Source organism: Mytilus trossulus, chromosome 11 (genome assembly GCF_036588685.1).
Source record: "Mytilus trossulus isolate FHL-02 chromosome 11, PNRI_Mtr1.1.1.hap1, whole genome shotgun sequence".
NCBI classification, from domain to species: Eukaryota; Metazoa; Mollusca; class Bivalvia; order Mytilida; family Mytilidae; genus Mytilus; species Mytilus trossulus.
The window spans coordinates 1,381,138-1,433,021 of NC_086383.1; the positions used below are offsets into that span (position 1 = coordinate 1,381,138).

General features: G+C 32.6%; 2 protein-coding genes across 2 annotated transcripts; both read right to left on the bottom strand.

The window, feature by feature from the left end:
- Nucleotides 1-18,032: 18,032 nt before the first annotated feature.
- On the bottom strand, nucleotides 18,033-24,686 carry LOC134691657 (uncharacterized). Its single transcript, XM_063552219.1, has 3 exons — nucleotides 24,574-24,686; nucleotides 23,333-23,685; nucleotides 18,033-19,891 (listed from the first exon to the last, which is right to left on the bottom strand). The coding sequence occupies exons 2-3, from the start codon at nucleotides 23,678-23,680 to the stop codon at nucleotides 18,503-18,505; spliced, it is 1,737 nt and encodes a 578-aa protein (XP_063408289.1). The 5' UTR covers nucleotides 23,681-23,685; nucleotides 24,574-24,686; the 3' UTR covers nucleotides 18,033-18,502.
- A 14,387-nt stretch (nucleotides 24,687-39,073) lies between these two features.
- LOC134691554 (fibrinogen-like protein A) lies at nucleotides 39,074-47,901 on the bottom strand. Its single transcript, XM_063552119.1, has 4 exons — nucleotides 47,520-47,901; nucleotides 40,899-41,056; nucleotides 39,453-39,549; nucleotides 39,074-39,273 (listed from the first exon to the last, which is right to left on the bottom strand). The coding sequence occupies exons 1-4, from the start codon at nucleotides 47,899-47,901 to the stop codon at nucleotides 39,074-39,076; spliced, it is 837 nt and encodes a 278-aa protein (XP_063408189.1).
- Between the last annotated feature and the right edge of the window lie 3,983 nt (nucleotides 47,902-51,884).

The following is a 51,884-nucleotide window of genomic DNA, read 5'->3' on the forward strand; positions in this document are numbered from 1 at the left end:
TATGAATGAAAATTTATTTGACCTTCGGTTTAAGTGGACTTTTTGTAGTGACCTTAAAGTACGAGAATAATGTTTATTCATAATAACTGTTGGTTTAAGAAAATTTTTGTGGTTATGAATTATGAATGAAAATAGATGACCTTTCATTAAAGTAGACAAGAAATGACCAAATTAATTAAATCGGAAACCCATCCACGACTAAAAATAGCAAGTTGTGGGTGAATTCAAAATAGTAAGGAACTAATACCTTATTTTTAAAGGACAATGTTTGAAAAAAGATGGAATTCTCTTTAATTTTACAAAGATTTTTTTTTTATAGAATAACAAATATGTTCTCGTTTCTCGTTTTGTTTATATAGATTAGCCCGTTGGTTTTCCCGTTTGAATGGTTTTACACTAGTAATTTTGGGGCCCTTTATAGCTTATTGTTCGGTGTGAGCCAATGCTCCGTGTTGAAGGCCGTACTTTAACCTATAATGGTTTACTTTTTAAATTGTTATTTGGATGGAGAGTTGTCTCATTGGCACTCACACCACATCTTCCTATATCTAATGACTGTGATTTTTGTAAACATCTAAAAATAAAAGATGTTTGTTTCGAATGTTATAGATTAGTTACTAGGAAAAGCATACTGGTAGTTCTAAATAAAATTATTATATATACCAGGATTGAAATTTTGTATTTACACCAGACGTGCGTTTTGTTTACAAAAGACTCATCAGTGCCAAATAAAGTACGAAGTTTGAAGAGCATTAGGGCCTAAAAACTCCTTAAAGTTTTGCCAAATACTACTATTAAAGGTAATGTATTCACGATGGAGAAAAGCCTTAGTATTTCAAAAATTCAAAAGTTCTGTAAAGCAGTTAATTTATAATCATGACCATATCAATGCTAATTCATATCAACAGAGAAGTGCTGACTATAATGGGCTGGTGATACTCTTGGGGAATAAAAACCTTCACGAGCAGTGGCAATTAAACTTCAATATAAATTATATAAAAAAATATGGATGCATTTTCAAGACAGTCATTTAATATATTAAGGTGGTACCTAACACTACAGGAAGAGAACTCTGTAAAATCAGCAGAACGTTTTAATGACGTCGTGTTGATAAGGGAATATTAAGCTTCTCAATGATCAAAATAAGTTTTTGTCAAACTGCTATATAACCAGTGTAATTTTTCTGATTATAAACGGTCGGTTCAATTTTTTTGAAATTTTTATATTTTTGTCAAAAGTTCAAAGTAAATTCTTTTTCAAAATTTAAAGAAAATTAAACGAGCCAAATTAATTTTAGTTCAAGTGTTAGGTACCACCTTAAAATAATCTAAAGCACGCCAGTCTTAGTGAGGGGGAGGACATGGGGGTTCCCTTCTCCCTTCTCCCACCCTCTTCTCCTTTCTCCTACCTCTCATCTCCCTGTCCTCCCCCTCCTTAGTGATGCTGAACCTTACCAAAATTCATGTATCCGATTTATAAAAAACTTATTAATAGAAATATATACCTAAAACTTTCAGTATAATGTTAAAGTTTAATGTTGAATTTGCGACAATAAAGTCTCAATCAGGACTATTATCATAATTTTTCTCCGCATTTTTCTTCTAAACGCGGAAAGCCTACTGAAAGATTTTCAAACACAAATAAAATTAAACATAACTTTCACATCAGGAGCAAAGTTCAAGGGAAAGTTCAAAACCAAATGCGGATTGGTTCCCGTAGTCACCCAAATGGCGGATATAAAAGGGTGTGTTCCAATCCCGCTTTTTGACGATCAATGCTTTTGAATGGGTACATATGGTTGGGACCCTCTTTTTAAAATGACTGGATCTGCTCTTGCATTAATACAACTGCATACGCCTCATAAAACATGGTGTTACCAGCCTTGCTCCTATTACAATACATTTTCCCGCATTTTCTTCGAAACGCGGAAAGTCTACTAAAAAAATAGTTCTTGTTATAATTACAATTTAACGCAATTACGAGAAAATATCACAACTATCAAACTAAGAGATTTGCCACAGTTTCAAGATAATTTAGAATATGTGAGATCATTGGCTTTCTCCTCCCCTAATAGTATGTTAATATAATATTAACAAGAGGCTCGTGGGACCGTGTGACCCGGTGTAAAATTTCGCGATTTTGTATTGAATAAGGTATACGAAATATCAATACCTTTGCATGTGCCGTTTTAAATGGCGCAATTTATTTTGGCGATTTTGTTCCGACCACGAAAATAAGCGAAAATTTGCATCCCGCGAAAATAACCCGCTATGTGGTACCGTAAAAGGAACATTCAGTTAAAGTTTGAAGGTATTCAGCCCAGTAGTTTCAGAGGAGAATATTTTTGGAATAGTTTACGACACCAGACGACTGACGACAAGTGAAGGAATAAGCTCACATGGGGGCCTTCGGGTCCCCGGTGAGATCAAAAGCATCTGAAGGATAAAAACGAGGGCAATATCAATTGTAATGTTAAGTTTAATTACAAAACTGATAAATTGAAAGTTCGGTTTAAACTAGTAATTTCAGAAAATTTTAGTATGAAACTTCATATTGCATCATTTTAAAAACTGTTTCTAATAGGCCAACAGTAAAAGCTTTAAAGCACTGTTAATTATTTATTACGGAAAACTTTTGTGAAACAATACATGAAAAACCTATAACTGGTGAAGTGTTTCCGAACTTGTCCATTGTTTATAATGTCGAATAATGAGTTATAAAGTTATAAAGATGTCACATGATTCAGATCTATAATATGAAGGGTTTCTCAAGTGTCTGTCTATCAACAATCGTGTTACAACTTAGTACAAAGTAAAATAACAAAATTCTGTACTCCGAGAAAAAATTTCTAAACTGAAAGACCCTAAGCAAAACACACCAAACAAATGGAATAACAACTGTCATATGTCTGACCCGGCACAGTAATACAACGAACAAGAATGTTTCCATAGTACAAGGATGCCCAACTCGCACTATCATTTTCTATTTTCAGTGAACCGTGAAATTGGGATCAAACAAATTTGGCATTATCATTAGAAAGATCATATCATAAATCATCATAGGGAACATATATACTTTTCAAGTTGATTAAACTTCTACTTCATGAAAAATAACCTTGACCAAAAACTTTAACCCGAAGCGGGATAGACGGACGGACGAGCGAACAGACGCACAGACCAGAAAACATGATCCCCCTACTTTTGTAGATGGGGCATAAAACAGTCCGATAAGATACAACGAATCGCCAAAATATCGCACAGTACAACAGACACCATCAACGACCAACTTCCTCCTGAATTAAACCATACAAATAAAATAAAACAAAACAAAAAACCGGGAAAAATACCCTCAAACAATGACGAACATCAAATGGCCGTATTACGCAAGTTTCGGGTTCCTGTCGGAGTTATCGTTACTGGATGAAATCTCCGGTCTTAGGTTGCGTTCCGTGTATTTCTGTACCGGAAGGTGGGACTACTAAGGACGCCTGCGGGAAAATGGTGGTTTATCATTGTTGTGTTCCAAACTGCACCGCAAGCTGATTTGTAAAAGGCACAGCATGTGATTGAGTAAACAATTTTTACATAGGGTGAAGCTTACAAAAAGGAAAAAAAAACCACCACCATTACATAAATACCAAAATCTACCATCTCTATAAACGTTTTTTAACAACCCTCTTTAAATCAAATATAAAGGTTAATGGTCACTTATCATGGGACCAGCTTGTCAGAGAGAATATTCCAGAAAACAATATAGATTTTAAACAAAATAATTCTAATATTAATATCGCGTAAGTGTTATAAGTAAAATGCATGGGTATTTTTAGTTGTTATCAAATAAAAGATTAAGGACGTAGGGAAATATTAAAAACATTGTTGAAAGTTTATTTTCAAGTATAGATTTGTTTATGGAATTGATTTTATAGGGTTTCTCATATCAAACTGATCCCGTAATTTTAGAAAACCGATCTGCTCCTAATTGTTATTAAAGGCATGCTGATTTTTTTTTCTAAATTAAGGTATTGTTTGGACATTAAATGACCAACATTTTATTTGAACTTAAGATATCATGTTACAGAACATATCAATTATACTATAGGTGGAAAATAACTTTTACATGATTAGAACCGTCGGTTGGGCTGTGATGGATGTATATAGAAAAAATACAAACAGTATAGCTGACAGTCATTTTGATTTCATAGATACAACAGTTACGTTAGATCGGAATGTCGGAGTTATCTTCGATGCCTAGTTTATGGAAAGTGACGTTATATATTTCGGCACGTTGAAGAAGCCTTGCAAAACATCTTTTTTTTTACAGTGACCATCCAAATGTCTCGCCCGTTATCATGGTTTACTACGAAGTTTCTATGTCAATTTGTGTCAAGATTTTTTTGCCACATGTAGCGCATGATCTGCTTACTCTTACGGAGCACCTCAGATCACTCCCAGTTTTTAGTGGGGTCGTTTTGCTTACAGTATCTGCTTAGCCATACGGAGCACCTCAGATCACTCCCATTTTTTTGATGGGGTTCGTTTTTCTTACATGATCTGCTTACTCTTACGGAGCACCTCAGATCACTCCCAGTTTTGGTGGGGGTTCATGTAGCTCAGGATCTGCTTACCCTTCCAGAGCACCTCAGATCAGTCCCAGTTTTTACCCTTCCAGAGCACCTCAGATCACTCTCAGTTTTACGGAGCACCGTAGATCACTTCCAGTTTTTGGATTAGTTTTTACTTTTTTTTAAAATTATTTTTCTAATTTGTGTTTTATGTCTTCTATTGTTTATCTGCTTGTCTTTTTATTTTTTTAGCAATGGTATTGACAAATTAATTTCGACTTAAGAGTTTGAATGTCACTTAGGTACATTTCCCTCCTCTATTTCTCTTCTTGAATATACAGGGAATATTTTATCTTCAGTTGGTAAATAAGCAAACAATCAGTTGTTTTATTGTTTATGGTTGATAACATATGTTCTGTCGGTGAGGAGAAAAGAAGTTTCTGAGAACTACTTTAAAATATATTCATATTTCATTTAAACCCCCCCCCCCCCAAAAAAAAAAAAAAAAAAAAAAAAAACAACAAAAAACAAGCAAAAACAAAACAAGATTTACAAAATAACTGTGACAAAATTACATCATGATATACGCATAGTTCTCGAAAATGAAGAAATGTAATTTATCGTGGAAACTTTAGTCACACTTATATCCAATAGTAACGTACTCAAAGTGTACCTAAATTGTAACCATTTTGTCAAAAAAGCAAATTTATGAAAGTATCGAATGCGACTGCTACTCAAAGCCAACTTTTTAAAAATAGCAGTTTGAATATGTTACCAGCATTTCTTACAAAATGCATAGTAAGAATGGACTTCATCATGTCTTTCTAAACTAAGGGAGATAATAAAATTGAGAAAGGAAATGGTGAATATGTCAAAGCGACAACCACCCGACCATAGAGCAAACAACAGCCGAAGGCAACCAATGGGTCTTCAATGTAGCGAGAATTCCCGCACCCGTAGGTGTCCTTCAGCTGGCCCCTAAAATATGCATAATAGTACAGTGATAATGGACGTCATACTAAACTCCGAATTATACACAAGAAACTAAAATTTAAAATCATACAAGACTAACAAAGGCCAGAGGCTCCTGACTTGGGACAGGCGCAAAATTGCGGCGGGGTTGAACATGTTTATGAGATCTCAACCCTCCCCCTATACCTCTAGCCAATGTAGAAAAGTAAAAGAATAACAATACGCACATTAAATTTCAGTTCAAGAGAAGTCCGAGAAGTATATCAAAACACTACGTATTCAATTTTTACGGATGAGAAGTTTAGCATAACAACCGCACGGCTTTTGTGATTGAGCATAGAGTTAAGAAAAACTACATAACATTGATTCATTTTAAAATATGAATATTAAGTTAGGATACTGTAAATGTTCGGAGCAAATGAGATCACCTCCAGTTTTTGGTGGAGCTCGTGTTGCTCAGTCTTTAGTTTTCTATGTTGTGTTTTGTATTCTATTGTTTGTCTGTTGGTCATTTCTGTGCCAGTCAAGGCATATGCATTGTCAGTTTATTTTCGAATATCCATTTGCTATCTTTTGCATCTACCTTAGTAATGTTAAAGGTGGTACAGAACACTACAGGGAGAAGATAACTCTGTTAAATCACCTAAACGTTTTAATGACATGTGTTGTTAAGGGAATATTAATCTTCTCAATGATCAAAATTAATATTTGTCAAACTACTATATAACCAGTGTAATTTTTCTGATAAAACGCTTGGTTCAATTTTTTTGATTTTTTTATATTTTTGTAAAAAGGTCAAAGTAAATACTTTTTCAAAATTCTATGACAATTAAACGAGCCAAATTTGAGTGAAAGTGTTGGGTACCACCTTAAGTTTGAATTAAAAAAAAAAAAACGCCTTGAGAATAGCTTTAATGAGAAACTTGTTGAAAACGGCCCTAGATTCAAATCAAGTTATACCCTGGTTGACCTTGTTCTAATCAATGGTTTCATGTTTAAAGCTCATGTGCATTCAAATCTACGTACTAGCAGATTTTTCATTTGTAATATTGTTGTCACCAATTTGAGCTATATAAAAGAGATATGATGTTATGAAAGCGGTTTAGAATCATGACATGACCCAGAATTCCTGTTTTTCAAAGAGAAGCATATAACCAGGTCAGAATGTGTCATTTCCAGGATGTTTGGCACCAATGACAAAACCATTGTCTAAAACTGATAAAAATAGTCATTGTCAAGGTTTGTTATGGTTGTAGCAGAATTGGAATAAAGAGTACAGTTTGGACACATAAACAAGACCATCAGATTGTTCTGTCTCGAAAAGATTTGATTTTATGTTCAGCGATACAAAATAACTTTATATTGTGATATACCTGACTTAGGTTTGGGGGACTTAAGACTAGTATATATATAGTGGTGTAAATAAAACGAAGATATTTCAATTTATGATCCTTTAACTTTGGATTCAAACGCCAAAAGACAATCAATGTCTCTTCAGTTATGCTCGAGGCTAAACTAATTTAAAATTCAAAGCTTATCCAAAAGAGTAAGAGCTTTTAACCAAAAAGGACAAAAGAGTAAAGATAAAGCTTGGCAAGGAATAGAGCTTTGCTTTGCATGAGGGAGATGAATTCCTTAATTTAAACAAAATTCCTTAATTTGTAACAGGAAATTTTAATAACACAAAATCCGCATTTTCTGGGCTGGTGATATACACCAGCAGAGGCATCAACCAAGTAGATTAATAACATAAACGATCCCAATGTTTCTGCACCAGATGCGCATGTCGACAATCAATGTATCGTCAGTGATGCTCGAGACCAAACTATTTTGAAATAACGGAAAAATTTACCCGGTCTTTATTAATGTGCTTGTCAAATAGTGAGGAAACTCTTCAATAAGATCGGTGACTGGGGAATAGAAATATGGTCACTTGGTCTTCTTCCGACCGGCAGTAAAACGCTTTGCCGAAGTGGGGCGTCCGTTTGGCTGTGCGGAATGTATCAAGATCGCAGTCACGTCCGGTCATATTGAGGACGTTAAATCCAATGCCTCGTGTAAAGAGAGTGCCACGCTCTTTGCACGTTAACAACCTTGCAACAACTCTTTGATGGGTCCGTAGGTAGCCTGTTGCAAGGCAAAACTTCTGTCCCTATCCAATATACCCTCATTTTCTAGTGGCAGTCCAAATTTCCCCGACCATCATCCCAGATGGTCTCTATTATTTCAAGACCTACCTATTGTATATATTGTGAACTTGTTTTCGTCCTGAATATGCATGAAATATTTGCCACTGGTCGTTAAGCAACCAACAATCAATCAATCAATAAGATCGTCTTGAATATGATTTTTTTTTAAATGTAACTGTCTGATTGAAGATACCCCTAATATTACCAGATATATATTAATAAAAATCATATTACTCTAAAACCAGTTATGAAATTGCACATATTCAACGGAAATCATATATAAAGCATAGAAATAGTATAGCTAATTATTATAAATTCAATGATGAAAAGTAACATTTACACGGTACATGGTTTTATTCGTTTTTTTTCCATCGATGTAAAAAAAAACTCTCCATTTTTATGTCTGGAATTTGTGGAAATATATAAAACTACATTGCTCAAATTTTAGGAACTGCCTAGAAAATATTATTTCTGTACTGCATCGCAAGTATTTTATTGAAAAAGTTGGGTAAAAAATTAAAAAAATCCAAGAAGAATGTATACTTATGACGAGAATGGATAAATGTATCCTTTTAACTTAGAACATAACAACTTTTTTTTCCTTCAACTTTAAATAGAACATAATAACAATATTTTGTGATAGGACGGCAGTATTTTCAGCAGCAATTAGGATTTAATGCGGAAAACTTTGGAAAACAATAGTCGTTTCCACTTCACTCAACGAGCGTTTCCGAAATTTGTCCATTGTTTGTTTGAAACCCAACCAATTGATGTTAGCTTGTTAAAGACATCACTGGAATTATTTCAATTATATACTTTGTATGTATTACATGTATAAATAAATATTCAAAGGGCTAATTAACTTATTATTTTTATAAGGACTTCTCCCTTTTTTTAAATTGAAATTGGAGTTCGGTGATTTTGTTAATATTTTTTAAACTTTTTTATAAGTGATCTTTCCAATTAAAACATGAATCAAAACGATTGGGAATGAAATTGTAATCATTATCAAGTATGAATTGTCTCGACAGTTGGAATTTGTACACACTTCAACTTCCAATAGAAATCGGTTGTTAAATCGTTAATACTGACTTATAAGAAAGAAGATGTGGTATGATTGCTTATGAGACAATTAATTCGTTCTTTTTTAATACCACAATTCTAGGGGGAATTTCGAGACGTTTAAGTATATACGAATTTTTTCACTTCTTTTTAATCCCAATGGGTTGATGGGTATATTGGAAATAGTCAGCCAGACTTCCCCCCTCTCAAATTAATTAAAATTGTGGGAAGGCCAAATTTTTGTTTTCTGTCATGGCGTTGTTTTTCTTTGGCATGATTTTTTTAATAGTTGTTTGTGACTTTGAACTAGCTGTCAGATAACTGCGAGTACTCTCAGATCTGTTCCTAGTGTCTTTTGTTGGAATGTACAAGTACCCGTCCACTTGTATTCTTGTCCATCTGATGAGTTAAGCCTTTTTCAACTGATTTTATAGTTCGTTTTTATGTTGTACTGTTACACCACTTTCCCAGGTTAGGGAGAGAGTTGGGATCCCGCTAACATGTTTAACTCCGCCACATTATGTATGTATGTGCCTGTCCCAAGTCAGGAGCCTGTAATTCAGTGGTTGTCGTTTGTTTATGTGTTACATATTTGTTCTTCGTAAGTTTGTTTTTACATAAATAAGGCCGTTATTTTTCTCGTTTGAACTGTTTACATTGTCATTTTGGGGCCTTTTATAGCTGACTATGCGGTATGGGCTTTGTTCATTATTGAAGGTCGTACGGTGACCTATAGTTGTTAATGTCTGTGTCATTTTGGGCTCTTGTGGGCAGTTGTCTCATTGGCAATCATACGACATCTTCTTTTATGGGCTTTGCTCATTGTTGAAGGTCGTACGGTGACCTATAGTTGTTAATATCTGTGTCATTCTTGACTCTTGTGGGCAGTTGTCTCATTGGCAATCATAAAATAAAAATAAAAAAGACAAAAATATCGTTTTGTAAAATGATTAAAAATGTTCTTTTTACTTGACAAAAAGATATCAGAATCTAAGAATTACTAACTTGGTCGTATCATATATTGAATTCTTAAGAATATTAGACTTGAATAGGCACAAGAGATATTTTTTGTCACAAATGTTTGAAATATTTGATAGGTGTTAGGAGGAACGATATTTCTATTTTTTTTATCATACGAGAAAACGTACGACTTGATTTATATACAAAAATCAAGAAAAGAAAAGCAAATATGATATAATATACAGCAACGGATGATAAACACCAAATAAACGTCTATTGAATTGTGACAGACACGTACATAAAGTGGCGACGTTGATTATGTGTAGACACGTACATAAAGTGGCGACGTTGAATATGTGTAGACACGTACATAAAGTGGCGACGTTGAATATGTGTAGACACGTACATAAAGTGGCGACGTTGAATATTTGTAGACACGTACATAAAGTGGCGACGTTGAATATGTGTAGACACGTACATAAAGTGGCGACGTTGAATATGTGTAGACACGTACATAAAGTGGCGACGTTGAATATGTGTAGACACATACATAAAGTGGCGACGTTGAATATGTGTAGACCTGTACATAAAGTGGCGACGTTGAATATGTGTAGACCTGTACATAAAGTGGCAACGTTGAATATGTGTAGACCTGTACATAAAGTGGCGACGTTGAATATGTGTAGACACGTACATAAAGTGGCGACGTTGAACATGTGTTCGGGTGCCCAACCCTCCGTATAACTTGCTAATGTGTAATTGTGTTACCAAATAGCTTCTACAAACTTATGTAGTCTTTAATATGTTTACAGAATCGCTTTATTTTTGACACTATAACAAAACTTATTTAAATTGTTGACTTAGTTAATAAAGTGGTCAAGACGTTTCACTACCTTAATCCCCCCTAATGTTTACATGTTATTTTAATTATTTGATTAACAACAGGGCTGAAACAGTTTCCAAAAAGTAAACACAAAAATTGTATCAGGTATCCCGGCATTGCAAAAAGGAGACATCTTATTTAAACGTATTTTTATATCAAGTTATTTAGCATACATGCATCTTAGTGTTTGTCTAAATATTTGTTCATGTATTTTGCAGAGGAATTAACGGGTAAATTATGACAACATTTGTTTGCTAAATAATTTGTAATGGTGGCGATTCTAACATTCAGCTTTGTTATCAATACATATATAGGAAGATCCATTTACACTTGACCAAGATAACCTTTCAAGCTGAGGTGAGGTTGGAGGTTGGGGGGCGTCTGTGCAAACGTGTAGTCCAAGAAGTGTGGCTTTAAGACGAAGAACAGCGATATAAACGTTGTTTGTTTGTGTTGTAGTTGTGTTGTGTCAGAATAAGTGCAACATGTTGTTGTTGTCCATTATCGCAAAGCTTTTTTGTCCTTTTTCTTTTATAGTATTAAACATAGAATTGATGATTGATAATAAATGTTTGATTAACGTCCAGTGGCAAATATTTCATGTTTTTTAGGACGCTATTTAGCACATGAAAATTCAGCACTATGATGCAAGTTTAAAATAAACAGAAGCGCCGTCTGTATATTTCTGAGATATGAGGGTAATCACAATAGTTGTCGCTTTCTTTTTTCTTCTCTGTTTTTTCTTCTTCTTCTTTAGAGACATCTTATTCCGTTCATTTTTTGTGTGTCTTTATATTTTAGCACCCTATTAATTTCTATTCTTACTTGGGGTAGGAGTTTGGGGGTGGGGGTGGGGAGGATATTGCATACCCATTATTCACTAGTATGTCAACACCATCTAGACCATAAACATACAACCAAATGTAAAATAAAATTCAAATGAGAAAAATGTATGTAAAGGGAGATAATACCGACATTATTTTTATTTACAAATAATTATTTTACTTCCTTAAATGATCGAGGAATATTCAAATTCGAAGTTTATGAATAACTCTATTTTGCTACGATAATAAAATGAAAGTATTATATATTTTAGGCACAGTGACATTCTAGAAAATATTGGTAAAAGACACCATGAAGGGAGTAAACTTTCTGTAGGATGGTCTAAATGGTGGGCCCTTCATTCAGGTAATTTTCTGCATTATTTATATTTTTTGCCAATCATTCGTTACTATTCTCCATATATTAGCACCCTATTATTCTCTTTTTTTGTTTTTTGCCCTGTTTTTCTTTATTTTTGTTAATACTTTTGCCTTTATTCGTCCCATTTTGCCTATTATTCTCTATTCTCTAATTATTTCCAGACACGCCTGTGTGTTGATTGTACCCGGTCGGGACCCAGTTTTTCAGCGGATTTACTTTGTTGATGTGAATCATAACCGTTTTTCGTTTATTATTTCGTGTATAAGCCAGGCTATTTGTGTGTCGGACCTATGGGGTGTACTGAGGTGTGTTGGACAAATGAATCGTCTGACTAATGTAGTGTCGCCCCAATAGGGTTCGGAATATCTGGATGACCCCTGTAAGAACAAATGAGTTGGGATGTATTTATCTTTAATTACAACTTTACTCTCTATATGTTTGTCAAAAAATTAATTTAGGGAAATGTGCGACAAATAGCATGCTTTACTAAGGGATTGGCCATGACAGATTTTTCTGAAAGTTAAATAGCTAATCAAATGTTTAACTAATACATAAGAAAGAATTGAAATGACACTTGAAACAGCACACTGTATGAAATTAATCGGTCCAAGGACACAGTTATCGTCCTCTGGTTTTCGTTGTCTATAGTCCCTAGTGTAAACAGTGTATAACTTGCATGTTTTATTTGATAAACTTTCCCAATTTATTTTTTGATATTAAATGCATGACATATTAAGTAGGGTCATGTTATTACATGTCAAAAAAATTTGGGTGCTGAATCTTTATGTTTAGTAGCGATTTGGTCCAGTTCAAAAAAGTCAAATTTTATCACGTCTTAAGCTGTCAAACTGAATTTTACACCCCTTAACATAGAACTGTCAATGTTTTGAGTTAAAGCTGGTAGAAGTTTCTATAATTTTTATATTATTATTCTCACTGGTAGCACACTACACTAAAAATCTTTTTGAGAAAGAGCAGGTGCGATGTTTTAAATTTGAATTTATTGTCTAAAAGAAATGCACTAGGAAATAACTGTGTTCTCGGGCCAATATATGTATTATTGTATAAGGTGTTTGTAAACGTGTTATAAAGGTCATAAAGTTTAATAGCATAAACGATGCCAAATTTACTGCATCAACCCTCCCTCTAATCAAAGTACAATGTAGTGGTGACAAAACACAACATTAAAACAACTATAAAAAATGTCTCTTCAGATGAGCACTAACTTAAAAAGTTAAATAACAAAAATAACGAATTTTGTGGAAAATTCAGAACGGAAAGATCAAAATCAAGATTGCAAAATCAAACACATAAACACATCAAACGAATGAAAACAACTGTCATATTCCTTAAAAAGGAAGGGCGAAACAAACCAGAAGGTTAGTAGAACACATAAGTCGAAAATAAACTGACAACGCCATGGCTAAAAATATATAGACAAACAGACAAACAATCGTACAAAAGACACAACATAGAAAACTAAAGACTAAGCAACTCGAACCCTACAAAAAACTGGGGGTGATCAAAGGTGCTCCGGAAGGTAAGCAGATCGTGCTCTACATGTGGCACCCGTCGTGTTGCTCATATTTTTTTACAAACCCTTTACAAAATTAACTTTCTCTATTTGCTCAACACATTTTAGTTTCAATAAACTAATTACAGATATCAGGAATAAAATTGTGTACGCTAGACGCCCATTTCGTGTATGAAAGACTCATTATGGAAACTCGAATTAAAAAAGGTAAAAAGGCTATATAAAGTACGATGTTGAAGAGCACTGCTTATTTTCAAAAATTCTCGAAGGTTTTGCCGAATACATTTTTTTTCAATACCTTTTTATGTTTTTGTAGCAGATTACGTACTTTATTATTTCTTCAATAAGAAGATTAAACAAACTGATTGATGCCACATACATTTCTAATGATTGACTCTGAAGAGACTGCAGGTATAAGTAAATTATGTTTTAAACTATGTCACGCAAACTTGCTGTAGACACTGTATACGATTATTGCTATTTTTCAAAATTTTGCTTTGAACTTACTGACTGATAAGTGACTTTCTCAGTAGAGTGATATGCAAAATTATCGCTAGAAACTAAGAGCGCAAGAGGCGTTGTCAATGAATTATCAACGTCGTAAAAGGTAAAATAGCGATAAACAAATTATCATTGGTCATCTCAACTCGATTGCTGTTCTCAAATTCGCCGTTCAAGCTCAAGCGGAAAAATAAATATCGTTGAGATGACAAACGATAATCTATAATTATTGCTCAGATTTTATACATATTCAATTTTTCACATGGAAAAATACGAAGATATTATATTTTATTTAAGAAACCCTCAAATATAGGTATATAAGTACATTTATAAGAAAGGAAAACAATATGCAAACCATTTATTATTTCAAACACATATTAAACTTGTAAAAGTAAATATGATAAGTGATAAAGATTGGAACATATTACAAATTCTATGCAAAATTTAAAATTTATGAACGCAAAATACATAATGCAAAAACATATAAAAATCAAAATACAAAATATCATAAGTAAACAAAAAGTCTATGATTGAAATACAAAGTTTGATGAGACATATATTAAACATTCTATGATTGAAACACAAAGTTTGAGACACATTTAATTCTATGATTGAAAAGCAATGTTTGGAACGCATCAAATTTCTACGAATGAATAATCAATGTTTTATGAAAGTAGCAATTTTATTAGTAAAATACAAAATTTCAGACATCTAATTTCATTTAGAAAAACACAGTTTTCAAATATCAGAGAAAAAACAGAACTGATCAAAATGTGATGTAAATATCAAATGTCATAGATAACATATAACAATTATCATATCATTATAACATAATATAACCGAGTAAATTGACTTTTCCTAAATATCATTGCTAAGTTCACGTAAATGGCGAGGTTTCTGATTGTGATGAAATCGAAATCTTAAATGAAAAAAACAAAAATGAAAATAAATCATATTCCTGCCTGCTTTTAACATTCATCCTATTCCAAAAAAGGTAACTTGTAATTGACACTTACCCTGGAAGTGTAAAAGAAACATCCATAAAATTTTGATATTCAGATGCAGTTCACAAATTCCAAAATGCATACATGTGAAAAGGGAGAAGGTTTGGTACCATTAAAGCGTTTAATACCGCTTCAAATGTTTGCACCTGTCTTAAGTCAGGAATCTGATGTTCAGTAGTTGTCGTCTGCTTATTTAGTTCGTACGTTTTTCTCGTTTCTCGTTTTTATATAGATAAGACCGTTGGTTTTTCCGTTTGAATTGGTTTAATTTTATAATTGTTACTTGGATGATGAGTTGTTTCATCGGCACTCATACCACATCTTCTTATATCTTTATCATAAAAAAAATCAAAATTAACTCCCAATGTCGAATACTTAGCCTCAATGTATCGGTAATGTTATGAAATACTAATAATAAAATAACATTTAGTTACATTAAAAACATAACACATTTCACAATATCAAGTATTGAATCAAAATGAACATTGTTTAGTAATCAACATATCAATTACACGAATTTACATACGGTTTCACACAGTGTATCAACACATCATATTAATTACATGACGTATTCATACTAATTCATACAGTGTATCAACACATCATATTAATTACATAACGTATTCAAACTAATTCATACAGTGTATCAACACATCATATTAATTACATGACGTATTCATACTAATTCATACAGTGTATCAACACATCTTATTAATTACATGACGTATTCATACTAATTCATACAGTGTATCAATATTTAAGTTCATTACAAAACTTGTACACACTCATTCACACTGTTTAGCAATATTTTGAACGATTTACATAACTTTTACACACTGATCCACAGAGTTTGCATTATTTCTAACGACTTACATGACTTACAAATATTGATTCACACAGTTTATCAATAATTAAATTCATTACACAACATGTACACACTGATTCACACAGAATACCATTATTCCTCTATAGGTACATACCGTAAACATACTTATTCACACAATGTATAAATATGTTAATTCATTACACAATTTGTACACACTGATTCACACAACATAGCAATATTTCTAACGATTTTCAGAACTTGTACATACTAATTCACACAATGCATAAAAAATTAGATTCATTACAAAACCTGTACATTCTAATTCACACAGTATATCATTATTCTTATGTATTTACACGATTTAAACAAGTTGATCGACGCTGTACATGAATATTTCTAATAAATCAATAATTTGATTCACACAATATGTCAATAATTTGATTCACACAATATGTCAATAATTTGATTCACACAATATGTCAATAATTTGATTCACACAATATGTCAATAATTTGATTCACACAATATATCAATAATTTGATTCACATAATATATCAATAATTTGATTCACACAATATGTCAATAATTTGATTCACACAATATATCAATAATTTGATTCACATAATATATCAATAATTTGATTCACACAATATATCAATAATTTGATTCACATAATATATCAATAATTTGATTCACACAATATATCAATAATTTGATTCACACAATATGTCAATAATTTGATTCACACAATATGTCAATAATTTGATTCACATAATATATCAATAATTTGATTCACACAATATATCCATAATTTGATTCACATAATATATCAATAATTTGATTCACATAATACATCAATAATTTGATTCACACAATATATCAATAATTTGATTCACACAATATATCAATAATTTGATTCACACAAGATATCAATAGTTCTGTTATAAATAACAAGATTTATACATTCGTATTTACATGGTATCAATATCACAGTATCAAAGGGTGTGTAATTCTGGTTGGCAGTGAGTAATGCTAAGGTAGTTGAAACATAAGTTTCTTGATTATTTCTAAATTTTCAAATAACGGAAAATTTCAGAAAGGTTTGTTTTAAATAAAGACAGTACCAAAGTACCAAATTTTAAGCTGATTATATCACATGGAACTGGTAGTTCACAAGAAGCGGTATCCGCCGAGGACTTAAAGGACATAGAAAAAGTAATCTAACAAAAAAACTGAACTCCGAGGAAAATTCCAAACGCAAACGTATTATAATATCAAACGGATGGACAATAGCTTTATATTCCTGACTTGGTTCAGGCATTTTCTTGTGCAGAAAATGGTGAATTGAACTTGGTTTTATAGCGTTAAAACACTAACTTGTATGGCCTTCGCATCAAATGTCATTGACAACGATGCGTGAATAAAACACACATATATAGTAAGTATAAATGTCAAAATAGGGTTACATCAGTCAACACCGTGTCACAAATTTTAATCACAACAAAAACTAAATAATATCTCACAAAGAAGCACAAACAGTATATATCACATTTTACAGACTCATTCATTAAGTAAAGATAGCTGATAATATCAGCATCCAACTGTTAAGACTTGTAGAGCAGACCTGTCAACGGTTTTGATTAACTTTATAGCCAGGGAGTGAGAGGTGATAACAACAGCACTATCCAATATTTTTTCCTTGATTTCAGAATATTTTTGTTGTCATCTGCTTGACCATACTATGTTTTTCGTTAAAACTTGGGATCGCAAAATTTGTGGAAAATAACCCATAGCCCCCTTTCCCTTGAAGTTAAATGGTTGTTCCCTTATGTAGTACTTGAATTATGTCGAATGACATGACATATTAATTCTGCTCCATGCAAATTGCCACTTTGGGATAACTATGAAAATTTAATGTCTTCCTATCTTACTTTGGACATTAATGATTTGATATGATTGTTTTACCATGTAATTGCCCTCCAATGTTAGCCCGAATGAAAAGTGACTTCTGTAATTGAACGTTTGTTGGGACTAGAAAGTATAAGTGATTGTTAGTAAAACGAAAATATTTCACACCTTGATCACAACCATGAACTAAAACCTTTTATGTAGCTTATCTATAAGGTTTTATTTTTTTATCAACATCACTACGGGAAAACCCTTTTTGCAACTTCTTTACAAGGTTTAAAATTTTGTTTATCAATAACACAAGAAAAAGATGTAGCTTATTTACAGGATTTTGTATTTTTCGTCAAAATCAAAAGAGAGAAAACCTTTTTTTGCAGCTTGTTTACAAGGTTTGATATTTTTTTTTTATCAACATCACAAGCGGGAAAACGCTTATTTGCATCTTCCTAACAAGGTTTTGTACGTTTCATCACCATCCCAAGGAAGCGAAACCTGTCAATGCAGATTTTCTACAATATCTTATATTTTCACTAACATCACAAGCGAGCAAATTGGATTCAGCAAGTGTATTAGTGTAATGATTCTTTACAAGGTTTTATATTTGTCTTCTACATCATAAGGGGGTAAGTTTGTTTCAGCAAGTGTATTAGTGTAATGATTCTTTACAAGGTTTTATATTTGTCTTCTACATCATAAGGGGGTAAGTTTGTTTCAGCAAGCGGCGTATCTTTGTAATGATTCTTTACAAGGTTTTATATTTGTTTTCTACATCATAAGGGGGTAAGTTTGTTTCAGCAAGTGTATTAGTGTAATGATTCTTTACAAGGTTTTATATTTGTTTTCTACATCATAAGGGGGGAAGTTTGTTTCAGCAAGCGGCGTATCTTTGTAATGATTCTTTACAAGGTTTTATATTTGTCTTCTATATCATAAGGGGGTAAGTTTGTTTCAACAAGCGTATTAGTGGAATGACGAGTTCTATGAGTTAGCTTCCAATACGCAGGCAGCCAACGAATCTCTGTTGACGTCACAAATACAACAAGGAAAATCATGCCGTAAGTACTTTCTAAAAACATAATAATATGAAAAATAAAAATTTGATCTGTGACCTTGCTGAAATATCCAACACATTGTTTTAAAAGCATGACAGCAGTCATGATGGCATAAAAAATCACCATTCTTCTATTTGTGGATGTGTTCGTTTGTAAAATAGGATTCCACCTCGTACGTATCCATACCAATACAAGAAGACTTACATTGATACAAGAAATGGCCACGACTGGTACCCTATATAACCATTTGACCATATTTGGATCATACATAAAGCAAGCATGACCCCCATAACCGGAAATAAATATTTCCGTTAGATTTACCGTTTTTAATCTGTCGATTTTACCGTTTGTAAATTGCTGATGTTTGCTTAACGAAATGTTTATGACGACACAAACGATTGCTATCACCTTGACAAAAACAGCATACCAAATAACACTCTGCCTTTTAAAATAGACACCTGTGTTTGGTCTAAAAAGCCAAAATACCCGAAACATATGACCGATGCAGACGTGTATCCACAAAGCTACATTAAGTAAACTGAAGTGTTTGAACATGCCAGAGACTGAACACCAAAGATGGCTTTCAAGAAAGTGTAAAGTATGAAAAAACCAGAAAAAATACGCTAACATCATGTTACCTGCCAGGAACATATTATTCAAACCTGATATGTTCCGTAATTGTTTGAAACAGGAATAGACCAGCAGGACAATGAATAAAGAAATCATTGAAAGGACCATGAAGGACTGGTAAAGGGTGTCAATATTAAAAAAGACTTCTACAATTACCATAAACACTCCATACGAACTAGGTTTCAGTTTAGGACAGATTTTGTTTTCCTCTTTTTTCCACTCTGGCGTTGATTGGTTAATATATTGATACATTGAAACATTTAGCAAGCTTACTGAATCATTGACCAAACTAACATTTCTATAAAGCACAGAAGTGATATTATTATTATTACATGCATACGATAATGTAATCAACCTTTTTATATAAGAACTACATACTGCAAGCACTGCTTGTGCTTTAACAGATATCTTGGGACGCCTTGTAATATTTTCTCCTGAAACATCTGGGCATATATGAATAAAATTCTTCAGCGTTCCAGTTGTGAACACATCGAATGCTGTTTCTCGTGACTTACTTTTTTCATCTATATCTTCTGTTTGAATTTCACCCATAATCCTCTCGATGATAAATTCATCGTCAAACACTGTACATTCCCCGCCAAACACCTGTAAAAACAATATTCTGAATGACAAATAATTTCTTTAGCGAATTTATACTTTACACGTTATATAAAAAAAGTAGTAGAAGAACAGATAATTATTAAATATTAGTAAATCAATCTGTAATTACTGCTAGACAACAATTGTACTAACAATCGGGAGTATTTATATCTGTGAACTCAGTGATTTTTGTCGACAAATTTCTACTGGTCCGCCTAACCACCAGCTGATAAAATGTACTGGTCCGCCTAACCACCAGCTAATAAAATGTACTGGTCCGCCTAACCACCAGCTGATAAAATGTACTGGTCCGCCGGACCACCAGCTGATAAAATGTACTGGTCCGCCGGACCACCAGCTGATAAAATGTACTGGTCCGCCGGACCACCAGCTGATAAAATGTACTGGTCCGCCGGACCACCAGCTGATAATATGTACTGGTCCGCCGGACCACCAGCTGATAAAATGTACTGGTCCGACGCAAATTATACTGGTCTCGGACCACCGGACAAGCGTTTATTTCGACCCCTGTCTGTAGTGTAAGATAAGAAGGTTTATTTTTATTCAACAATCATGGTGCCTAAAATTTTAGCTTCGGTTTTAACAGTATATCCATTATATAGTCATTTTTATAAACTTAATATTTGCAAAGGTATGAATTATTCTTAATGCTAAGGATTTTCTTATCCTAGACAGTTAACCTTGAACGTGTTTGGCATAACGTTTTGGAATCAATGCTTTCATCTTTGTTTGGCTTTTTGTGCTATTTTGACCTGAGCGTCACTTATTAGCCTTATGTAGACGAAACACGCGTCTGGCGTATCAAACTATAAGGCTTAGCCTGGTATCTTTAATAACTATTAGATTATCGTAATGTTCTATTGTTATATTTATTCGTGTGTTTCTCTGATCTGCATGTTCTTCCATCTGTTTGTTTTGTAGTCCTGTCATGTAACGTTGTCATTGTAATGTTATATTTAACTTTGACATGAAGGTGGGAGGTTTTGCTAGCTACAAAACTTAATTTAACCCCTCCTTTTGTTTCTAAAAAAGATGTATTGTACCAAGCCAGAAAAATTGCAACTGTTATCGTACAGTTTGTTTATGTGTGTCTTGCATTGTCGTTTTTTTCACTTCAGTGTTTCTGTTGTTTTGTTGTCGAAATGTACTATATTCCTGTCATGTAATGGTGTCATTTTAGTGTTACATATATATATATAACATTGCCATAAAAGAAGAAGATTTGGCTAGCCAAAAAACAGGGTTTTACTCACTATTTTTTCTTAAAATGTCCTGTACCAAGTCAGGAGAATGGTCATAGTCATATTATAGTTCGTTTCAGTGATTTTGTTGTGTCGTTGCTCTCCTTATATTTGATGTGTTTCTCTCAGGTTTAGTTTGTATCCCGGATTTATTTTGTCATAATCGATTTTTGAATTTCGAACAGCGGTATACTATTGTTGCCTTTATTAAACAAAGTAATATTTAAACGATCTCATTGAAAAAAATGTTCAGTCGTTTTGATTTACAGTAGTCTTTTGGAAGCCACTTTACCCTGGAGGAAATACGTTTTTATAATCAATTAATAGACCAATACCTACCAAAGACAACTCGTGTTCATTGTTTCTGATGGTGCAGTACACATAATAGTGAAACTATTGGAATTTTTGCGACGGTAAAATCTTCGTTTTACGAAGGCCAAGCTTAAAATACAATACAGTTAATAGTATCTCCTAAATTGAACGCTTAGACTTTGGACAGGCACATACAGAATATGGCGGGGTAAACAATAAACATACCTGATATAATGGTGTAACAGTAAAACATATATAACACACAATTAAAATCAGTTGTACAGGGCACAATTAAGTTACAATTGATGCAAGCCATACTTTATTGTATGAGTAGGCATTATATTCGTGATTAGTTTTCCCCGAGCGATAGTAAGTGCTAAAGGAATACGAAAATAATGCCTACCTTTGTTAAAACTACAATAAAGTATAGATTTTCTTTCGATTCTGATAAGGACAATTATGGTAATTTCTATGTCCGATGTGTATAAATGTAGTGCGTTTGTGTAGGCTCTTCCATTAAACTCTTATTTTTTTTTCAGCCAGCATGAACGGTTGTCGTATCTAGTTCAAATATGTCAAGTTTGAATTGCAACACATTACAGTTGTAATAGATGAATTAGTATCAACATGGGCATCATTTAAGAGTTATAAAGAGTTTCACTACTAAACAGGCACCAGACATTTTGAAAAAACAACATTATTCTGCAGTAGTCAATGTACGCATGTGCAAACAATTTTTTATGGGATTAATAGCATGGCCTTAAACACATAGCAAAAGAAGCACGTTATATTAGAATTAGTTATCAAAGATACCAGGCTTATGATTTGATAAGCCAGACGCGCGTTCGTCTACATAAGACTAATCAGTTATACTCAAATCAAAATAGTTCGATAGCCAAATAACTATAAAGTTCAGGAACATCGATGACCAAAATTTCCAAAATGTTGTTCAATCCTCACTATCAGTTTGATTGAAACACAGAAAACCGACACAACTTGTATTTCTTTTCGTTTTTAGATTAACTACTATTTCTGTTGCGCAATACTGAGTAATTCGGTTTTTGGACTTTATATACTGTTTTACCCACCCTTTACATTTTATCGAGATTTCACACACCAAAACTCGTTTGACAACTTTATTACATTTAAATTGTAAATTATGCTTTGTATAAATTTTCATTTTTTGTATTTTCTTTTTGTAGATATTAGCATGAACAGTTGAGTTGACGCATGATGTATGGACTTTAAATATTTAATTGCACAGTATACAAGAATTTCGAAAAATGTTATATTAAAACTGTTTGGTGTGTTCTCCTGCCAATTAAGTCTTTGTTGTTTCTTTATATAGAATAAGAAATAGTTTATGTTCGGCCGAGCAAAGCGAGGAAGAACATAATAACAAATAAAAGAGTTCCTTGAGTTAGAAAGAAAAATTTGTTAATATGAAAATAGTAATATTAGAATATTAGTAGAAAAAGACAGTAGCAATATAAGTAGTGATACTAGTAGCAGTATAAGTAGTGATACTATTAACAGTATAAGTAGTGATACTAGTAGCAGTATAAGTAGTGATACTAGTAGCAGTATAATTAGTGATACTAGTAGCAGTATAAGTAGTGATACTAGTAGCAGCATAAGTAGTGATACTAGTAACAGTATAAGTAGTGCTACTAGTAACAGTATAAGTAGTGATACTAGTAGCAGTATAAGAAGTGATACTAGTAGTAGTTGTTGTTGTTGTAGTTGCTTTGATATTAGTAGCGGTAGAAGTAATATGAGTAAATATAACAGTAGTAATTTAAATAACTGCATTAGGAGAATAAAATGTTGTAATTGTGGTCGACTTAGTACCAAATAAAAAAGAAAAACTTACTTTATTGCGTATAACAGCCATTTTTGTACGACTAAACATGTTATGTTCTGACTTTGTCTTGAAACATTCCTTAGCAAAGTTGGAATACATTGCATTAAAAGACGACTGCAGTTTGGTTTCCTCTTTTCGTTTACAAATATCTTGTTCCTTTTTGGGGTTTTGATGCATCTTGCAAATCAACTTCCAATTTTCAGAACCCTTTTCTCCTTGGATATATACAAACTGTGTTGTATTTGCCCTTTTTGTGGTTTGGACCGTACCATTTTTGATATTGCCGTTTACACAGAGCTGAAATGACGTCCATACTGTCAAGACAATACAAGTCTTGAACGCCATTAACATAGCCATTTTGTCTGCAATATATATATTCATATTTTAGTACTAAGGATTCATCAATATTCGTTGGATGCCAATTTTCGTGGATTTCGTGGTAACAGGTGTGCCAGAAAATTTAAATGTTCAACGATTGGCAAATTTTCTAATGTGCTTAGACAGACTTTTGCAAAACCACGAACTAAAAAATCCACGAAAATACAGGCATTCCCCAATACGCGAAAATTGGTACCCACGACATTTTTGGAATTTAAGGTCCTCTAAGCTTATCAACTTTGTACTTGTTTGGCTCATAACTATTTTGATCTGAGCGTCAGTGATGAGTTTTATGTAGACTGGCGTATTAAATTATAATCTTATAAGTGACAACGAATAATATGTATTTAGCTTCATTAAAATCAACTATAAATATCTAAATAAAATTAATAAATAATATTATTATAAACAGTTAAAAAACTGCAAAATTATTTTGTAGATTATGTTTCACTGACTCTGCAAGTGTTTCTGTGCCTTATGTGTTGAATATATTGTTTTGTATCTTTTATGTATTTAAAATATTGATTCGAAAAGGTAATGTATCCATTACGTCATCACATACAACTCAATCGGCCTCCCATGAAAATAATGTATCATCACGATGTAATTCAATTTCGCTAAAAGTTGTATAAATAGTTATCATAAGGTACCAGGATAATAAGTTAGTACGCGAGACTATATATTTTTTTACAGCTTAATAATCACATACATGTTTGTTTAATTGAATTGACCTAATAGAAATTTCGTGTCGTGTCCTTAGCCAATCAAATGTTTGTAAACAAAATATAATATACAAGATCAATATATTACAGATAATACTCCTACATCTGAATTACACACAGAAACACATCTATATATATACTGTAACATACCTGTGCAATTAAAATGTCACATGCATTACACCATTGACAGCATCTGCATGTAACAAAAATACTTTCTGTAGCTTAACTTCAACATACTTCTCGTATCTTATACATCACGTTCTGTTCAGAGTATAGAATACCTTTTTTTAGTAAACTATATTATGTATATGATATATGCATTTTATACGGTTAGAAATTTGTATTACTATTAGTGTCAAACTTGAAGAATTCAATCTAAAACTATAATTATGCTGATTAAACAAGCGTTAAAAAGTGTACTTTTACGAACTACTATCTGGTGCTACACAATATACAATCAACTTATCGTCTACATCGCGGGAAAATAAGAATCACATGGAAATACCGGTATAATAAGTAAACCTTAATTGTACCTTATGCAAATCTAAATAATGAAAAAGACATTAGAATATCAAGAAAATCTAGCCCCTATACACAGTGAGAGGAAAAAAACCAACCTCAGAAGTACATATACACTCAATAAATCTATTCATATCAAATATAAATAATTTAAAGAGTCACCTGTCATCATTTGTAATTAATACTTATCTTGAACAGTTGATCCTTAAACATTTGGTTAACTTGTTAATATCTTTTACCAGTAATATAGCTATTTGTGTGGAAGTTTTTGAATACTGAAATTTATTCAAAGTTATTAAAATAAATGTTTAGATGAATATGCTTGTACATTGTCTTACCTTTCGATGAGTTAAGATTTAAATGTGTTTGTACGAACTACAGAATAAGTCTATTTTTGTCATACTGCTAGCTACGAGGTAGCTTGTCATTCTGTATCTAATTATCAATAAAACAAAATGACATTTAATGAATGTCTATTATATCAATTATATAAATGAACAATCATATGTTATTTCCTATTATGACATTTCACTTTAATATCAAGGTTTGTGTATGATATAGCTACACCCATAAAAGCGTTTGCTGAATTAAAAGTTTCGAAATTGCATCCTCCGATATATTCGGATCTAAAAGTTGTACCCCCTAGATACACGTTGTATCTACAAAATAATCGTCAAAATACAAAACAACTATTAAAATACGAAGTTGCAGATCATGTAGAACCATAATTCATTATAAATTCAAGTTTTTAATAAATTAAATGTTTACCATAAAAAATTAATGATATATCTTCTTTACTGTTACCATGGTAAATAATTTTTCTCATAACTTATATCCAAAATTATGGCAAAGTAAAAACGGTAAAAATTTAAAACGGAGGAAATTGGAAAATGGACCGTCTGTGTTGCTATGCACGCATCATTCAAGTTGAAGAGCATTGAGGACCAAAATTTCTAAAAGTTTTTCCAAATACAGATAAGGTAATCTAAAGCCTTTGTATTTCAAAAAAATTTTGTAAACAGTAAATTTATAGATATAACCATATCAATGATAATTCATGTCAACACAAAAAGACAGTGAAAACATGACACGAGTGAGTGGTAACATAGATATATTGTTTCGGTCTATCAATTTGTGATCGTTTCCTTAGGATCCCATTTTGTATAGAAAAAACTCCTTCTAAAATCCCTCCTAGATTGAATTGAATCTTTCATAGAACCGTCATCATGAAAACTATTGTCTGAAAATCATACCATAGTGCTCCTCGATCCTTTTTTAATAAATATCTAAATTAACTTTATAAATCCCTTAGTATATTATTGAGGTGTCTTGTATTACTACTTGCCAGAAATTTAATTGATTAAATATTTGTTATCAAAATTGAAAAAAATAGGGTTTTTCTATATCTGAGATAAGAAGATATTATGCAGTAAAAAGATATTATCGCTATTTTGTGCATTTTTCCTTTGATCTTTATTGTGATAATTTTCATATCATGCTTCTCGCTTGATATGGAAAAATTATTGCTAGAAACTAAGGAGGCCACGTGGTGTTGCTAACGAAATTGACATTGACATTGACAACGTCGTCATATGTAAAATATCGATAAACAGTTGAGATAATCAACGATAATCTATAAATACAGGTTGTAACAGCCATACAGATAATGTAAGACGTTGTCTACTGTATTGAGAGTCAAAAGCTTCTGTTAAAGAGAAACAGCCATACAGATGATGTAAGACGTTGTCTACTGTATTAAGAGTCAAAAGCTTTTGTCAAAGAGGAAAAGCCTGTTAAATATTTTTTTTAGTATGTATATCACAAAATTTATCGTGATCCTTAACAAATTGTGTATATGCTTTATATTGCATGAGCTTTCATTTTGCTGTTTGCATTTTCAGCAATTAACAAGAGTGCGAATGCTGATACGGTCCTTATTCTTATCATGATCCATTTCATGTAAGTCTTTAAGGTAAATTGGTACATTAGTATTACATAAACTAGTTAATGATATATGCCTATGAGTAATAAATTTTCTGACGTTAGATACTCAAATCAATGAATACGTTCATAGATAGCAGATGTTGTCGTGTTCTGTTAAATTGTTCCTTTTAAAATTGTTATACGATGATTACTGATGTACCCGTATTTAGACTATTTTATTTATTGTGTCTGTTTATTGAACACATCAATGTAAATATATCGGAATTTGATGAGACTGTTATTAAAGTGAGAAGGTAAACGCTATAGAACCATATTTAATCCACCATTTACTACATTTGAAAATACCTGTACCAAGTCAGGAATATGACAGTTCTTGTCCATTCTTTTTAGCTACGTTTTGTTATTTGATTTTGCCATATTTTATGGACTTTCTGAATTGATTTTTCTCTAAGTTCAATATTTTTATGATTTTACTTTTTAAATGTATAAGGACTAATTCTACCAGATCAACATGTACATCTTCATACCAGTACATACTGTAAGCAATGTTGAGCTTTGTTTATAACATCCAAGAAATAGACAAAACCATAAAACCATTCACTATTGAAAATAATTTAATTTTGGATGTAACGCGTCTTCTGATTGGCTGACGTTATTTTGTTATCAGCCCATAGACATAATTTAGTCATGTGACCGTGACGTCATCAACATTTTTTCATTATTTTCTACGGTTTAAAATGGAAGTTAGAATTAAATTATAAGAAATGACTGTAATATTTTTCTGTCTATTCGAAATAACATAAAAAATGTGGTGCACACTGTTAAATAACTCGCTACGCGCGTTATTCAGTGTGCACCGATTTTTTTATATCATTTTTTTCTAGACAGAAACAATATTACAGTTATTCTTTAAATGATAATAAGGTCACTGTCATATTAAACATACGTACAGACTTGTTCACCTGGGAATCAGTCAATGCACTAAATACAATCGACATATTGCTTGTAGTATTCAAGAACAGAATTAAAGATATGAATATTCGGGTTTGAACTTTTGTTTTGCCTGCAGAAAACTTATTTCAAACACATCCTCACTTTAACGGAAATGTTGTTTACCGTGCCCGGATATTTAGAAACTATCCTGGTAAATTTATCGATCCTTTCAAAAAACTTATTCTAAAATGTTACCAATTGAACACTTATTAGAATTGAATATAGTTGTTGTTGGTATTAATATTAATTTTGTTATCAGTAAGTTAAAAGCAAATTAAATATTATTGTTATATACACAAACACATTCATGGATCTTCATTCTGTCGATACCTGTATATTGCCATTCAACAAGGTCATGTGTTTCTCTGACTGGTTATTACGTCCTCACACTGGATGTGTACTGATTGATAATTCTAAGATGCATAATTATTTTATATTGAGCGTCACATATTTGAAGTACCACTTTGTATCTGAGATACGGACCTTATGACGTAATTAGTTAACGCCGCCAGATTGTTAATCGTATTTCCCTTAAGTCGATACACAATCAGAAATCCGCTGGGTATATTCAACTTGCGAACGCATCTGCAATCAGTTATATCTATTCAATACTGTTTGGTGTACACTGAAATCGAATTATCATATATCTGTTTATTAAGAACAGTAACCAAGAGTTCCAAATGGTGAATCCAAATCATCCCTTCGTAAATTTTACGGACGCCATTACGAGTTGGTTGACCGTTATGGAATAACCGTTTCACAAATGATATCGGATATGTTCCTTACGTAGTAACTTCAATCCCCTTCCTTTTCATGAATGTGACCTACCGAGTAAGACTATTTATCGGATTTTTTATCACATAAGCAACACGACGGGTGCCAAATGTGGAGCAGGATCTGCTTAATCTTCCGGAGCACCCGAGATCACCCCTATGTTTTGGTGGGGTTCGTGTTGCCTCATCTTTAGTTTTCTATGTTGTGATATGTGTACTGTTGTTTGTCTATTTTCCTTTTCATTTTTAGCCATAGCGTTATGAGTTTATTTTCGATATATGAGTTTGACTGTCCCTTTAATATCTTTTGTCCCTCTTTTACAACGAACTACAAACTCATCATAGTATTTCCGGTACAATCATGATGATTAATGACCGTTTAACGCCCAGAGACAAAACTACATGCAGAATGATATGCATATAAAACCTGCTATGCACTAGACTGACACGCTGCATAGAAACAGTTCACAAGAAAACATGTAATCCTACCAAGATACATTATTCTGAGTCCGAGTTCACCATATTTTGCACGAAGTTTTCACCTAATTGCCGCATGTTTTTATAGAGAAGCATGATATGGTAACTTCCAATTCTCTTTTGACTGTCCAGGATTTAAACTCGTGAAAACATATACTCCGAATGAGCACATATTTAAGACGACATCGACAATGGTGATTTAGATTTTTAAAGACTGATATTTGAATTTATAATTTTATGATTTAAATATTTGATTGTTATTTGAAACTATATGTTGATTTCCTGTCAATGTTTTAATCTGGTTTATTTGAAATGAAATAAATTTGTGTAATTTATAAAGTGTGACATTCCCGGCTTAGAGTTTATAGCCCCTGAACCGAAGGCAAAGGGGATATAAGTCCTAAACCTGGAATGGCGATACTATATAGTCTGTCTGAGACATAAATTACACATATATAACGGATTAACCCTGATTTAATGTTATTTTCCGGTGCAGGTATTTATTGAAAATTCACAATGTATATTCATTATATGTTTAATTTTTTATTTAATATTTTGAGTTATTCATTTAAATGCACCTTTTTTATCTTGACAATTGTTTGTCCGTTAAAAAAATAGTTTCAATAAAGTTTTGAGATACTATATTTAATGTTTGTATGTGTGTGGCTTTGTTTTTTACAATACATATACTGAAAAATCCAACCTGATATGTTTTCAAAAATCCTACTTCCGGTTAAATCTAATATGGCGGATATTGTACTAAAATAAGCTTATTTGTAAGGTAGGGTAATTGAAATATGTTAAAACGTATTGCTACTATCATTACATTGTGCAGGAACCTTTCCTTGGTGCTTCTCATGGATACAATGTGTAAGAAATACTGCTTTAAAACCCTTTCTTTCGGTAATATCCAAAATGCTGGACATAGAACGATCAATTCTGATTTATATATTCAACTGGTCATTAAATTTTTGGCTTTGAGTTATTCTCAAAACCCTTATTCTATTCTGTTAAATACAGAATAAACACTTCTGGTAAACAAATTAAATATGGCAGAAATTTCAAAGATGAGTCCTCAATCCATATCTCCAATGTAGAGCTTTGGATAGATTGATTTAAACAAAATAAAATCACTAAAGTACTAAAAAAAAATTCAAACTACTACTAATAGGCCAAAAATACATGTTTTTTCACGATCACCACCACAAGCACACAAAGCAGTCTACGGAAGACCCGATTTTCCACATAAACAACGACCGCATCATCCTTTCTTACATCCAAATGTACAAGCGTCTGACAAAATGATGAGGCTTCAGAAAGAGTTTTTGTTTGAAGAAATCCTCTTTGTCACTTCGTCATCCATTATAGCCTGGACTGGGTAGAAGAATCAATTCTAAGCTCGTCCCCCTAAACACATGTCTTAGTATAGTGCACGTTTCACATGCTAGAAAAGAATAGACCAAGGTGAGGAAATAGCCCTAATAAGCCTTCCCTTTTGTGCAAATAGTTATGTTCTTGCATCGTTAACAATGTTAACCCAATCTGTCAAGTTTGTGCTATCTTACAGTAAAACCCCGGTGATTTATGTTGATCAATCATCATTTTTTATGTTAAAGTCACATCTTCAAATGCCATTATGTCTCCAATGAAGTCTTTTTTTCTTGTCTAGCAAAGAGAGAACTGTATCACAACCGGTAAATGCATGGATCACAATAAGTGTGTGTGATCAATCATTGCTTATTGCATTTGAAAGGTCAAAGTTTTTTGCCCTCCAAAAACACAATCCAAAGTTCGTCTTCCCTTTTTTCACGGAAAATGGACACAGTAATGGCAGCGTCATCAGTAAAAACTGTTCGAATCTTGCCTCGTTTAAGTTTGTGTTTCACTGCATCAGATACATGATTATAGTGTCAGCCTCTCAATGTGAACATGCTAAACTTGTAATACATCACGGGGTAAATTCGATAGAATATCCTGAGTATTTGTTGCTACAACAACCATACGCATCCGAGAAATCATCCACTTGTGTTACAGTTTTATGGTATTTAAGTGAGGTTAGGACAATATAACCAATCAGCATTTTCGTTAGGCAACAAATACATTTGTATTCACAATCGGAGCTGATATTCAACATTTACAAAGACTGGTATTGTTTCTTACATCCATAATGTACAAACTCCTGATAAGATGAAGAGGCCTAACTAAAAGTTGACCAAAAGGTTTCCATGGATCATATTTGTTCCTTAGCCATTCATAAGTGTCTGGACTAGTTAGCATAGGAACCTATTCCAAGCTTGTTACTCATTCATACTCACCATATATATTCTTTACATGCTGCAAAAGACTTGACCGAGTCGTAATAGCCTCAATAAGTCTTCGCTCTTCAAAAAACGCATGTTTTCTTGCTTTGTACTCATTCTAAATGCTAAAGTCACATCTTCAAATACCATCCATGTCAACAACGTAGTTCCCTTTCCAGCAAACGTGTAATCTCGCGATGCCAAGTGCATATGACATGTCATGTATAGATTTATTTCTAAAGTTTTTCCAATTTACAATTAAAACCAAAGTTTGTCTGCTCCTATGTCATGGAATAGCGAAACAGTTATGAAATTAGTATCGACTGTTCGAGAAGTGACTCAGTTTAGTCTGTGATTAACTGCATCAGACACATCCATCTAGATTATAGTGTAAGTCTCGTCATGTAAACATGGTGCTAAACTTAAAAATCATCAAGTGGTGGATAACACTGAACATCCTGAGCGTTTGTTGCTACAACTACCTTTTTCTCAAAGTTTTCTTGAGCAAGCTGCTGTGAATGAATTAAAAATTTCTTTCTTATTGTCGTCATCTCTCAGAAAACTTTGCCAATTTTGAGGAATTTGTTTTGACTCTGTATTTGTCTGTGTATTCCCTTTCCCCAAAATGTATCTCTCTTTTTTGTAGCAGCCTTTGTACGCATCCGAGACTACATAGAGTTGTTACAATTTCAAGGTGTTTCCTAACGAGTATGCTGATTGGGTATTATGTCCTGACCTTAATAAAATACCTTTACTCAGGATGTTCAGTGTTATCCACCACCTGATGTATTTCGAGTTTAGCACCATGTTCGCATGAAGAGGCTTACAAAAGAATCATGGCGCATGTGTCTGATGTAGTGAGACACGAACTTATACGAGTCATGATACGAACAGTCTGTCTCTATTCCGTGACAAAGGGGTAGACGTACTATTGACTGTGTTTGAGAAGGCCAAAAACTTTAGATTAATATCTATCAATGGTCTTTAAATGTACTGGGCAATGAGTGATCACACACACTAAATGTGATCAATGCCTTAACCGGTTGTGATACGGTTTTCTCTTTGCTTGACAAGAAAAAAACTACGCGTTGGAGACATTGATTACATTACAGATGGGGCTAAGATGGTTAACGAAGCAAGAAAATAACTATTTGCACAAAAAGGAAGGCTAATTTAGGTACTGGTTTCTATGATGAGTGTATTTACTACCACTGGGTCGATGCCACTGCTGGTGGAGGGTATCACCAGCCCAGTAGTCAGCACTTTTGTGCTGACATGAATTATCATTGATTGATTGGTTATATTTATAAATTTACTGTTTACAAAAATTTGAACTTTTGAAATACTAAGGTTTTTTTACCTCAGGCATAGATTACCTTAGCTGTATTTGGTAAAACGTTTAGGAATTTTGGTCCTCAATGCTCTTCAACTTCGTACTTTATTTGGCCTTTTTAACTCTTTTGGATTCGAGCGTCACTGATGAGTTTTTTTGTAGACGAAGCGCGAGTCTGGTGTATATACAAAATTTAGTCCTGGTATCTATGATGAGTTTATTTTCCTCAACTTGGTCTAGTCATTTCCAGTAAGTTAAACGTGCAGGTGTTTACGGAGACGAGCTTTGGATTAGCTCTTTTGCTACCAAGTCCAGGCGCTTATGGATGGCGACTGGACAAAGAGGATCCCTTTTGAAAAGTCTTTCTGAGCCCTCATCATTTTGTCAGAAGCTTGTGCATTGTGGATGTAAGAAAGAATGTCGCGGTCGGTGTTAATGTTGAAAATCGGGTTTCCAGTTCACTGCTTTGTGTGCATGTGTATGTGACTGCGAATAAACATGTATTGTTGGCCAAACAGTAGTATTTTTAAAAATGTTTTAGTATTATAGTGATTTTATTTTGTTTTAATCAATCTTTTCAAAACTCTACATCGAAAAAATGGATTAAAAACTCATCTTTGAAACTACGCCATATATTTTTACCGGAAGTGTCATCTTTGTATTTAAACATTTACAACAAAATAGAATAAGTGGTTTTGAGGATAACTGATAACTTAAAGCCAAAAGTTAAATGATCAAAACAAAAAACAACATTATCTTTACAATTTAAAAAAAAGTTGAATATTTGAATAATAAATTGATATTTCTTTGTCCACTATTTTGGATATTACCAGATGTAGGGGTTTAAAAACAGATTTCTTATACATTGTATCCATTAGAAGCACCAAAGAAAGGTTCCTGCAGAATGTAAGATAGAAGTAATACTTTAAAACACATTTCAATTACTCTACCTAAAAAAATAGCTTATTTCAGTACAATGTCCGCCATGTTAGATTTTACTGGAAGTAGGTTTTTTAAGACATCTAATACATATTATGATAGAAGCATGATAATAACGCTTTTTCAAATACTAGCCTTCGATATTAGACTGATTTAAGTATGTAGTCTGCCATTTTTGATTTTACCGGGAGTGAGACATTTTTTTCAAATGCCTCCCTATCGGAAATAAAAGAATTATAGGTCAGTAGGGTCTATATGCCAAATTTCATGCTTGTAGCAGGATATGCACAATTCGTCTGAAATATACTTGAAGCCGCCAGACTATGCTATGCTAAGTTGTTTACCTTTTTCGTCTAGACCAAAACACTGCAATAATCATAACTTTACTTTAAAATTTATGACGCAAATTTGTTTAGCAATGTAATTTCACCCCTAGTACAGTATTTAACAGTATTATATACATGTACATGTAGCTATTAACTAATACACTGTTCACGATAGGGACTATTAGAGGACCAGGAAAATTAAAGAACAAATGTTTGCACCTGTCCTAAGTCAGGAATCTGATGTACAGTAGTTGTCGTTTGTTTATGTAATATATAAGTTTTTCTCTTTTTTCGTTTTGTTTATATATATTAGACCGTTGGTTTTCCCGTTTGAATGGGTTTACACTAGTAATTTTGGGATCCTTTATAGCTTGTTGTTCGGTGTGAGCCAAGGCTCCGTGTTGAAAGCCGTACTTTAACCTATAATGGTTTATTTTTTAAATTGCTATTTGGATGGAGAGTTGTCTCATTAGCAATCACACTACATCTTCCTATATCTAATAACAGTGTTTTTGGACCAGGCCTCAAACAGAAGTATTTGTATTTAAAAAATCACGTTATCATCTCATGGTCTTAATGGGAAAAACTTTGTCGTGTAAAGGAATATTTGCGTTATGACAGGTATTATGAAGATACACATTTTCTTTTTAACACTAAAATGTTGGTAATCTGATAGTAATGATACATGTACCCAATTATGAATCAATATATTCTATACATTTATAGTATTTATCATTTTATGTGGATTCTCCTAAACCATTTTAAAGCTTTCTTATGGTTTTCGAATAAAATTATATAATTATTACATGGTCGCTCTACTTTCTGTTATACTATGATGAATGGCTTGTTTTGAATTTTCCTGCGTAAAATGGTTGAACGTCCCGGAAGTGAAAATCTGTAAATTCTAAATTAAATGGTAAAAAACCCGGAACGGCTATTTCGGAACTCAACCATTAGATTTGACTTTTCGAATAATTTGACCTGCAGCATAATTGAGGAGAAGACTTTTCCTGATTTACTTAGACTAAATTAGTCCGGCTCCCCTCACAAACATGTTTTTTTTAAATAAACCAGATGTAAATGAATAATGCAATATCATGTCATTTTAAAAGTTTATTGGACAGCTTCTCAAGAAACCGAAAAGTAAAGTGATAAAACTGCTTTCAACTTTGTAATTTATTTGCCGTTTTTATCTCTTTTGATTCAAGTCACTGATGATATTTGTGTTGTGTCTTCTGTACTATTATTTGTCTGTTTGTATTTTATGTTAAGCCATGACGTTGTCAGTTTGTGTTTTATCTATGAGTTTGACTCTCCCTCTGGTATCTTTCGCCCTCTTTTGTAGACGAAACGCATGTCTGGCCTTCAAAATGTCACGAAAAAACATTTTCTTAACAAGAATGTATCCCTAGTACACGAATGCACCACTCGCACTATCATTTTCTATGTTCAATGGACTATGAATGTGGGGTAAAAACTCTAATTTGGCGTAAAAATCAGAAAGATCATATCATATGGAACATGTGTACTTAGTTTCAGTCGATTGGACCTTAACTTCATCAAACACTACCTTGACCAAAAACTTAAACATGGAGCGGGACAGACGGATGAACGAACGGACGGAAGAACGAACGGACGGACGAACGGACGCACAGACCAGACTATCGGAGGTGGGGCATACAAATCTAAAATTCAGTTTCTTCTTTTTGAAAACTCAAAATTCATAATTTTATTTAATCTAAAAAAGTAACTTGTCGTTCAGCATTTTACAAAATGTTTTAGGTGTTATACCACCAAATTATAGTACGTCGCATCTGGTTGTAGATGAAAATAGGTCGAAAAAAAATATTGAATTTGACAGTTGTAGGTAATTAATCCTTCATTTTATTGCAGTAACATATTTCTGTGTCATAAACATATGTCTTGGGTATTTCGAAGCGCCATTATTATTTTATTTGGTATTTCTATATAATATTTTGTAATCTTGAGGTTACATGGTGACTAAATCTTGTGCATAGATAACATAAGGGGTAACATTTGATTGGTTAACTTCCAGTGATGGTTATTTGCTTATATTCAATGAAATGTAATGTGATTTTTTTTCTATAGTACTGGACCGGATGAAAATTTACCAATACCAAATATTTCTTTATTTGAAACAAATATAAATTCTACACATTTTTTTGAAAAGTGCAAATTTAACAAAGACTTATATGGGGAAATCGATGGTGGTAATACACCTTTATACTCTACGGAAAGAAGCGATTACATATAAAAAAACAGTTTCCATTGACTTCTACAGTAAAACCCTTGCCAAAATGGAGCACTTATACTGTATGCATGACCTGCCGCTAAACAACATAATTTAATTATTTTTCGGTTGCAGTTCACATTTTCTATCCTTCATTGCTGCTGTACCATATTTTAGAACCTAGATATTATATATGTTGATAATGTGTTCGGCTGAATATGCATTAATTAATTGCCACTAAGAAAGAAACACGTAATCTATCATCAGCATTTATATCGGTAAACGTTTAATTTTAATAAAAAAAAAGAATAATGTGATCTTTATACTTTCATTTAAAGTATATTTGACTTTATAATTTTCGAATCATCATAACTGGTTTCGAAACTACTGTTCTCCAGTACGGTTTTGCATCAGAAGAAGTGAGATCACAATGTGAACACTTTTTATACCACCACGATCCGTCGTTATTTTCTGCACAATTGGTATAGTATAGGTCGTTGTCCTGGTCCATTGTGGTAAATTTCATACCATTGTGATTTATGAACCGATTACCTAAAACGAAGAATGAATTTTTTGTCGAAAATAAATTATAGAACATAATACGTGCATTAACTATAAGCAACATCTATTATGAGTTTTCAGCTTTCTCCTATGTAAATATCAAACAAAAGTGGGTATAAAAGATATATATGTAAGCCTGTAAAGTGCGATGGTCACGCTAAAGTGCGATGGTCTATGCTAAAGTACTATGGTGTCTCACGCTAAAGTTCGATGGTTGGTTGTTCGCTAAAATACGATGCTGTATCACGCTGAAGTGCGATGGTCCAAAGGGTAAAATTCGAATTATTAAAATATCGAGGTTTGAAATTCTTTTTTCAAACGATATTATGCCAAGGTATAACATATGTGATCGTCTTTACAATTTACCGGCAGGCTGAAGTGATTGCCTCTAAATTAACAAGTCCGACCAAGAAATAATTGCTACAAAGGTAGTTTATGTTTTGCTAATATGATATTTCATATACAATGATTTTTAACAATTCGGAGCGTTTTGGATATTTGGATTATTTGTGTAATTACCATTCACACTAATGTTACAACCTCCCTTACATTTGTCATTACAAGTTAAAATACAAAATTCGTTCCATGTCGGAAGATGCTACATTTATTTGTATAAGCTTTAATCTTAATGCGAGAGAAATACAATGTTCGCCGAGCTTTCTCCTTTTTCGTAGCGATTAAGAATACATGTTTTATTTTCCTAAAATGTACAGAACAAACTAATGTTTTAGCAGACAATTTAAAGTTCAAGCATATAAATATGTATTTCTAGTATATCACTAACCGCTCGATGACAATATTGCAGAAGCGGTGGGATTTTTAAAATGGAATTACAAAGATACTTTCTCTAGTAGTAGAATGGAGTGTTTATATTTAATTAATGATCATAATACGTTGTATATATATAAAGACTAACATCTTTGTTGAACTTTACAACCCTTTGGTCGTTACTACTGCTGTTTTGTTTCCGTAGTCGGCATTTCTGTGCGTGCATGATATATTATATAAAATGTCCTTTTCCTGTAAATTCCGTTGTTTTTAAATGATAAATATTTCAAATAACAATGTTTTTTTCTACCTTTAGATATATCAATCTTTACCCAGATTCAGCACAATTGTTTTCAATGCTTTTTTTCAACTTTGTCATAGATCTGACATCCCCTCTATTTGATCGGGCGCACTGATAAGGTTAGTCTTATGTAGACGAAATCGTGTCTGGTGTATTAGAGTATCAGCCTTATATCATTGATGAGTTTGAAGAAGGCATTTTTATCTTTTAATATTTTGATTTGGTTACTTTTATACCCTTTTATAATCCTTCACAAAAAGCAGGTGATTAAAGATAGTTATTAATCTGATAAATGTTAGTATAATATAAGCTGTTGCAATTCGCCGTTTCAGAATCTAATGCATCCTGGGTAATATTTTGAAAAGCGTACACCAAAGCGTTTTGATTGGTTTAAAACGATATAAACAATGGAAATTCAACCAATGACGTAACGTTATTTTCACTTTGGGGTACGAACAATGAAATTACCCATGATGCTCTAGATTCTGAAACGGCCAATTCAAAGGTGTGCCCAAAACTTTGAAATTCGTTAATATATTACAGTTTTTGATACTTGAGGTGATAGGGTCTCATTTGTTTATGCCTGAATTAAATACCGTAAAAACAATAGTTAATGTATCTGTCTTGCTTAGTACTAAAGTAATTATAAATAAAAAAAATATAAATAAAAACATCTCCAAGAAAAAATTAAAACGTAAAGTTCTTTATCAAAAGGCAAAATCAATTGCTCAAACACATCAAACGAATGGAATACAACTTACATACGTTTGATTTGGTAAGTCATCTTTCAATACTGTAGATTTCAATTTTATTGCGTGCATTTATCATAATGAATACGATGTTTTTGAAATTGACAAAGTTTCGAAATTATTTTTTTCGAGTTCAGAAATATCTACATGCATATGTATTAATTTGACAGCGAATGTGAGTTGTAATAATTGCGATACTCCTTCGGTCGCATTGTTCGCATTTTTGTTTGACAGAATTTGGATTCGAGGGTTACTAATGCAAGTGAACCAAAAAAGAAATTCAGACGCAACATTTTTAGTTAAGAGAAATTCTCATCAATTATATAGTGATATACATAATTATGACAACACGACAGTTGATATATTCAACCAGTAATTAACCATGACAAATAAAAACCATTAACAAAATTCTATAATTAAACAACAACTAATAAAAGATAAAATGCTTGACCTGCATTTCCAGAGTAGTCACCAACAGTTAGTTTGTATTTCGATGCAGCATCGCCGACAACAAATGTTTTATATACAGCGTATATTTCGTTGTTGTGTGCATCTAACATGTCCACTCTCAACTCATACTTTCCACTGGAGGTCAACAGATGGGTGTATTTGTTGCCTAAATATGAAAGAAAATTTATGTTTAATTCTTCAAATATTTTATGTTTTTATTCTATATAAAACATTTTTAGCATACTTGTTCATTAGACCTTATATGAATACTTTTCTCATTATATATCTCAAAATATAATATATATAATTTTTTTTTTTTTTTTTTTTTATCTAAGAACAACTTACCGAACCAGAATTCGCCATGTATATCACCAAATCCATTTTCGCATTCAACCCAGGTACGTTTGAAATTAACAGATCCACTGCACCGTTTTAACATAACCTAAAACAAGGAAATATTTTTTTTAGAGAATAATTATACAATTACTTAACAATATCACGATCATATCAGCCGTAGACACTGATATACTGTAAACCCAAAAGTTATAGCGATTTTTTTGGCGAATAATGCGAATGGGCGAGTACCGCAATAACGAAAACTCGCATTCTGATTTCTGATACAAATATCATCATGCTGTTTTTACTGGAATAGCTAAAGTTTTTCTCGCATGTTCATTCTTCAAAACTTGCAATAATTAATACACGCAATAGTGTTGAGACTGCATCAGTGATTATATAAAAAAGAAGATGTGGTATTATTGCCAATGAGACAACTATCCACAAGTGACCAAAATGACGCAGACATTAACAACTATAGGTCACCGTTCGGCCTTCAACAATGAGCAAAGCCCATACCGCATAGTCAGCTATAAAAGGCCCCGAAAAGACAATGTAAAACAATTTAAACGAGAAAACTAACGGCCTTATTCAGCTGTTATTTATATATAAAAAATATCGAAATACCAATATATAACACATAAACAAACGACAACCACTGAATTACAGGCTCCTGACTTGGGACAGACACATACATAAATAATGAGGCGGGGTTAAACATGCTAGCGGTATCCCTACCCCTAACCTGGGACAGTGGTATAACAGTACAACATAAGAACGAACTATAAAAATCAGTTAAAAAAGGCTTAACGTTGGTTGAATATTTATACGATGTGTAATATTAAAAAGTCCATTTTATATACACTTCGTTATATACCTGATGTGTATTTTCACGTGACGTGATGTAATTAAGATTGTCGTCATATAGATTTGTAGGTTTGAGTAAGTCTTTGTGGTCGAAACTGATATCGATATCATCACGGATGACCGAAGCATAACGATTGAATTGTATTGTATTACACAATGTTGCGTCGTTATTCTCCTCTTATATTTAATGCGTTTCCCTCAGTTTTAGTTTGTTACCCCGATTTTGTTTTTTGTCCATGGATTTATTAGTTGTGAACAGCGGTGTACTACTGTTGTCTTTATTTACATATACATTGTGTATTTGTATTAAGTACAAAGACTAATTATACGAGTTGACTCTTTAAACCGCCATTTCAATATATTGATTTTTTTGTAGGATACTCTTAGGTGGGTTTTTCCCCCGCTAGTTAAAGAATTAAATTGAAGTTACACAATGTTCTGTCATTACTGTTATTTGTAAACACATTTAAATATCAAGCCCACTATTTTCTAATTATATAAAAGAGCATTCATTTTTGATCAAATTAATACCACGATAGTAAGTCTGACATTGAAGTTCACATCAAAGGAAAATAAAGTAGCCCATACCGTCCAGCCTCCGCCGTCTGTGGTCATGTCACAGTACGCCTGGACAGGATTATCTCCCCCTGGATAAATCGTGTAAACACCATCATTCAGTTTTTTCTTTGTTTGTCTCTGTAACTCTGTACAATCGTTGTACTGTGCAACTGATGGTGAAGATATGTCTGTAAAAAATAAAATGTGTAGGTTTGTTTTTCTCAAACACATTTATAGTATTTAAGGAATTACACTACTTTCAATTTAAATCTTTTCGATAAAAAATTCGTCCATTTGTAGGTTAATTCCAACTCTGTATTTGACATAAGTGATAAATAAATGAATTTCATAACCTTCAAAAATAGAGACCCAAGTTATTTTAATCAGAGTTCTTGGTTTATCAGTAGAAATTTGAGGTCAAGGTCAAAGTCATTTTCAAATTTAGATGTTTGATTGTTATCGCTTTCCCTTAGAATCCGCTATAAATAATTACAAAAGAATTATACCAAATTGCTAGCTTAAACTTATGTTGAACTTTAAATAAGAGATTTCCTCTTTGAGAATTTCAAATAACTTGAAAGATGATATATCTCAATAATCATATATAAGAAGAAACCTTGCGTAATTTGCTTTGAGGTCCTTGCAATTTATTTCAAGGTCAAATGGGATAAATTTTGGAATCAGTGTTACTATATCTATCATATGTATATCAAACATATACGATATCTAACATTTATTTTATGCTTTTGAAACTGACTTTGCTTAACCAAACACGTTCATTGTAAAGAGTTATTTCCCCTAAATACTTTTAATCGTTGTATTTATTACTTCGATACTGTAAAATAAGATCTTTTTATACCTCAGGTTGGAATATAACATTTGACTTCTTCTGTTTTGAAATAAATGAAATGGGTTTGTAGCTGTGAAGGTATTATTGTTATAGCTATGGGGTGTTTTGATATTGTTATCCCCGAAAAATTGTTATCCCCGAAAAATAAAACGAGGTCAAAATCAAAAGACACGGTCATGTTTTCAATTTTTTATTTTGGCTTTTATCGCTTTTTCTAAGAAACAACTTTCTAAACAAGACTTCGACGAAATTTGAAAAAAAAATAAACTGTTAGTTGCGAAAACTATAACATAAATTTATTAAAAGGTTGCGTTGATTTTTAATGAGTTTTTTTCACGCCAATTTTGTTTTCTTGCAACATGTCTCTGAGAGATTTGTTAGCTCACCTGGCCCGAAAAATGCCAAGTTAATGTTTTTACATCTCTTGACGTCCGTCGGATATCGTTCGTCATCGTCTGTTAACTTTTCCCCTCTGAAACTTTTGAGCCAAATAAATCAAAACTTGATCTAAATCATCCTTAAGGGTATATACATGTAGTAAAATGTAGGGGATAACCCCGCTCGTCCTCCTAGATAACCACCATGACTAAAATAGAACATGGGGATGAAAAGCAGTTTTTGGCTTAAATCTCTGATATAATCTGAGAGAAAATCTGATATAAGTAAAAGGTTCATCTGATAATCTGCCCTGAAACACCCGTTATTAGGTTGCTGTCCCCTGAACAGATAATTTTAAGGAAATATTGCAGTTTTATATATTTATATTACAAATTATAGAAAGAGATAAACTGTAAACAACAATCATGTTCATCAAATTACGATCCATATATAAGTTAGTATGACTAATATTATCAATTGACCACTAAAGGAGTTGATAGTAAATTTTTCGTAGATTTTTGTCACCTTTTACAAATATCATCCCTACTTAATCTAATGGGTCAATATTATTACACTACGCAAAAATTTCAATAGTTTATCCGGTTTGAAAATGTAACCGATGACCAAGTCATCCGACCAACATGGCCACCATAGCTAAAGATAGAACATAGGAGTTTACTATACAAGTCTATGGGGAAATGGTAAAAAACAATTTCAAATTGTCACACCATGCAAAGTGATTTTTAAAATAATAATAAGGAGTCTTCATTGAGTAGTGTAAAACAACAAATTTGATCAACTGCTTTTAATTCAACTATTGGACAAAATTAACTAACATTGGCCTCAATCATTACCAATGTATTTAATACAATTAACAGGCTCAGGCTATTTTTATACAATATATTTTATGAATGCGTATCTTTGTATTTGTGAGCTCTTAAAGACATATTAGTGAAATAAATATGTTTTCTTTTAAAGTGAAATTTTCCTTTATTCAGGTGAATTGCATTAAACATATATTTGTATATTTTTGATACATTGTTTGACTATATAATTTTGTATACGGCAGTGGTCGTGTAGAGTGTTTTGGGGGACATATCTATTTTAAGAAAGCCAAGGTGTTTTGACGCGAAAATAGACCATCACGTATTTCTTTAAAACATGTCTTCAACTGTGAGATAAGATAATAAAGAACACTAACCGTTAATGTTTTAAACTTTTTAAACAGCAATAGTTAAAATAAAAAAAAAATAACAATTTTACGTCACAATTGTTTAAAGATTTTCTTTAAAAAATTTGTGGGATTCCACGTACTTTTGCCTGAAATAAAAGAGACTAAAAGCCCCTTTCATTTGATATTCTGCACGGTCATTCATCTTTTATTCATATAACAGGTGACTTTGGTTTGAATGTGTATTAAAAAATCAATTAACCATGATTTTTAAAAATAAGGGATAGGAACTCATATATACGATTTCATCATATCGCTTTGGACTGACGTTTGCATTTCGTTCGTTCAATAGGCCATTGTGCTTGAGTTCTTTACAGTCATTTTTTTTTAATTTGCGAGAAGATACTCACAAGCAGAGGAACTAAATTGAGAATATGACTTGACTTCAGTTTTTTTTGGTGGACTAGAGTCTTCAAATTAGATAACGTACTAGGTCTTTATCATTGCGGTTCATGAATCATGAGTTTAATTCACCTATCCCTTTTCTTTGCTTTTGTCACATTATAGCGCAATTAACATTTACCGAAACATTCTACGAACTTAATTAGCAATTTGGGAAACATGAATTTGTTAATTACCGTTTAGGTTGCGAGAAACATATTCCCACATGATAAACAGTGTTAATAAAGATGAATCTTACAAATAATAATGTTCGGTTTGGCAGGGTTAAAATTAAAATCGCGTAAATTTTATAATAACAAATATATATTAAATAGATTAGCGAGAAGTTAATAAAAAAACAACAAAAAAACACACAATAGAAACAAATGAATAGAAAAAAACAAATGAATAGAAAGAAACAAATATAAAAAGTTTTTTTTGAAGAATTTCATTGTCAAAACTTGAGTGGTGTTTCTTGGCAATTGGTCCCGTGATAGTATATTATGGAAGAAATTAACATTAATACAAAAAGGACTGAAATTGTATGATGCTCAAATTTTTGTAATGGGAACTAAATGTATATGCCACACCAATTTAATTTCTTGTTCTACGGATTTTTGGACTCCAAAATTTGGGGCGAGCGAGCGATTTAAAATTTTAATAAAAAAATATTTAATTTGCAAATTTTTAAGGCGAAGCTTCAAACGTAAAGGCAAGCGATTATAATATTTTCTTGTTAACATAACATAGTAGGTTTTGACAATATTAAAACTGGATTTATCACTTGTACTTTGACATTTCTTTAATTGCTGAAGTATTTTTTCCCTGTTCACCAAGAAATAATTAAATCTGGTCTATATATATGTGTGACTGACAATGAGACAATTCTCCATCCAAGTCATAATCAGTTTTGAGGCAACCCCTTAATGTTATAAATATCCCTTTTACATGTTTTATGATGGATCAATATAAGTTATAATATATTTGTTTTTACAAAAGGGCTCATATTTTCTCAAAGAACTATATATCTTTCTGGTAATAAATGGTCAAAACATGTCCAAGATTTTTTGTAATATTAACACATTTACTGTAACAGTTTAATATTTTTTAAAATAACACGTCATTTCTTCTTTATCAAATTCAAATTTCGAAGAGATAGCAAAATCTGTTTTCTTGCATTGTGCCTGTGTGCATCATTTCAAATTAGAGAATGTAACTTTGAAATGTTTCATTGTTAATACCATCGAGCCCAGTAATAATAAGTTCACGTTTGAATATTTGCTACTACCACCAAGATCTGCATCAGAAGCGGCTCCATCCAGGAAGTAATGTTTTATTCTCTAGTCTCAATTCAAGATTATGAATGAGTAGAATATATTATTAAGGTTAAAAAAAGAGGTCAGGAAAGTTATGTGACACTCGTAACTGCAATTTAATGTTTAGTGGAATGAGAGCTGAAATGAGTTCAGACTTTTAATACATTTCGATAGCATTTTAAAGATCTTTTTTTTTAATTTAACCGAAGTCTACTGCAAGGGATACTTAAACGACCTCAATGATTATCCAGGAAAATCTCGCACTCAACCAGCTTTATTTTTTCACCTAGTTCATGATAATACAAGAATTGAGAAGCCTATGGTGTACTAGTAGGGGCGGATCCAGCCATTTAAAAAAAGGGGGGTTCCAACTATATGTCCCCATTCAAATGCATTGATCGGCAAAAGAAGATTGATCGGGTTCCAACCCCGGCCCTCCCTTTTGATCCGCCAATGAATAGTCCAATTATATAAGAATTTGGAGTTTCATCATTAACATTTAACGTTTTTTATCGGTTATTACTTCTTTTAATTATCACATTTTTACCCCCCCCCCCCCCCCCCCAAAAAAAAAGTATCCGATAAAAATTGTTGAATGTAAATAATTTTCAACTCCAAAGTCTTGTATTACTGGACTAATCTAATAGTTTACTGGTTGTTATTCACTTTGGTTCAAGTCTGTCACTTCACAACATGGTATTTGTTTTTCGTAACTATTTTTTCATGAAAAAGGCCGTTGATTTTATCGTTTGAATTTTTTATATCTGAGTATTTTGTGGCATACACATTATGTGTTTGTCCCTGTATTTGTTGAAAACAGCTTAGTTGTTAATAGTTATTGCTTACATCGACTAGATTTAACCAGTGGCGGGTAGTTGACTCATTTGATGTCATACCACATCTCCTTATTGTTTTATATAATACAAATAGAAAAGCTATGCATTTGCATTATGCAGAGACTAAATTGAGATAAATTTTTAAAGCATCAAACATGATAATTCTCATAAGGTCGCATTCTAATTGCATTAATTTTACACCAGTTAATTTAAAGCATTACACTATATTCATCGCTATTTAAAGCATTTCCCTACAAATTTTATTGCATATCACTGGGTATGTTCCAGTAGTTATTTCACTAGGTACGTCGATCGTTAAAGGATCATATAAGGTGTACGGTTTCCATTTTACATGACTTTTTTGTATGAAATATCTGCGAAGGGTGAATACTCTGATATTTTCTATTTTGTTAAAATGTATACATAAGCGAGTCCTTATTTTTAACCTCATTGCGGTCTAAAAAACTTCTGAAGATTAAATGAAATCAACGCGTTTTAAATTTAAGCGTCTGAAGCGCTTTTCTGGATTAACCTAGATAAGGGACACTAAAGGCAGAACATTTTAAAGCCACGGATGTATAAGAACTAAAATAGTTGGAGAGCTATAGTATGCATTATGCTTATTTACCACATGGGTGACTGGGGAAACGAAATATGGTCGCTTGGTCTTCTCCAGACCGGCAGTAAAAATCTTGCCTAAGAGGAGCGTCCGTTTGGCTGTGCAGGATGTATTAAGCTCGCAGTCACGTCCGGTCAGAATGGGGACGTTGAATCCGATGCCTCGTGTAAAGTGAGTGCCACACTCTATGCCCGTTAAAAACCATTTCAACAACTATAATTTGAGGGTTGCGCAGGAGGACTGTTGCACGGCAAAATGTCTGTCCCTATCAAATACACCCTTATTTTCAAGCGTCACTCCCACTTTCTTAGACCATCATCCCGGGTGGCCTCTGTTATGAACAAAACTTCCTCTTGTATTTATTGTTAACTTGTTCTCGTTCTGAACATGCATGAAATATTTGCCACTGGACGTTAAGCAATCAACAATCAACCAATCAATCAATCAATTTAAACCCTTAAATGTGGATTTTTAACAAATAGTTTCTTCTGTTACTTAAACTTCATTCAGCAATCATTACATCATTCTTTGTCATTTAATTAAAGAAAAGGGAAAGTGATCGAGACGGGAGTAGGTTCAGTAAGATCACTGTTTGGCCCGATGAATTCTTTTCACCGATGGATTCGTCTTTCATTTTTGACTCGTATATCAATTTAAAAAAAAATCTATTGACCACCAAATAGAAAATCTTGATAATGTAAAAATATCTGCTAATTTTGATGATTTTCCCTATATATCCTTTGTATTATTGGAGTCTTATGCGTCCGTGTAGTTATGCTGTTAATTTCAACGGATCGTATTTAAAAAACGAAAAAGGTTACCCCTTTTTTATTTAATTTTCTGGTGTAATTTTGCAAGCAGAATTCATATGTGAAATTTAAAAAAAAACCATTGTGTAGTTTACTTACGTAAACTTCGCCTTAAATGGTAATCTAGTTGAAAAGATGCAATATTGATGCCCCCTTGTGACAGGTTATTGTCATACTTTCGTTCTGAGAGATATTTTTTTCGGCTTTCAAATGTAAGAATATTGTAAATACCTTGTTGTACTTGCTGGTTTAAAGCGTCATGTATCTCCTGCAGGGTGATAGTTTTGATTAAGTCTGTGGTCGCGTCCTCCTTCAATGAAGACTTAAAAATACCTCGCATTTGTTCTTGCATGGAATTTGGAAGGATATTCCTCATAAGTGTTTGTATGTAACTTTTAATTTTCCTGTTAATGGTATTAGTGTCTAGCATGGCTACCAGGGGTGCTCCATCGTCGTTTAACAACGGAATAGATAATGGATCTGCATTTTCTTTTTTTCCGGTATAATGAGTTTCTGAACTTAATGCTGCTACATATTCGTGTAATTCACCATGTAATAATAAAGAATAAACAACTAACGTAAACATTGTCTTTAATTGCCAACAATGTTTCATCTTTACAAGCCAATGTTCAAATGTGTTACTATGTGAATGTTATTGTTCAAAGGCTGACCTAAGTATTGCGATAATTGCTTAATAATGATAACCTATATGGCTCAAAGATTAAGAAACTTGTTCGATATAACAAAACGTTAAGAGTAATTAGCTTGCGTTATTCAAATGATAACGTGACGATAAAAAACAAATAGGAGACATTTGGAGACATTTCGATTTAATTTTGTAGTAATTGAATTATGATAAACACACGATAACGATTCCTCTGTCAGACACGATGTTTTCTAATCTAATTTATTTTGTAGTCTTTCTATCTTTATGTAAATGATCAGCATGATAGACGTGGTACTCCAATTGTCCAGACAATAACAAATAAGAAAAAAACAATACTAACCAAAGTCAATGATTACCTGTAGTTTGTTAAACATTCGAAATGCATTGTAAATAAATCATTTTTGAAAAATTCCTTTGGTTTAATGATCGAATTGCTCTAAGTAGAAGCAAATACTTGCCGTTCCCATAAGTAAACGTACTATTAAATTGGTGTATAAGAACGGAGCAAACTGAATAAGTGACATGATTTAAACTGTTTATGATAACGTTTTAAGATAGTTTTGGATAAATTTAAACAATTATTTACTTATATGTCTTACATGTATAAAAAAAACCTTTGCTTATACCACATTTTAGCACCGTGTGTTTACGTTTCCTGGTTGTGATGATTTTTTGTTTCACAAGCGTGTATTTTCCCGTTTGAAGGACGTCATGTTAAAATTGTGTTTAATACTTTTGTCGGTTTAAGAAGTGAAACAAAATGTCTGTTTTGCTTTGGAGAATTATTATCACGCTCATTATTGAAATAAAATCCGATGCATCTTGAAGGGTGAATTTGTCGGTTTTTACAAAAGAACCAATGAAAAAAAAAAAAACGGACCACAAAGAGAAAAAACACTAAGCAGCCTAGTCTATACTCTCAACACAGACAAAGTAGTCAACGGAAGTTTGTAATGTACTTATAAATCTTTCTACTTATCTTGTTCAATTATCATAAAAGCATAGTAAAATTCGAAACGAAGAGTCCTTTATCAAACTGCAACATCAAAAGCTAAAACTTTTCGCATGACTGATTTCCCAAAAAATATAGTTTGTTAAACAGTCAATTTATTATTATGTCTTTATCAATGATAAGTAATGAAAATGCTTACTACTGGGCTTAGAAAATCATATGTTACACCATAATTTAATAACATATGGTTACAATGGCGATATAATTTGTTTACATTTTAGCGTCAAGTTTTTAACTTGATGGTACTCACAATAGAATCCGGTACGGCCTTTGATTGGGTGATACAGGATTTGAATTGTTTTTAATCGAAAGCTTAATCTATTAGAATTAACAAATGCAGAAAACAATATTGACATTTGAAATGTTTAGAAAATATCTTCCATTTCTGCACGTCGGAGCCATTAAAAATATGCCTTTTTCATAAGACGAAAAAAATAGACAATTTTTTTTCAACTGAATGACCATATATGTTTAAATGATTGTAATGAAACACTGCCATGTCTAAAAAAAGGTCATGCAACCCGTTTTTCCCTAGTTTGTGTAGTTTTCAAGGAAAATAACACGGAACACAAGTGGTACCCTATAGAAAATGCATTACAAATAGTTGCGCTCTTGTAATCATATGGTTAATGCAAGTAATAGATTTCAAAAAGTTAGGAGAATAGTATTATACCTATCATCCTTCTATTATGAAGCATGATAAATTAAAAGCTTTCACCAGGTTTTGATGTTTTCTTTGTTTTGATTTAGGAACTTATAAAATTTATACAAGGATCTGAAGATTAGGTCATTCAGCTGCTAATAAATCTTCTTTTCTATTATGGTAAATATGTCTGTCAATATCTTAATTTGAAAATTATGAAAGATGTAATTTACCAAATTTGAAATCTTATTATCTTTAAATAGATTAAAACGACACATATCAAAGTAACAAACAAACATTGACGAAATCGGGAAATTGGACGAGTGTATGTTACGCATGCACCACTCTTCGAGCAAAATGCATATTTAAACATAACATGGAAAAATACTAAATGATCACATCTACAGATAAGACAAATATTCTGGTTTCTAAAGAACTGAGACTGTAAAAAACATGACGCTAGGGAGTGAATGCAAATATCTTTTGTATCGCGCTCCCTATTCGTAATAGTGACAACAACAATTTTGTCCATCATGAATATGTAAGTTTTGGGATAACTCGTGCACATCTACTCACGATGTCCGAATTGTGTAAACATGCGCGAACGCAACGTCTGCACTAAAACATAGGTTGAAAGATGTTACGACTTGAAAAGATGAAGATGGAGATGACAGACTAGTTTTTAAAGTATCGTTAATATCTGGTTCCCTTGGATATCTTATATACGTTATATCAAAACAAACAACCAATCACAATCTGGGGTGATCTCTTGTGCTCCGGAAGGGTAAGTAGAACCGGCTCCTCATGTGTCACCTGTCGGGTAACGTGTTTGTATGTCGAAGTATATTCCGTGTATGTTTTTATCTTTTGACAATTTAAATGTTTTATGTATAAGTATGGCTTTTCGGTTCATTTTTACACATTAGTAAGGCCATTAGTTTTCTCGTTTGATATTTAAATATTGTCATTTCGGGGCCGACTATGCGGTATATACTTTGCTCACTGTTGAAAGCCGTACGGTGACTTATAGCATGCAAAAATGGTTGCCACTTTTATTTATTGATGAGGAATCATTTTTTCGTCTTGTCCAAATAAAGACATAATGTTAATTTTCCATGTTTAAATGGTGATGTTCCTTTGGAACCATCTCACGGTGTTTATATTTCACAACTTGTTCGCTATGCCCATGTCTGTTGTGACATTTTGTTTTATTTTAACGAACACAACCTATGTATTACTGGTAAATTATTAAACCAGGGATATCGTTACAATAAATTACTTAAAACCTTTACTAAATTTTTCCATAGATATATAGATTTGGTTTTGAAGTTTGGTTGTGCCTGTAGAAAACTTATTTCAAACGGGATAGCACATCCTTTTTTTTACGGAAATGTTGTTAACCGTGCCCGGAAATTTAGAAATGATCCATGTAAACTTGTTGCTCCTTTCAATAAACTTATTCTTAAAGGTTACATATTCAACACTGTGATAAGATCATTGAATATTGTTTTATTGGTAAAAATATTGACTTTGTTATAAGTAGATTAAAAGCTAACTAAATATTACTAGTATGTTATATACATATACATTTCTATGGATATACAACCTGTCGACACCTGGCTGTTTATGACGTCTTTACACTAAATCCATTGTATGTTGGATGTGTACGGATTGATTTCTTAGTCTTAGAGGCATGATTTTTTATAAGATGTAAATGGCTTTGAACTAGCTGTCAGATAACTGCGAGTACTCTCAGATCTGTTCAGTGTGTCTTTTTGAGTCGGGATGTATAAGTACCCGGCCACGTCAACTTTTATTTTGTTGTCTATCTGATGAGTTAAGCCTTTTTCAACTGATTTTTATAGTTTGTTCTTATGTTGTACTGTTAAACTACTGTCCCAGGTTAGGGAGAGGGTTTGGATCCCGCTAACATGTTTAACCCCGCCACATTATTTATGCCTGTCCCAAGTCAGGAGCCTGTTATTCAGTGGTTGTCGTTTGTTTATGTGTTGCATATTTGTTTTTCGTTCATTTTTTTTACTTAAATAGGCCGTAAGTTTTCTCGCTTGAATTGTTTTACATTTTCTTATCTTGGCCTTTTATAGCTGACTATATGCGGCATGGGCTTTGTTCATTGTTGAAGGCCGTACGGTGACTTATAATTGTTAATGTTTGTGTCATTTTGGTCTTTTGTGGATATTTGTCTAATTGGCATTCATACCGCATCTTCTTTTTTTTTATTTAAAAATGGAAACAAAGTATTCGAGTTCATTT

What these genes read in the sequence shown, in the direction of transcription:
- LOC134691554 (XM_063552119.1), bottom strand. Translation starts at nt 47,901, where the DNA reads ATGAAACATTGTTGGCAATTAAAGACAATGTTTACGTTAGTTGTTTAT. An exon ending in AAACCAGCAAGTACAACAAG is followed by an intron (nt 41,057 to 47,519) that starts GTATTTACAATA and finishes TATTTTTTACAG; the next exon opens with ACATATCTTCACCATCAGTT. An exon ending in CAGACGGCGGAGGCTGGACG is followed by an intron (nt 39,550 to 40,898) that starts GTATGGGCTACT and finishes TCCTTGTTTTAG; the next exon opens with GTTATGTTAAAACGGTGCAG.
- LOC134691657 (XM_063552219.1), bottom strand. Translation starts at nt 23,680, where the DNA reads ATGGCTATGTTAATGGCGTTCAAGACTTGTATTGTCTTGACAGTATGG. An exon ending in TGGCTGTTATACGCAATAAA is followed by an intron (nt 19,892 to 23,332) that starts GTAAGTTTTTCT and finishes TTGTTTTTACAG; the next exon opens with GTGTTTGGCGGGGAATGTAC.